Source organism: Nycticebus coucang, chromosome 20 (assembly GCF_027406575.1).
Source record: "Nycticebus coucang isolate mNycCou1 chromosome 20, mNycCou1.pri, whole genome shotgun sequence".
Lineage (NCBI taxonomy): Eukaryota > Metazoa > Chordata > Mammalia > Primates > Lorisidae > Nycticebus > Nycticebus coucang.
Genome location: NC_069799.1, coordinates 20606360 through 20678448, shown reverse-complemented (window position 1 = coordinate 20678448; position 72089 = coordinate 20606360). Strand labels below are relative to the sequence as shown.

The window sequence follows — 72089 nt, the reverse complement described above, 5'->3', positions numbered from 1 at the left end:
ACACCTGGTTATTTGTTTGTTGCTGTTGTCATTGTTGTTTAGCTGGTGGTGTTCAAACCCACCAGCCTTGGTGTGTATGGCCAGCTCCACAACCACTGGGCTATGGGCACCAAACCCCATTGAGAATTCTGAAGTGATTATGTGTGCATCTCCAACTTCTCCCAGTCAAGATCTGGGACTGGTCCTACCCATCCAGAGACCTGTGGGAGAGGCTCACTCATGACAATTGAGACTGGCCTGAAGACTTTGGCACTTTTTTTGTGTGTGTATATATGTTTACATATCTATTTGTGTGTATATGTACATATATACAGATACTAGAACCTCCAATTAACCACCTCCTTACATTGCACATCTCTCCAAGTTCACCTAATGTATACCGACTGGGAATGCACCACAAGTACGTATCAGTACACTAGGCCAAGTTACTTATGCTAACCACCTATGTGTGTTGACAAGATTTTTATGATCTCTTGAGTGGGCAACTTACAAACGTCCACTGTGTTTCTGTGTGTGTGTGTGTATGTGCATAATACAGTCCTAATAAGTATAACCTAAGCAAGAGATAGTTATAAAATAAAGGTTATTTATGACAGGCATGGTGGCCCGTATCTGTTAATCTTAATCGTTTTAGGAGGCCAAGGCAGGTGGATCACCTGAGCTCAGGCATTCAAGAGCAGACTGAGAAAGATCAAGACCCCTTCTTTACCAAAAATAGAAAAACTACCCAGACACTGTGGCAGATGCCTGTAGCCCCACCTAATGGGGAGGCTGAAAAGAGAGGATCACTTGAACCCAAGAATTTGACATTGCTATGATGTACAGTGCCTCTGAACTTAAGCCCAGGATGATAGAGTGAGACACTATCTCAGAAAAGTTTATTAGAGTGATTTTGTAACAAGACAGAATTTAATATATGCCCAGGAACACCGTAACTCACCAATGACATAGCATATGTAAAAAATGCATGGAGTAGATACCTTTAACTATATTAAGGTTGAGAAATTGGGGTTAGGCCCCTTAGCTCAAGTGGCTAAGGCACCAACCACATACACCAGAGCTGGCAGGTTTGAATCCGGCCTGGGCCTGCCAAACAAAAATGACAAGGCACCAACCACATACACCAGAGCTGGCAGGTTTGAATCCGGCCTGGGCCTGCCAAACAAAAATGACAACTACAACCAAAAAAATAGCCAGACATTGTGGCAGGTGCCTTTAGTCCCAGCTACTTGGAAGGCTGAGACAAGAGAATCGCTTAAGCCCAGGAGTTGGAGGTTGCTGTGAGCTGTGATGCCATAGCACTCTATCCAGGGCAAAAGCTTGAGGCTCTGTTTCAAAAAAAAAAAAAAAAGAGAGTTGAGAATTTGGGCTCATCGCTTGTACCTCAGTGGCTACGGTGCCAGCCACATACACCAGAGCTGGTGGGTTTGAATCTAGCCCCTGCCTGCCAAAACAACAATGACAACTATAAACAAAAATAGCCCAGGGATGTGGCAGATACCTGTAGACCCAGCTACATGGGAGGCTGAGGCAAGAAAATCGCTTAAGCCCAAGAGATTGAGGTTGATGTGAGCTATGATGCCATCGCACTCTACTGAGGGCAAAAGCTTGAGACTCTGTCTCAAAAAAATAAAATAAAATAAAGTTGAGAAATTAGGGCATATGCAAATTAAACCATCACAGTTCATGCAAAGAAAATGTTGAAGTTAAATAACAAGCTTTTTCTTACATGCGGGGAAGATTCTTAAGTGCTCTGATAAAATTACTGACTATACTTTTTAAGTATAGTCAGTAACCTTCCTTGAATCAAAAACTATAAAGCAAAAGACATATGCCATCTATTTGAAGTGTCCTGAGATGCCTGACCCAAATACTAGTGTTAATTGCTCACTCTCACATTTTGAACAGGATGCTAAGGCAGCGGTTCTCGACCTGTGGGTCGAGATCCCTTTTTAACAATGAAAATACATCTTGGCCGTAGGAAGGTTGAGAACCACTGTGCTAAAGAAAAAACAAAGTTGTTTTGAGGCACAGTTTCATTCTGTTGCCCAGGTAAAAGTGCCATAGCATCAGCCTAACTCGCAACAACCTCAGATTCCTAAGTTGAAGTAATCCTTCTGCCTCAGCCCCCCAAGCAGCAGGCAACCACCACACAGCCTAGCTATTTGTTTTATTTTTAGTAGTGAAAGGATCTCACTCTTGTTCAGGTTTGTCTTATACTCCTGAACTGAAATGATCATCCCACCTCATCCTCCGAGAGTGCTAGAACTGTAAAAGTGAGCCATCATGCCTGCTTAAAGGAAAAAAAAATTGTTTTTGAGGCAGAAGCTCAAGATGTGGCTCTGGGTAGAGCACTGTGGCATCAAAGTTCATAGCAACTTCCAACGCCTCCGCTTAAGTGATTCTCTTGCCTAAGCCTCCCAAGTAGCTGGGACTACAGGTGCCTGGCACAATGCCTGGCTATTTTTTGGTTGTAGTTGTCACTGTTGTTTGGCAAGCCCAGCTGGATTCGAACCCTCCAGCTGTGGTGTATGTGGCTGGCTCCTTAGCCACTTGAGCTACAGGCACTGAGCCTAAAGAAAAAAAAAATTTTTTTCAAGAGACAGAGTCTCACTTTATCGCTCTTGGTAAAGGGCTGTGATGTCGCAGCTCACAGCAACCTCCAATTCCTGGGCTTAAGCGATTCTGTTGCTTCAGCCTCCCTAGTAACTGGGACTACAGGCATCCACCACGATGCCTGGCTATTTGAAAAATTTTTTAAAATGTTTCAGAGATCCTGAAAAATACACAAATATTTTTGTATTCTGAAAATCAAACAGCTGTCAGAATTTGCAGTCTTGGATAAGCCTAGAGAGTTCTTCCTAGTTCTTTCCTAGCACACTGGAAGGGCAAGGCAGGTGGATTGCTTGAGCTTAACCAGTAGAAGTCCAGTTGGAGTAATAGCAAGACTATATCTCTTAAAAAGAAAAATTAGATGCAGCACCTGTGGCTCAAGCAGCTAAGTTGCCAGCCACATAACCTGAGCTAGCGAGTTCGAGCCCAGCCCAGGCCTGCCAAACAACAATAACGGCTGCAAACAAAACATAGCTGGGCATTGTGACAGGTGCCCTGCAGTCTCAGCTACTTGGGAGGTAGGAGAATCGTTTGAGCCCAGGAGTTGGAGGTTGCTGTGAGCTGTGATGCCACAGCACCTACTCAGGGTGACAGCTTGAGGCTCTGTCTCAAGAAAAAGAAAAGAAAAGCTAGCTGGTCACTGTGGCAGGTACCTGTAGTCCCAGCTGCTTGGGAGGCTGAAGCAAGAGAATTCTTCGAGTCTAAAAGTTTGAGGTTGCTGTGAGCTATGACACCACAAAACTCTGCCCAGATGTTTTCTCTACAGATAAGAGTGATGACTATGGAATCAAGTTTTCTGGGAGACGTCTCCAGACCCTCTGAGAACTCAAATGGCCAAACTTCAGTGTGGACTGACACCCCTAAGTCTCCTTTGTCGCCTCCCTTTGTCATCAGGTCTGGCAGGTAGTGACAGGAAAAGTGGGTCACCCCGATCAGTTCCCTTGTATTGATGTTTGGACGGAACAAGTTAATAATCCCCCAACCTGACCCTGTACTTATTCCGTCCACCTAGGCACCATGGTCCTTGTAACAAAGGCAAGTCTGAGGTGCCGCTCTGTTCCAGCTCCAAAGGGAGCAGAGGACCCATTACTGGGCCCTTCACCCTATCTCCCTCCCACCCAGGTCCCTCAGCCCCGCCTACAACTTCTCCCCCCCCACACCTCAAACAGGCTCCTCTTTCAGGCAGATGGCACCCTCTCCTGACTCCACCACATCTCCACCTATAATTCTTCAGTTGCATCAGGCTCCAGGAGGAAGGGGAGTTGTTATGCCCCCTTTACTTATATACCTATATAACAAGAGACAACAAAACTCTCCATTTTCAGAGAAACCTCAGGCCCTTATTTCCCTTCTAGAATCGGGCTTTTTCACCCATCATCCCACTTGGGATGATTGCCAGCAACTGTTGCAGACACTCTTCACTTCAGAAGAGAGTGACCACATCCTCACTGAGGCCCATGAGGCTGTCCTGGACCCCGGGAGGGATGCACTCCCCGACCAATAGGAACCACTTGCATGTATTTTCCCTTCTAACCGCCCTCACTGGGATCCAAATACTGACCAAGGTAAGTAGTTCCTTGATGCCTATCTCCAGGCTCTTTTAACTGACCTGAAAAGAGCAGCCCGGGAATCTACAAACATAACTAAGGCCCTCAGAGTCCCCTGCTGCCTTTTTAGAGCGGCTGCTCAAGGCATATCTGATTTACACTCTGATAGATGTCAACCCGCCCACAAATAGACAAGCAGTAAACCTGGCTTTTGTCATGCAGTTGACCCCAGATATTAGGAAAAAGCTGCAAAAATTAGAAGGTTTTGAGGGAAAGAATAGAGAGGAACTCATAAGCATAGCACAGAGAGTTTACAATAACCAGGAAACCCCAGAGGAAAAAAGTGGCCAGGAAATTAGGACCAGTGACTGTTGGAGACTTAGGAGCAGTTCTCCAGGCCCGGGATCCCTGGGGCAGTAGAAAGACTGGCCAAAAACCACCTTTAGAAAAAAATCAATGTGCCTACTGTAAGGAGAAAGGACATTGGAAACATGAATGTCCCAAGAGGAGGGGGCAAAGGACAAAACCTGTCCTGTCCCTAGATGAAGACTGAAGAAGCCGTGGCTCCTTACCTCTGTCCCCCAGGAGCCTACGGTAACTCTTAAAATTGTTGGCACTTCTGTGAACTTCCTGGTCGATATGGGAACAGATCACTCAATTCTGACGAAACCGCTTGGCCCTCTGTGGGCATCAGCCACCCAAGTGCAGGGGGCTACAGGTCAAACAGCCACATACCTGTGGACCACTGCTCTCACAGTAGACCTTGGAAGTGGGATGGTCACCCACTCCTTCCTGGTAATTTCTGACTACCCACTCCTGGACGTAACCTTTTAAAAAAATTGAAAGCTACCATCCCTTTTGAAAGTACACCTGGATGACTGTCCTTCCAGGAAGGGCCAGCCCACCTCCTGGTAACATGCCCAGTTGCGTGAATGTCTCCCAATTGATGGATGGCGCAGAGGAATGAGTTCTGCAATGAAATAGTCTGAATAACAAGGAGGACCACTTATACTCTCATGGCAAGTGGCAATTTTTATTTTTTCCACCAAAGCTTATATAGGCACATAACTTAATCAGTAAACACATGACTTAAATCTTGGCCCCAGGCCTTTTACTGCCTGGTACTTATGGGCCGACGGATATACCATATTAACTGATAAACATTTTTTTTAAATGAAGTTTTGGTCTAGAACTTATTAATAATGACTCCCCGTAGAGGGGAACTCCAGACAAATTACTGTCAAATGCTCGTCTAACCCAATAACAGGCTTTACTACTAAATCTCCTCTTCATGAAAGAGGGGAGACTTTTGTAACCTTCAGAGAAAAATGCTGTTTTTGTACAAACCTATCTGAAGTCATTAGAAAAACTCCATCTCTGGTTCTTAAATTTTATTTATTTATTTTATTTTTTTATTTTTTTGTAGAGACAGAGTCTCACTTTACTGCCCTCGGTAGAGTGCCGTCACGTCACAAGGCTCACAGCAACCTCCAGCTTTTGGACTTATGTGATTCTCTTGCCTCAGCCTCCCGAGCACCTGGGACTACAGGTTCCTGCCACAATGCCCGGCTTTTTTTTTGGTTGCATTTCGGCCGGGGCTGGGTTTGAACCCACCACCCTCGGTATATGGGGCCGGCGCCCTACTCACTGAGCTACAGGCGCCGCCCATGGTTCCTAAAATTTAAAAAAAACAAGTATTACCACCAGGAAGACAATAAAAACTGATATCAATCTCTATTCTCCTGGTCCCCGTGACTCACAGCCCTACTCACAACTGCAGCCGGGCCACTCATCCTCCTTATCCTCCTTCTGGCAGTAGGACCCTGTACCTTAAATCAAACTACTGCATATGTTAAAAAGCGAATAAGCGCTGTCAAACTGATGATAATTAGAACCAATATGACACTATACCTGCCACTAATTCAATGGTTTGACCCAGTCTCCAAAAAAAAAAAAAAAACAGTGGGGAGTGTTAGGCCTAGTGGGCCTAGGCTGAGGTAGAAAAAATACCAGTTAGATCCTGGCAAATTTCTAGAGTACAAGCTTTCAAAAATGAAGTAAGTCTAATTCACCCCCAAGATAGGTGAGAAAGTACTAATTGATTTCTTGCCTCTAGTTCACTCCCAATTTCTTGCTTGGCTAATTCCCTGGGAAAGGACCAGGAGGTACCAACTATCCCCAGATTTACCTTTAAACAATACCTGGGGGTAAAGTACTGAAATTAAAATGTATAGCTAACTAATGGCAAAATTCTACTTCTGTACAATGCTTGCTTGCTACCCAACCTGGATGCACCTGGGCAGTCTGCGCACCAACCAGAATGCAGACCAAGCCTTAAAAATCTGACCACTTAAGCACTCAGGGCTGCTCTCCAAAACCCGTCATTGAAACAGTGTGGCAGGCACTGGCCGGCTCTTCAATAAAGGACTCCTTTGCAAATTCAGCTTGTCTGGCTGTGTGTTCTCTGGGGAACTACTGAACATAACGTAATATTGGTCTTTTCTAAGCATTTGAAAATTATGATACCAATATAGACAATTTTAACACTAAATATTGTCTTCACATGCAACAGAATACACATGTCAATCAGCTGCTTTATTCTGCATCTTGAAGTCTGGGCAAGGTCTTAAATACTTCTATGAGAGAATTGAGTCAGGAATCCCATGGGAAGGAAACCACTGCATTTTTTCCCTTGTGTCGCATGTCTTTCATGCACTGCTTCATAACACTGTAACAGCACTCAGTTTGTAGGTCCCCAGTGCAATCACCACCTTAGCCTTTCTTACTGAAGTCATGATGACTACTAGAAAGGAAAATTGTCTTCAGTATACCTGCTTATAAAAGACCAATCCAGCAGGGCCACACACACTCTGAATCTGGACGTGTAAGGGAGGGGACTTTTCTCTTCAGCTTCAACATGAATTTGGGGCGGCACCTGTGGCTCAAAGGAACAGGGAGTCCCCCCCCATATACCGGAGGTGGTGAGTTCAAAACAAGCCCTGCCCCCGCCCCAAAAAAGTGAAATTGGGAGGTAAAGACCCAGATATCTTCTGCCTCTGTATGCAATTCACCACTGACCTGCCCCCTTTGCAACAGACCTCAAAGGGTAGGGCACCAGCCCCATATACCGAGGGTGGCTGTTTCAAACCCGGCCCTGGATGAACTGCAACAAAAAAATAGCTAGGCATTAGGGGGGCGCCTGTGATTCCAGCTACTTGGGAGGCTGAGGCAAGAGAATTGCCTAAGCCCAGGAATTGGAGGTTGCTGTGAGCAATGTGATGCCACAGCACTCTACCAACGGTGATAAGGTGAGACTCTGTCTCTACAGAGGCACACACACACAAACACATACACAAAAGACCTGCTTTACAGAAAAAGGCCCAGATAAACACAATCGATTATATGAAGGAATCACTAAGACACTATTCTCATTCCAGTAAGAACCACATCCAAAGGAAGGTGCAGCCTTAGACTCTTCATATGGAGGGTTGAAAGGAGGGTGAGAGTCAGGGATCCCGAATGTATGTGTCTTTGGTAGTCTTTTGTTCTGAGATTGGAAATAGAAAATGGCTTATAGCCATCACGAAGCTTTGAGGAATGCATCAATGATATCCGGAATGAGAACCCTTCCTGTTTACTTTGAAACAACTGAACTGATTCAGTTGAGAAACTAACCCACGAACATCCCCCAGAGATAGACTATGAGCTCTGAGCTTCATGACAAAGGAGTCCTCTAATCTTACTTTTTTTTTTTCTTTTGAGACAGAGTCTCAAAAAGTCTCACACTCTTGGTAAATTGCTGTGGCATCACGGGTCACAACAACCTCAAACTTATGGGCTTAAGAGATTCTCTTGCCTCAGCCTCCCGAGTAGCTTGGGCTAGAGTGCTGCCACAACAACTGCAACAACTGGCTGTTTGCTGTTTTTCTTTCTTTCTTTTTTTTTTTTTTGCAGTTGTCATTACTGTTTAGCTGGCCAGGGCCGGGTTCAAACCCACCACCCTTGGTGTATGTGGCTGGCACCGCAAACACTGTGCTACGGGTGCTGAGCATTCTTTTTCTTTTTCTTTTTTTAGATAGTCTCACCTTGTCACCCTCAATAGAGTGCCATGGAGGAACAGCTCACAGCAACCTCCAGCTTTTGGGCTTAGGCGATTCTCTTGCCTAAGCCTCCTAAATGGCTGGGCAACAGGCGCCCACCACATCGCCTGGCTATTTTTGTTGTTGTTATTGTAGCAGTTTGGCCGGGGATGGGTTCAAACCTGCCACCCTCAGTATATGGAGCCGGTGCCCTACTCACTGAGTCACAGTTTCCGCCCAGCCACTGAGCATTCTAATCTTACTTTTGCACCAGAATTAGAGCTCACTGCACATGATAAAGAGAATTCCAAATATCAAAGCTCAAAGCTAAAAACCGTTCTGCTAGACCAGATAAAATTTGGTTCTTCCATGTGAGAAGTGACAGGAGAAGGATTAACACGGTATTCCCTGGCAAGGGAACTGGGAGATCTTTGACACACAGGACTCTGGAAAATGAAGAATCAATTTTGGGCGACAACTTCAGCTCCTGATTAGAATCTAGGGCTTCTAAGGTGTTCATTTACAGGTGCTCACACAAACACTCGTTTTATTCACAGAATCCGATAGCTCAGATGGGGGAATTCTTGAAAAAAGGAAAATCATTTCCTTGAGCAGCTTCCAAAATAAAGCAGCAGGTAGAATTTTGCTTGTTTGGTGAAAGAAATAGACAAACAGGTAACTTATACAAGACTTAGGCAGCAAATGGGTTTCTCATTGGTGAGAAGATTTTAGCATCCTGCATTCAGAGAACATTGAGGGGTCAACCTTGGGGAGTATAATGGATTAACTGAGGAGAAGAAGAGACAAGAGAGGTTCACCTGGGATCCATGGGAAGGTTCCAGAATGAGCAACCTTGGATTCACTGTTTTGATGAATCTCTCACTCACATGATTCCTACACAGAATACTGTCTACAAGAGGAGCACAGCTCAACTTTGGAAAAGAAACCAATGGTCTGGCAGCGCCTGTGGCTCAAAGGAGTTGAGCTGGTATATGCTGACCCCATATACCAGAGATGGCAGGTTCAAATCCAGCTCCGGCCAAAAACTGCGGGAGAAAAAAAAATGAATGGTCTTGGGAATTAACTGTGTCTCAAGGAGTAGGGCTCCGGCCGCATATGACGGCGATGGCAAGTTTAAATCTGGCCTCGGCCACAAATTGCAAAAAAAAAAGAAATCAATAGTCTCTGACATTGTACAGAGGTGACATAAAGAAGGACTGTGATGTTTGTGGCAGGGGTCCCCTAAGGGCCCACACTGGGTACAGCAAGTGGCCCTGATTACAGTTCCAAATCACCAAGATTGATGTTCCCCAAAAATCACCTGCTGTGTTGCCAAAAGAATGGTGACCTCCCTCAATGCTATGTCTGAACCTGTTTATCAAGACATGGCCTGTGTCAGGTCACAGCAGATATATTTCCTCCTAATCTGGGAGCAGCTCTCTTAGCTCACCAGGAGCCTGTGATCTCTGCAGTGCAGAGCTATGCCATGGCCAGCCAGATGGACTTTGTCTTTTCTGCTGACAGCTGTTCCCCTTCACTGCCGGACCCTAGGGATCCAGCCCTGGGTGGAGAAACACACAGCTCCTCCTAGGAAAGACAAGGGCACGCACCATCCTTGGGCACGCACCATCACTGGGCAGGAGGCCACAGCCTGTCAGTGGATCAGATGAGACTTGAGCTGCAGGATTCCTGACCCTCCTCAGCAGAAGATGCAGGTCTGTGTGCAAGGAGAAAGTCTTCTTCTCATACTTTTCCAGATGATGACCTTCACAATTTTGGACACACGCTAAAAAAAACCAAAAACATAAACAACATCAACAACAAAAAAAAAAAAACAGGACTAGTGGAGGTCTTAGTATAAGAATTTGAACAATATAATCAGAAAGTTGAACTGTTAGTTTTCTTGAGGGCTAAGATGACTGACAAATTTTATAATCGAGTAATACGGCTTATATTTTTGGATGTTTTATGACACTCATGCCATTCTTCACAATTAAAAACATACGAGCATTTTATTATTCATTTGTCTCTGTATATTATAAGCAGCAAATTGAATATATATTGTTATCCTCTTTCTTTGATTCAGAAAATGATGGAGATCTTTGCTTTTATAGTCTCAGTACATGGAGGACTGTAATCCACTAAATTTTGATAGCACTTTCTAGTGAGAAATGTTTAATTTATTTTCTCTTTGGAGAAATCATCTTGCTATTGTCATCTACTTTAGATTTTCTTTGCATAAAATCACAGAAAAGGTATATTAAATGCTTATTGATAATAGGTATTCCCTCTATACTTTTTTTGAGACAGACTCTCACTTTGTCGCCCTCAGTAGAGTGGTATGGCATCTCAGCTCCCAGCAACCTAAACACTTAAGCGATTCACTTGCCTCAGTCTCCCATGTAGCTGGGACAACAGGTGCCTGCCACAATGCTCAGCTACTTTTAGGTTGTAGTTGTCATTGTTCTTTGGCAGGCCTGGGCTGGGTTCAAAACCACCAGCTCCACTGTAGGTGGCTGCAGCCCTAGCTGTTGAGCTATAGGCCTAATCCTTCTTTATACTTTTAATATTGGTTACTAAGAAAAAAATCCTCTGCCTGGTTAATATTATTTGCCCAATTTTCAACTTCTGTTTATTTTGATGGATCTTATTTTATTATACGATGTTAAATCTAATATGCATATTGACCTTTGTGTAACATTTGTTGCATTTTTGTTTTTAGATAGAATCTCACCCTGTCACCCTGGCTAGAGTGCCATGGCATCATGGCTCAACCTAAAATAGTTGACATAGAGCAATCCTCTTTCTTCAGCCTCCTGAGATGGGACTACAGGTGTGCACCACCAACCTTGGGTAGTTTTTCTATTTTTTTGAGACAGAGTCTCACTATGTCACCCTCGGTAGAGTGCCATGCCATCACAGCTCACAGCCAACTCCAACTCTCTTTGGCTTCAGCGATTCTCCTGCCTTAGCATCCCAAGTAGCTTGGACTACAGGCACCCACAACAATACCCAGGTATTTTCTTGTTGCAGTTGCAAATGTTGTTTAGCTGGGCTGGTCGGGGCTCAAACCCACCAGATTCGGTGCATGTAGCTGACACCATAAACACTGTGCTGTGGGCTCCGAGGCTAGTTTTTATTTATTTATTTACTTATTTATTTTTTTTTTTTTGAGACAGAACCTCAACCCTGGGTAGAGAACTGTGCCATCACAGCTCACAGAAACCTTGAATTCCTAGGCTCAAGTGATTCTCCTGCCTCCACCTCCCAAGTAGCTGGGATTACAGGCTCCTGCCATATTGCCCAGCTATTTTTTAGTTGCAGCCATCATTGTTGTTTGGTGGTCCCAGGCTGGATTTGAACCCACCAGCTTAGGTGTATGTGGCTGATGACTTAGCCGCTTGAACCACAGGTGCCCAGCCTAGTTTTTCTGTTTTTCATAGAGACAGGGTCTCACTCTTGCTCTGGGTGGTCTGGAACTCCTGAGCTCAAGAAATCCTCATGCCATAGTCTCCCAAAGAACTGCAATTACAGGTGAGAGCTATCTGCCTGGCCACTTTTGCTGTATTTCATTGGCATTTTACACTGGGATCATGCAATATTTTATCATATACATGTACTAAATTTCCATATTATAGAGCATAAGAAAACATTAATGGTTTTGAGTCTTTTTAATTTTAGGTAATTTTGCATTTTATCCAATAAAATTCATTTTAACTGCATGTGTGAATTGCAAATCGGATTTCTCTTTAATTTTTTCCCAACCTTGAGCTTCCCAAACCCACAGTTCTCATTGTAGTTGTAAGATATCATTTTACTATTCCAGTAAATGAAAACAATTTAATGATGATAAACTAGAAATCAGTTTAAAACCAGAACATGTCTTCAAAGACAAGTGCCTACATGTGCACTAAAATTTTTAGTTTACATATTTCAGTTATGTTGGGACCTGATTTTAACAGTAAAAATTGTTGACCTACAATAGACACTAGTGCTGAGAATTTATGAAATAGGCCTCAGAACTGATCTCAGACTGATATAAATACATGTCAGTTAACCATAGCTAGGAAAATGGTAAATAAAAGAACAATGGAGAATGACATAATTTATTCTTTAAAAAGTGTGTATTTATAAACTCATAGGACATATCCAGAAGAATAAACATTGTTAATAGTTTCTTCTATGAATCATTGGAGGAAAGTAAAGATCGTCCCCTCATGTACATTGATATAACTTGACATTTTTATTGTATCAGGACTCTGCTACATACCTCATTCCTGAATATCACTATGATCACATTCAAAGTACTCCACTTTGAAAGGTATGTACTGAAGCCGGTGCCTAATCTACCCTTCAAGGCAATTTTGTAAGTCTTTAGTTTTTTCTGAATGTCCATCATAGCTGCCATTGTATTACCCTTGACATTCAAAATGTCAGTAAAATATATTTTTAAAAAATTATTTCCTATTTTTAGATCTCTAAGTGTTCTCCATATCTCTTTCCAAAAGGAATGTATTAATTTGCATTCCCACCAGCAGTGCAAAAGTGTTCCCTTTTCTCCACATCCGCGCCAACATCTCTGGTCTTGGGATTTTGTGATATAGGCTAGTCACACTGGCGTTAGATGGTATATCAAAGTAGTTTTGATTTGCATTTCTCTGTTGATTAAAGATGATGAGCATTTTTTCATATGTCTGAAGGCCGCGCACCTGTCTTCTTCAGAGAAGTTTCTCTTCAAATCCCTTGCCCAGCCTGCGATGGGATCCCTTGTTCTATTCTTGCTAATGCGTTTGAGTTCTCTGTGGATTCTGGTTATTAAACCTTTGTCGGAGACATTACCTGAAAATATCTTCTCCCATTCTGAGGGCTGTTTACTGGGCATATACCCAGAAGACCAAAAATCACATCATAACAAAGATATTTGTACCAGAATGTTTATTGCAGCCCAATTCATAATTGCTAAGTCATGGAAGAAGCCCAAGTGCCCATGGATCCACAAATGGATTAATAAATTGTGGTATATGTACACCATGGAATATTATGCAGCCTTAAAGAAAGATGGAGACTTTACCTCTTTCATGTTCACATGGATGGAGCTGGAATATATTCTTCTTAGTAAAGTATCTCAAGAATGGAAGAAAAAGTACCCAATGTTCTCAGCTCTAGTATGAAATTAATTTAGGGTTTTCAAATGAAAGCTATAACCCAGTTACAACCTAAGAATAGGGGGGAGGGAGAAGGGGAGGGAAGGGAGGGGGAGGTGGGTAGAGAGAAGGGGATTGGTGGGATTACACCAGCGGTGCATCTTACAAGGGTGTATGTGAAACTTGGTAAACGGTCTGTGAAGGTAGTGAATTATGCCCCATGAATATATCAATGTACACAGCTATGATTTAATAAAAAAAAATTAATTCCTGTCCAAGTGGTGCCACCAGCTCAGTGAGTAGGGCGCTGGTAACATACACCAAGGCTGGCAATGTCGAACACAGCCCGGGCCAGCTAAAGCAACGACAACTGCAACAACAACAACAGAAAATAGCAGGGCATTGTGGCTGGCACCGATAGTCCCAGCTACTTGGAAAGCTGAGGCAACAGAATCAATTGAGCCCAAAAGTTTGAGGTTGCTATGAGCTGTGGTACCAGGCACTGTACACAGGGCGACAGCTTGAGCCTGTGTCTCAAAAATAATTATCTTACTCCTGGGAGGATGAGGCAGGTGAATTGCCTGAATTTCCAGGTTCAAGACCAGCCTGAGCAACAGCAAGACCCTGCCTTGAAAAACTGCCGGATATTGATGTTGGGTCCATTAGTCCCAGCTACTGGCAATGAATCTCTAGAGTACCCCAAGATATTGAGGTTGCCGTTAGCTGTGAGGTCATAGCACTCTCAGAGGGTGACTTAGTAAGACACTATCTCACAAAAAAAAAGACAAAGAAATTTTCAAAAGTTTAGTCATTGCTTCAAGACAAACTCTGACATTCTCCCAAGAACACACAAAAACACACAATAATAAAAATAAACAAAATGCAGCAAGCTACCAACACAAATCAACAAGACCACAACTGTGAAACACTGATATACCAAGATTATGGAAACTTGCTGAGTAGTGTGTACAGTGTTGCCACTGTAAGCGCAGAGTGACAATTCACAAATGTAACTCTCAGATCTCAAATAAATTTCTTTATAATTAGAAAAAAAATTAAAAATTAAGAAAATCACATTTTGAAGACACACCCTCGCCAACATGGTGGCACCCAGTTGGGGCTGGTTCATCCAATGGTGTTCTGGCTGTGACTGGGGCTGTGCTCTAGCCAGGTAGTATTTAATTGTACTATGTTTGGGGATCTATTTGGAGAGGATTATTCCAGTGTACCAAATAATCAGTATGGACAAGGGAAAAAAATTAACCACTAAAGTTTTGGAGCTGCCTGCTCCTAGAGAATTCACCATTTAAGCAGAATCAGAAATCAGGATGGATCCAGTCATCTTTATTCCCTTCTTCGGACACTTCATTTCACACTTGAATTCAGAGCAGCTTTATTTTTCACTTGGTCCAGAAAAGCTTGGTTTGTTCAAATATAAGGATAATCCTGATGCAAAGTTTTGAGTCATACCTTTGCAGTGACAGCGCTTATTTGCTCAGTTTCTGGTCCTGGACCAGCTGTGTCCACATAACTCACTGATGGCTGTGGGGAGAACACCAGTGATATGAGGAAACATGATGCTCCAATCATGACCTCATCAATCGTCTGTAGCATGGAACCATTATTAAACAGATGGTTTGTAAATAACACAAGAATGGCAATGAGAAGCAGGTGAAGATGCCAGAGTCTTTTAGTCATAAGTTATATCATAAATTACAATTCCTGTAATTAAACCTGTGTGGCATACCACAGGAGATTAAAGTGTTTATTACTAGAAATATTTTATTGCATCTTTACTCTTACTGTACACCTGAGTCATGAAGTGTGTAGTCTGGAGTTCTCCTTGTGAACCGAGGGAAACAAATATCTTGAAACATAGTCCTTAATTGAGTGCTTTAATACTTAGAAAATGGATTTGTAGAATTTTACATATAGAAGACTGTAGCCTCAGGAAAGAACCCAATGTCTTCATACTTGAAATATTGTCATGAAGGTTAATTAGAGAACTAATAAAAATAAAAAATATTGAGGAATCTTCAAATTAACACAGATATATAATTAAATTTTATGTTACTTTTTGTATTTTCCATCATTGCTTTAATGTAAATATCGGCCCAGTAAAGATGACATCACTTTTAAAAGCTTATTTTGAACATATGTTTTATATCAGACCACACAATTTTACAGTGTAGGGTTCAAAACTGATTTTTTACTGTTATCCCAAAATACTCAGCAGATAACCTTGTTCAGGGTAAAACTCTAGTAAATATTTGCTGAATGAATGAGTTTGTCTTCTGTGACTTACTTTTTTTTTTCCTTTTACATATACATGTGTTTATTAGGTTTGCCTTCACAAAATGAAAAAGGCTTAAAATTCAACAACAATAACGATGTTGAAGACAAAGACCAGAAACAAAAAGCTCACAAATAATGAACAAAGATAAATACATTCAAAAAAGAAATCAGATGATTGCTGCATCAAAATATCAAGCATTAATAACAACAATGCCAAGAAAGCAACACTCATATTGTCAAGTAAGAATCTGTCCACTATAGAATGCTTTGACTCTGAGGTTCAGCATAGTCATCAGTTAACCTATAACTATATAATTAAATCATAAATTGACCTATAACCCTATAATTAAATTTTAGATTTAGTTTATTACTTTCAATTATAAAGTTCATTTATATGTGTATGTTTAGGTATATGCATTATATCTAAATCATATATATTATACACAAATTTATTATAAACGTATTTTAATTAGTATCACCTACAGTTTTTTCTAACGACTACCCATTTACCCATTTCCCCTAACCAGATATTAGAAATCAGAATTAGATATTAGACATTTGCTCATGTAAATATAATAATCTCTGCTTGCCCTACAAATCTTATACAGACAGTGAACAGTAAACCTTTAGTAAAAATTGTCTATTCTGGCAATAGTTAAAGTTTCTGTGTTTGACTCTATGAGTTGAAAATTAAATAATATTTTCTGAATGTGTTAATTGATGTTTTGGAGTTATGTATTTCCACTTTTTTTTTATTTTCAAAGAAAGCATTGGGAAAAAATACTTTCTGGCCTCATAGGCTGTGCAAATAGAAGCTTTTTTAGTCAGCTCAGTTTGAAAATACATAGTAATTAAGATGTTGTATCTGTCTTTGAGGTACTGTATGACTAACTTATCTATAATATAGTAATTCACAAAATAATTTCAAAACAATGTGTATAAGGCACATTATAAATTAAAGACATTATCTTTAAGCAAAAAAAAAAAAAGATTGAAAAGTGTTGGTACCATTTCCTATTTGGGTAACAGGTTGACTTTCATCTGTATTTGTAGCATGTTATTCCATAGCACAAAATTGTGAAAGCCGTATCTCATAAATTTGTTAATCAAAGTGGCTATGTCTACTAATGCTTCCTGTTTTAGAGGGTGCAAATATTTTTGGTATTAAGTGAATCTCTACTGCGGTGGTCCTGAGGTTTCCCATGGGGAAACTCTTCCCAGATAGAGAAATTTACCTGGATGTTGATTTCTTCTGGTCATTTGTCCTCATTTTCCAGACACTAGAGTAACACCTACCAGGTGTGTTCATGGAGTACCTTTATGGGAAGGCTATTGTTTTCTAGAGATCCAGTAATTATGAGTATTTAATTTAGACAATAATTCTCTCCCCAAAATTAGACAAGGAAATCAGGCATTGAAAGGAATTGAGGAGTCAAATCTTTTTCTCCAATCTAGCGTATAAGAGGTTGAAGAAAGAATTTGTGTTCCAGCTGTCCTGTCACTCCTGCTACAGAACCAGATTGTTTAGTCAGAGGGCAGAGTGAAGTATTAAGCAATGAATATATAGCCCCAGTATTTACTAGAAAGCTTTGGCCCACAGCTCTCCATAGGTAAAGAGAGGGTAGACTACCCTTTGCACTGGGCATCCCTAGAGACATTGTACCAAATAGTTGGTTGCCCATAAAGACATCATTGTCATGGAACAAGTATTAGCCGTGGACAATGTTGTGTCCATCTCAGGTTGCTAGAATGGGCTGAGATCTGCATTTTCACACTCAGAGCCCCAAGGTCAGATTCCAGTGGCAGGTGGCATCTCTTAACAAGCATGCACCCACTTTCAACCCTCAATTCCCGAGTTTCAGATTCACCTCTGCCTGGGTACCTCTTTTTAGCCTTTACCTCACCAAGTCCTCTTGGTCACATGACTTCCCTGTCTTCCCTTAGTTTTACTACAGACCACAGTTAAAAGAGCTGCCCATTGACCCAGCCTGAAAGAAATCTGGGGTGTCTTCCTGGATCTTTTCAGGGAGTCTGTGAGGAGGTTAAACACAGACCATTTGCCTCCACTTGAGGGGTGGCTAACTAGAGCTTTAAGCCAAAAGCCGATCAAGGCCACAGGTTTATAAAAGAGACACCATTGGTGCAGCAGGGGAATAATCCACTTGAAACACTTTACTTGATTGAGAAAGCCACAACTCAAAAAAGGGCAGCAGGGAGAGCAGGTAGTCCCCAGTTTGTTCCACAACCAGAAATAGTCTGGTGGGCCATTTCTTGTAAAGAAAAAATATGTTGTTCAAGGGTGGCAGCAGTCACACATACATAGTTTGTCATCTTAGCAACAAAAATCCAAGAGGTGTGCGGAATGAATTAGACACAGAGGAAGGAGTGAAAATGTCATGCAGTAAGAAAGAGGCTAGTGTTTTAAAGGATAAAGTTGGCTCCTATTTTTCTTTGCTTCATTTTCAAAGGATTAACTCATAACCTTGAGTAGTGATCTCAAAACCGATAACTAAAAAAATACAGCTTTAGGCAGGCAGAAGAAAATACAGAGCAACAGATTTAACACTATTGTGGCAGACTGATGCTGAATAATTGATGTTTGTCACTTTCAGCAAAAACACAGCAATCTGATGAGGTTTTAAACAACTTCTCAAAACAAAACCAACACTTACTTGGCGGTTTCCTTTTCAGTTAGGTCAACCTGTTCACATACAAAATTTTTCATTAATTTACCTTTAGATATGTTATCCCTTTTCAACATGCTGAAGCCCTATGTTTGTCAGAATATTTTCTTCTTGGGTCAGCACCTGTAGGTCAAGCAGCTAAGGCACCAGCCACACACACCAGACCTGACAGGTTCGAATCCAACCCGGGGCCACCAAACAACTATAACCAAAAAGAAGCTGGATGTTGTGGTGGGCACCTTAGTCCCAGCTACTTGGGAGGCTGATGCAAGAGAAACTCTCAAGTTCAAGAATTTGAGGTTGCTGTGAGCAGTGACGTTAAAGCACTCTACACAGGGCGACAGCTTGAGACTATCTCAAAAAACAAACTATTTTCTTCTTAAATCATCACTTATTTTAGGAGAAATATTGTTATTAGGTTTTGTCCTACACAAAATCATTCCCTTTCCTTTTACTGTTCCTTGCCACCCATGTTTCTTCAAATTCATGAGTTTATTCACATCTCTCTCCTACATACTGGTTCCTGCTTTGCTTTAAGTTTTTTTCCTATTTTGAATGTAAATGCGATCCCAGTTAAGTCTTTTTTTTTTTTTTTTTTTGTAGAGACAGAGTTTCACTTTATTGCCCTTGGTAGAGTGCCGTGGCGTCATACCGCTCACAGAAACCGCCAAATTCTGGGCTTAGGCGATTCTCCTGCCTCAGCCCCCTGAGTAGCTGGGACTACAGGCGCCCGCCACAACGCCCGGCTATTTTTTTTTTTTTGTGGCAGTTTGGCCGGGGCCGGGTTTGAACTCGCCACCCTCGGCATATGGGGCCGGCGCCCTACTCACTGAGCCACAGGTGCCGCCCCACCAGTTAAGTCTTTTCTATGTAAAGGCCTGGGAGGGTGGTTTTACAGGATTTAGGTCTCTAGCTTAAAGTTCAGACTTCATCAAACAATGGGGTAGACCAGCTGGAAAGCACTAAAAAAAAATAAACAAGGCATCATCAGCCAGGGAGCAGAGGGACTTTAGAGTACCCTGTAGGATTGTATTTTACCTTCCATTTTTAAGAAAGATATAAGAGAGGGAAACAGAGGCCCTGAGTATTTGGGAAGAGCAGAGGGGGTGGCTCTAGCGCTATGAACTTCAGTTTGTTTATTGTGACAGAGACAGCTACCCAACAACCAGCCTTTCCACCATCTGAAAGTGGACCTTGTTCTAAAGCTGGAGCGTGTCCACCAAACTAAGAGTTCCAGAGTCAGAGCTGGTTCAAAAATTTCACAGGGTCTGAAAGGTGAGTGTGATCCTCCATCTCCAGGATAGGAAAAGGTCACTTCCAGGGCATCTCTCTAGCAGTGAGGGGATGGTCCCAGCAGATGCTGTTTCCTGAGCCATTCCTGCCTCCAGGAACCCATAGTCATGGTGCGGGAAGAGCTCTGGCATGGTGGTTTCTTGCCTGACCCTAGAGTAACTCTGTTCCTGACAACCTTTTTCCCTAGTGCTAGCAAAAATTTCAAGAGCTTCCCACTGCTCTTAAGGACTGATGCTGGCGTGGCTTTCTCTTGCTGTCTCTTCATCCCATTTCTCCTTATTAAGACCTTAAAAATCTGCTTTAATATTTGGCTTGTGGAGCCAGAGGTCCCTTTGTATGCATTTGAATATTAGGCCCAACTGGGGCATGATGTGCATTGTGGAGATGGAAAAATAAGAAAAAAAAAAAAAAAAGCAAATGGAGCAGTAGTAGGTAGGGAGCTACATTACCTGGAAAGCAAAGAGAGTGAGAGCTGTAAATGTAATAAGTAATGTTCATCAGGCAGCGTGAATTCAGAATGTCTAATGTTTCATTACCTTATCTTGCTGAAAATGTACACTTTCCTTCAAGATTTTGGCCCTAAAATGTCACATATGGGGAACAGATGTCAAGTGTGTGTTCCCTGATTTTTGGTTCCAGGTGACAAAGCATAGTTACTGGTAACAAGACGGTGGAACAAATGAGCAGAACAAGTAGATACAAGTGAGCAAAAGGTCAAAGTTTATTAAAACACAGTGCACTCCAGAGAAGGAAGACATCTACCTTATCAAGTGGAGAACACCCTGGGTTAGTGAGATTTCTCCCCTTCATGGTAATTTTCCAAATCTCCATTAAGTGGTGGGGGGAGTGGGGTAATATATTTACTATTTTTATAGAAAGGGGGAAAAATTCCTGAATGGAGAGTCCTCCCATTTTTATCTCTGGCAAGCAATTCCCAGAAATTTTCATAGTATTTGTAAACTGTGATAAAAGTGGTGAAAATTTTACTGTGTTTATGAAAATGGGTCCGTTGAGGCTACTGTCACCTTACTTGTATGGATGCTGCAAAGACCCCGTTTTGTGGCCTTGGCCATATCTCCACACTGGGGCCTCTCTACCTCTGAGAGTCAGTTTTGTAAAGCAAACATCGGTTCAGTTTTTCAAAGCCTGCCTGAAATGCATTTCTTTCCTGGAAGCCCCCTCAGGTAGCCCCCTTTGTTCCTACTTATTATGGACAAAGGATGCCCTACAATCATCTGCCCCTGTCTCTCCTTAGCCCTACTGAACAGGATAAACACGACTTTAAGACATCATTGACATTTGTAGAGTATTTCTTCAATATGAATTATGATTAGAAAAGTATGAGAAATATTTAAAGACATTGTCATATTCTTCACATATGTAGAATATCTCTATGAATTTTGTTATGTATTGAAATGTGTGAATACTGATTATAAGATTCAATTTTTCTGTCATAAATTTCTTATAGTGAATAGTTTGAGCAGAAGTTAAACACTTGTCACATTCTTCATATTCACAGCCTTTCTGTTCAACATGAATTCTACTGTGTACAGTAAACTATGATTACTGTCATAAAGCTTCCACACACCTTCATATTGTGATTTTTTTCTATAACATGATTTCTCTTATTTTTACAAAGGTCCAAGAATCAGTTAAAACCTTAGTTATTTATTCTCATTTATAAGGTTTCTCTCCAATATGAATTTTCTTATGTGTAGTAAAGTTTGAGCTCTGGTTAAGTGCATCGCCACATCATTCACAGTTGTAGGATTTCTCTTTGGTGTAAATTCTTGTAAGCTTACTAAGTTATGAACAGCAAATAAGGTACTGCCATATTCTTCATATATCTAGAGTTTCCATGTTATCACATTTTTTTTTTATTTTTATATATTTTTTTGTAGAGACAGAGTTTCACTTTATGGCCCTCGGTAGAGTGCCATGGCGTCACACAGCTCACAGCAAACTCCAACTCCTGGGCTTAGGCGATTCTCCTGCCTCAGACTCCTGAGTAGCTGGGACCACAGGCGCCCGCCACAATGCCCGGCTATTTTTTTGTTGCAGTTTGGCCGGGGCCGGGTATGAATCCGCCACCCTCGGTATATGGGGCCGGCGCCCTGCTCACTGAGCCACAGGCGCCGCCCAATACAGGCTGGTTTGACCCAGAGTTAAAGGGTTTGCCACACTATTCGTATTAGTAATGTTTCTCTCCAGAATGAACTTTTTTATGTACAGAAAGGTGTGAGTATTGGTTAAAGGCTTTTCCACATTTGTAGGGTTTCTCTCCAGAATGAATTCTTCTATGTAACAAAAGGATTGAGGAATCCTTAAAGGCTTTTCCACATTCTTCACATTTTTAGGGTTTCTCTCCAGAATGAATTCTTTTACGTACAGAAAGGTTTGAAGAATTGTTAAAGGCTTTGCCACATTCTTGATATTTGTAGGCTTTCTCTCCAGAATGAATTCTTTTATGTACAGAAAAATGTGAGTACTGATTAAAGGCTTTTCCACATTCTTTACATTTGTTGGGTTTCTCTTTAGAATGAATTCTTTTATGTACAGAAAGGTTTGAGGAATTGTTAAATGCTTTGCCACATTCTTCACATTTGTAGGGCTTCTCTCCAGAATGAATTCTTTTATGCACAGAAAGGTTTGAGGAATTTTTAAAGGCTTTTCCACATTCTTGACATTTGTAGGGTTTCTCTCCAGAATGAATTCCTTTATGTACAGAAAGGGTTGAGGAATCATTAAAGGCTTTTCCACATTCTTCACATTTGTAGGGTTTCTCTCCAGAATGAATTCTTTGATGTACAGAAAGGTGTGAGTACTGGTTAAAGGCTTTTCCACATTCTTGACATTTGTAGGGTTTCTTTCCAGAATGAATTCTTTTATGTACAGAAAGGTGTGAGTACTGTTTAAAGGCTTTTCCACATTCTTCACATTTGTAGGGTTTCTCTCCAGAGTGAATTCTTTTATGTACAGAAATGTGTGAGTACTGGTTAAAGGCTTTTCCACATTCTTCACATTTGTAGGGTTTCTCCCCAGAATGAATTCTTTTATGTACAGAAAGGTGTGAGTAACAGTTAAAGGCTTTTTCACATTCTTCACATTTGTAGGGTTTCTCCCTAGAATGAATTCTTTTATGTACAGAAAGGTTTGAAGAATTGTTAAAGGCTTTTCCACATTCTTCACATTTGTAGGGTTTCTCTCCAGAATGAATTCTTTTATGTACAGAAAAATGTGAGTACTGATTAAAGGCTTTTCCACATTCTTTACATTTGTTGGGTTTCTCTTTAGAATGAATTCTTTTATGTACAGAAAGGTTTGAGGAATTGTTAAATGCTTTGCCACATTCTTCACATTTGTAGGGCTTCTCTCCAGAATGAATTCTTTTATGTACAGAAAGATGTGAGTACCGGTTAAAGGCTTTTCCACATTCTTCACATTTGTAGGGTTTCTCTCCAGAATGAATTCTTTTATGTACAGAAAGGTTTGAGGAATTTTTAAAGGCTTTTCCACATTCTTGACATTTGTAGGGTTTCTCTCCAGAATGAATTCTTTTATGTACAGAAAGGGCTGAGGAATCATTAAAGGCTTTTCCACATTCTTCACATTTGTAGGGTTTCTCTCCAGAATGAATTCTTTGATGTACAGAAAGGTGTGAGTACTGGTTAAAGGCTTTTCCACATTCTTCACATTTGTAGGGCTTCGCTCCAGAATGAATTCTTTTATGTACAGAAAGGGTTGAGGAATCATTAAAGGCTTTTCCACATTCTTCACATTTGTAGGGTTTCTCTCCAGAATGAATTCTTTTATGTACAGAAAGGTGTGAGTACTGTTTAAAGGCTTTTCCACATTCTTCACATTTGCAGGGTTTCTCTCCAGAGTGAATTCTTTTATGTACAGAAAGGTGTGAGTACTGGTTAAAGGCTTTTCCACATTCTTCACATTTGTAGGGTTTCTCCCCAGAATGAATTCTTTTATGTACAGAAAGGTGTGAGTAATAGTTAAAGGCTTTTCCACATTCTTCACATTTGTAGGGTTTCTCCCTAGAATGAATTCTTTTATGTACAGAAAGTTTTGAGGAATTGTTAAAGGCTTTTCCACATTCTTCACATTTATAGGGTTTCTCTCCAGAATGAATTCTTTTATGTACAGAAAAATGTGAGTACTGATTAAAGGCTTTTCCACATTCTTCACACTTGTAGGGTTTCTCTCCAGAGGGAATTCTTTTATGTAGAGAAAGCTGTGAGTAACAGTTAAAGGCTTTTCCACATTCTTCACATTTGTAGGGTTTCTCCCTAGAATGAATTCTTTTATGTACAGAAAGGATTGAGGAATCATTAAAGGCTTTTCCATATTCCTCACATTTGCAGGGTTTCTCTCCAGAAGGAATTCTTTTATGTACAGAAAAGTGTGAGTACCGGTTAAAGGCTTTTCCACATCCTTCATATTTGTAGGGTTTCACCCCAGAATGAATTCTTTTATGTACAAAAAGGTTTGAATAATTGTTGAAGGCTTTGCCACATTCTTTACATGTGTATGGTTTCTCTACATTATAAATTGTCTTACAGCTAGAATATCTTGAGCTGTGGCTAAGACACTTGTCATAATTCTCACAAGGGGAGATTTTCTCTGCAGTATGAAGTCCCCTGTGCTTAGACAGTCTTGAGCAACATGTAAAGACTTTGCAACGTTCTTTATATTTGGACTGTTTTTCCACAAAATGTTTTATCTTATGTTTACCAAAGTTTGAACATAGATTTAAGGCTTTCCCATATTTTTTACACTCAAATATTATTTCCCCGGTATATATCATCTTATGTCTATTTACATTTGATAATTTTCTGACAACTTTGAAACATTTACTCCATTGGTAGATTTTACCATGCATAGCTGTTAAACATTTGTCTAGTCCATTGTAACATACTTTCTGCTGCTTATACTCACACACCCTATCCCAGTCTTCTATTGAGTTTAAATTTTCAGGGATATCATTTTCATATCTTCTCAGGATTATTTCTCGTAATAACATATTCACGCCTCGCACTTGCGAATTGTTCTGGGTAGAATGATTAAATATAACTGAAAGAAAATGAAAAATACAAAATTATTCCATTGAGTTTCATCACAATTGAGTATACATTACAAAGTTTGTCTGTAAAGTTATGTCCAGGACAGTAATAAGATAGCATAGGATGCATAAATGCCCTAATAATTTCTGAGATACATATAAGTAAGAAATATATACTGCATTTTAGCAATTATAAAAACAAAGTGAGAATTTTTAACCCACCAGATGAACACAATGTGAAGAGGCCTATACAGGCCAGGTGCAGTGGTTTCTGTTTTTAAACATAGCACTCAGGGAGAATGAGAGTGTGGATTGCTTCAACACAGGTATTTGAAAGCAGTCTGAGCCAAAGTGACACCCTGTTTACACCAAAAATCGAAAAAATTAGTGGGCAAGTGGCAGACCCCTGTAGGCCCAGCAACTCATGAAGCTTAGGCAAGAGTATCTCTTGAGCCCAGGAGGTTAAGGTTGCTGTTGACTATAATACCACAGCATTCTATCATTGGTGAAAGACACTCTGTCTCAAAAACATATAACTATATAAAATTAAATAAGATAAAAATTATCATGACAAAATATGGGAAGAAAATTTTGTTCTACTTATACACCACAGAAATTCTCCCATCTGAAAACAGCATTGTCCATATGAAAGTAAACTTTTTCCTCAAAAGAAAAATAGAGACCTACATTAACTCTACTGGCTTTTCAGGGCTTTTCTAAAGATAGGTTATGTCTCCCAAGAGGCAGAGTGCTGAAGGAAATTGTGCAGTTTTGGGTTTTTTGTTGTTGTTATTATTGTTTTTTTCTTTTTCAGTTTTTGGCCAGGGCTTGGTTTGAACCCACTACCTCCAACATATGGGTCCAGCACCTTACTCCTTTGAGCCACAGGCATTGCCCAAGAATGGTGCAGTTTTTATAAAACTGACTTGGGGAGCTAAAATCAAAGTTAAAATATTGTTACAGTACCAGAGAGACTCCAAGACAATAGAGAGATTCAGATCTAGCAAGCAATTACAAGCTCTTAGGAGGAATTGTGGGGAAAATGCTTCAGCTAGAGAATAGACACACAATTCCACAGGCTGAACACTTTCAGAATGTATACTGAACTGCCTCAAGTCTTTAGTATAATTTGTGTCAGAGTCCTGTAAGGTAAAGCCACATCATGGATTTTGTGAAAGGTGCCTTATGTGACTTGGTGCCCATAGCACAGTGGTTATGGTGTCAGCCACAGACACAAAGGGTGGCGAGTTTCAACCCAGCCTGGGCCAGCTAAATGCCAATGACAACTAGAACAAAAAATAGCTGGGCAAAAAATATGGAAACAGCCTAAATTCTCACTAACTGAGGAATGGATTAACAAGCTGTAGTATATGTACACTATGAAATATTATTCAGCCATTAAAAATGATGGAGACTTTACATCCTTTGTATTAACCTGGATGGAAGTGGAACACATTATTCTTAGTAAAGCATTACAAGAATAGAGAAACATGAATTCTATGTACTCAATTTTGATATGAGGAGAATGACAATTAATGACACCGTGGGCGTGGGGGAAAAGAAGAATAGAGAAAAAAGGAGGGAGGGGTGGGTAAAGGAAGAGCAGAGAGAGGGAAGGAGCGAGGGGGTGGAGTCTTGGTGTGGCCACACCTTTTGGGGGCAAGACATGATTGTAAGAGGGTCTTTACTTAACAAATGCAATCAGTGTAACCTGGTTTCTTGTACCTCAATGAATCCCAAACAATAAATTAAAAAAAAAAAAAAATAGCCAGGCACTGTGGTGGGCACCTGTAGTCCCAGCTACCTGGGAGGCGGAGGTGAGAGAATCCCTTAAGCCGGAGAGTTTGAGGTTGCTGTGAGCTGTAATGCCATAACACTGTAGTGAGGGCAACAGCGTGAGACTCTGTCTCAAAAACAACAACAACAACAACAACAAAAAAAAAAACAAAGGTGCCTTTTGTGATTCATCAATCACAAAAGATTAGAACATGTAAAACATAATAGGGTGACATAACCTGAAGAAACATAATAAATAACATAGAATCAACCATAAAAAATAGAGATGTCTAAATTATCTAAGAGTTTTATATTAATGATGGTAAATGGATGAAATGAGAATGATACAAACAACTAAGTAAATCATAAAAATGGAGATATCAACAAAAAAGAAAAGCTTAAAAAAAAAGAGAAATTCTTAACTTGCAGAACATAGGGAAATAGACTGAGAAATTTTCAAAGGAAAAAAATACAGAATATGAAGCTCACCACACCTCAGCTAGGAGAAACACAAAGAGACCCATAAAAAGACACATGAAGATCAAAGATTTGAAAGCCACACAAGAGTATCCTGAAAGCCAGGAAAGGAAACAGATGTGTCATCTCTAAGCACGCTCTTCTGAGATAACTAGTGGATTTTTTGACACACAACTTCCCTGTCAAAAAAGAGTTGGATGGGGTGGTGCCTGTGGCTCAAAGAATTAAGGCACCATCCCCATAAGCTGGAGGTGGCAGGTTCAAGCACAGCACCGGCCAAAAACTTCAACAACAAAACAAAAAGTTGGATGATATAGTCAAAGTGCTGAAAGAACAAAAATTTTAAAACACATGTTCTATATCCAGCAAAACATCCCTTCCAAGATAAAGAGAAAAATAAACATTTATCAAGATAAATGAATGGTGAAAAGTACCAAAGAAGAAATCTCAAAGGAAGCCCCTTTCTTTGAAATTACAAAATTATGCTTGAGAACAATGCTACCTTAGGTAATAATAAGTAAATCTGGAAAAAAAAAAAAAAACCAAGTACATTTAAATAAACTTTTGTATTATTATAATGACAGGGCAGTAAGCACTTTTATTTTATTTATTTATTTTCATGTCTTTTTTTTTTTTCTTGGTAGAGGCTAAGTCTCACTTTATCACCGTTGGTAGAGTGCCCTGGCATCACACAGCTCACAGCAACCTCCAACTCCTGGATTTAGACGATTCTCTGTGCCTCAGCCTCGCAAGTAGCTGGGACTACAGGCACCTGCCAACACGCCCAGCTATATGTTTGTGGCGGTTTGGCCAGGCCTGGGTTTGAACTCACCACCCTTGGTATATGGGGCCAGCGCCCTACCCACTGAACCACAGGTGCCACCCTATTTTTTGATTTTTGAGACTGAATTGTAAGCTGTCATCCTGGGTAGAGCCATGGCATCACAGCTCAGAGCAACCTCAAACTCTTGTGCTTAAGCAAGACTCCTGCCTCAGCTTCCCAAGTAGCTGGGACTACAGGTGCCTGCCACAACACCAGGGTATGTTTTGGTTGTAGTTGTCATTTTTGTTTGGCAGGTGAGGTCTGGATTCAAACCTGCCACCTTCAGTGTATCTGGCTGATGCCCTAGCTGCTGAGCTATAGGTGTCAAGCCCAAAACTTTTTAAATCATGCTTTAAAATTCAAAGACAAAAACATAATCTTAACATTAAACTTTTGTTAATGGTATAAGTGTTCAATGTAACAAGATGAAATTGGTGACATCAGTAAGTTGAAAGAAACGCAGGGCGAAATGGCTCACGTGTATAATCTTAGCACTTGGAATGTCAAGGCAAGGGATATTCTGAGCTCACAGGTTCCACACCAGCCTGAGCCATAGAGAGACCTCATCTCTAAAATACCCGGGCGCTGTGGCAAGCACCTGTAGTCCCAGCTACTAGGGAGTTGAGGCAAGAGAATCGCTCCAGCCCAAGAGTTGTAGGTTGCTGTGAGGTTGACACCAGAGCACTCTAATGAGGGTGAGAAAAGTGATTCTCTATCTCAAAAAACAAAACAAAACAAAAAAACTAGCTAGGCATTGTGGTAGGGACCTGTACTTTCAGCTATTGAAGAGACTGTAGCAAGACGATCTCGTTAATCTGAGAGTTTGAGGTTGCTGTGAGCTATGACAATGCCACAGCACTCTACGTGGGGACACAGAGTGAAACTCTGACAAAAAACAAAAGAAAACAAAACAAAAACCATAGAAAAACAACAACAAAAGGAATATAAACAGTTATAATTTTTGCATTCAATTGAAGTTAGCTTGATACGAGTCTGAATAATAATAATATTGTTAATCTTTAAGAACATTTTATAATTTCCATTCTTCAAGGTGTTCAGAAAGAAAATATCTATAGAATTCATATGAAGTAAACTAAGAAAGCAATCAGACTAATTACAAAAATCAATAAAACAGAAATGAAGGTAGCAAGAGAAGAAATGAGGAGAAAATATGTAGAAGAAACAAAGTAATAGTAACTTTAACTCATTTATATTTAATGTAATTAAATCAATAATCTAAAAATATGATATGGCTGAATAGACTTACAATAAATGAGTTTCTATTATATTAGGTCTAGAGAAAACTCCTTGTAGCTTTATGCACTCAAACAGGCTAAAAGTAAAAAGACAAAAAAATCAGTATGCCAAGCAAATAGTAACTCTAAGTGGGTGAAGTAGCTACAATTATATCGGACAATATACACTTATGGCCTAAACAGCCAAGAGACAAATGTAGTAGTAATAGAATAGGCCTCTTTACAAAGAATCCTCACTATTTATTACATGTATTCACAAACCTCACATTACAAGATATTACATATCTTATACAATATAAGCAAGTACATATAACAGCATTGATTCCAAATATAAGAAATAAATCATGGTAAAGCAAAGGAAGAAACAGCCACATGGTGATTTTTAGTTTTAGACCATAGTTTTTATTTTTTCTCTTTTTTTAAATTTCAGATTAATATGAGGGTACAAACAATTGGATCACCGCTGGGCACGGTGGCTCACACCTATACTCACATTACTCTGGGGGGGTGGATAGCTTGAGCTCATGTGTTTCAGACCAGCCTGAGAAGAGTGAGACCCCCATCTCTACTAAAAATAGAATAACTGGGCTCAGTGCCTGTATCTCAAGTGGCTAAGGCACCAGCCACATACACCTGAGGTGGCGGGTTCAAATGTAGCCCAGCCTGGTCAAATAACAATAATGGCTGCAACCAGAAAATAGCTGGGTATTGTGGCAGGCGCCTGTAGTCCCAGCTACTTGGGAGGCAGAGGCAGGAGAATCACTTGAGCCCAGGAGTTGGAGGTTGCTGTGAGCTGTGATGCCACAGCACTCTACCCAGGACAAACACCTTGAGACTCTGTCTCAAAAAAAAATTTAAAAAATTAGGTTACAGAATTTGCATTTGTTAGGTAAAATCCCACTTATAGTTGTGTCCCTCACCCAGGAGGTGTGCCATATACCTTACAAAATACACCATTTATAATAATCAATTGAAAGATTAGAAAAAAGATTAATAAGATAACAGATAACTTGAACATGGTGTATTACTACACCTAACAAACATGACAGGTCTCTCTAGTTAAAAGTAGCAAAATAAGGCTGGCCACGGTTTCTCAGGGCTATAATCCTAGAATTCTTGAAGGCTGAGGCTGGAGGATTGCTTGAGGCCAGGATAATTTGTGAAGATCCTGAGCAAGAGTGAGACCTCCTCACTAAAAAATAACTGGAAATTGTGGTGGGCACCTGTACTCCCAGCTACCTGGGAGGCTTAGGTAAGATATTTGCTTTATCCCAGGAGTTTGAGGTTGCTGTGAACTATGATGACACTGCACTCTACCAAGGGCAACAGTGAGACTCTGTCTCAATAAAAAAAATGAAAGGGCGGCCACCTCTGTCTCAGTAAGTAGGGCACCAGCTTCATATACCAAGGGTGGCAGGTTCGAACCTGGCCCCAGCCAAATTGAAACAACAACAACAATAACAACAACAACAAATAGCTGGCTGTTGTGGCAGGCACCTGTAGTCCCAGCTACTCGGGAGGCTGAGGCAAGAGAATCACCTAAGTGCAAGAGCTGGAGGTTGCTGTGAGCTGTGACACCAAAGCACTTTACCAAGGGTGAAAAAGTGAGACTCTGTCTCTTAAAAAAAAAAGAAGAAAAAAGTGACAAAGGATTGAAATGACATTTTTCAAAAAGATAGCCAAGTATCATTAGAAAGGGTGCTCAAAATTAGTAACTACTGAAGAAAGGCAAAGCAAAATCACAATGAAATATCATACACCATACTCAGAAGGAACACTAAAATAAAATTCTCCTACTGAGAATTTTGTTTGTTTTATTTGGAGGGGAGACAGAGTAACACTATGTTATGCTAGGTAGAGTACTACAGTGTCACAGCTCACAGCAACCTCCAACTCTTGGGCTTCAGTGATTCTCTTGCCTCAGCCTCCCCCGTAGCTGGGACAACAGGCACCTGCCACAACGCATGTCTATTTTTTTGTTACAGTACTTGTTGTTTAGCTGACCTGGGCTGTGTTCAAACCCGCCAGCCTTGGTGAATGTGGCCAGTGCCACAACCACTGGGCTATGGGTGCCAAGCGACACTGAGAATTCTGAAATGATTATGTGGGCATCTCCAATTTCTCCGAGCCATGATGTGGGGCTGGTCCCACATATCCAGAGACCTGAAGGGAGATATTTACTCATGACAATGTAGATAGGCCTGAAGACCTTGGCACTTTTTTTGTTTGTATTTATGTTTATATATCTATTTGTGTGTATATGTAAATATATACAGACACTAGAATCTGTAAGTGACCACCTCCCTACATTGAACACCTCCCCAAGTTCACCTCATGTACATAGACTGGGCATGCACCACAAGCACTATCAATACACTAGGCCAAGTTACTTATGCTAACCACTTATGTGTGTTGACAAGATTTTTACAATCCCTTGAGTGGTCAACTTGCAGAGGTCTACTGTGTTTCTGTGTATGTGTGGTTGTGTGTGCATAATACAGTCCACATAAGCATTACCTAAGCAAGAGATAGTCATAAAATAAAGGTTATTTATGACAGGCATAGTGGCTCATATCTGCAATCTTAATCACTTTAGGAGGCCAAGGCAGGTGGATCACCTGAGCTCAGTCGTTTGAGAGCAGCTTGAGAAAGATGAAGACCCCTTCTTTACTAAAAATAGAAAAACTACCCAGACACTGTGGCAGTTCAATCTAGTCCTATGTACTGTGGGGGCTGAAAAGAAAGGATCACTTGAACGCAAGAGTTTGATGTTGCTATGATCTACAATTAACTCTGAACTTAACCTCAGGGTGGTAGAGTGAGAAACTGTCTCAGAAAAGTTTTTAAGAGTGATTTTGTAACAAAAGAGAATTTAATATATGCTTGGGAATACCGTAACTTTTAACTATATTAAAGATGAGAAATTGGGGCTTGGTGCCTGTAGTTCAAGTGGCTAAGGTGCAAGCCACATATACCAGAGCTAGCACGTTCGAATCCAGCCCGGGCCTACCAAACAACCATGAGAACTACAACCACAAAATAGCCAGGCATTGTGGCAGGCACCTTTTTGCTCCCAGCTACTTGGGAAGCTGAGACAAAAGAATCGCTTATGGGGCGGCACCTGTGGCTCAGTGAGTAGGGCGCCAGCCCCATATGCCGAGGGTGGCGGGTTCAAACCCAGCCCCGGCCAAACTGCAACCAAAAAATAGCCGGGCGTTGTGGCGGGCGCCTGTAGTCCCAGCTGCTCGGGAGGCTGAGGCAAGAGAATCGCGTAAGCCCAAGGGTTAAGAGGTTGCTGTGAGCCGTGTGACGCCATGGCACTCTACCCGAGGGCGGTACAGTGAGACTCTGTCTCTACAAAAAAAAAAAAAAAAAAAGAATCGCTTATGCTCAGGAGTTGGAGCTTGCTGTGAGCTGTGATGCCACAGCACTCTACTCCGGGTGACAGCTTCAGGCTGTTTCAAAAAAAAAAAAAAAGGTGGAGAGAGTAAAGATGGCGGACAAGTAACAGCTTCCCTACAACTGGGAACAGTGAGTCTGGGTAGACAAGACTCCAGGCATCTCTGGCCGGGGGGATCTGCCTATAATCATCCCTTTGAGGATACAGGGAGCCAGCAAGGGACTTCTGGACCCCAAGAGGAGGACAAAAACAGTGGAGAACTGGCAAGTGTTTGCGTGTGTTCGATCGACCTAATCACGCCAGCAACCGTAAGTACAAGCAGCAGTGAGACTGCAAACCAGAAAGGCCTTACCTGTGAACTGTTTCCATGTTCTTGGACTTGGCACTCAGTTGAACTGCCTTGGGGAGAGCTTGAGCAGGAGTGTGGAGAACTTTGGGGATTGTCCGGGGCCCCAGACTGAGCCACTGAGCTGGGCGCAGGAAGCCATTGTGAAAGAAGTGCCTGGTCAAGCTCCGCCCTCAGTGTCTCAGAGCAAGGATTGGGCAGGTCAAAGTAACCTACTGACTGAGCAGCCTAAAGGCGGGGACTAAGCTGCCTTACAGCCTTAATCCCTAGGGGCAGAGAGAGACGGTTTGGCACACTGGAGCCTTGGGCTATTGCCCTGGGTAGAGTGCCGTGACATCACAACTCATAGCAACCTCAAACTCCTGGGCTTGGTGCCTCCCAGACCTCCATAAGATCTGTACAGCGACCCCTGACCGGTGACCCACACCCACTGTGGCCTCCACATTCCCTGACCAGGAACTGTAGGAGCAACACAACCCTGCGTCCTCCCTCCTGTGTCCTCCCAGCTTCCACACTAGCCCATTCATCTGGACAGGGACTCTGGTAGCTGCGGGCCCTTTGGAGCCCTCCCTGCCTCTGTGAAGAGCTCTTCTCCTGGCCAGAGACTGCTAGAGTGTTGGGTTCTCTGTGCCAAAGTCACTGGGCACCTGGCACTCCCAGAACCGTGTGCACCACCCTCAGCCCTGTTGCTGGAGCCAGTTGTGTCACAAACCGGAGCTACTTCCAAAACCAGAACTCCCTAGCTAGAGCAGCCCCAGAGGAACTACACAGGGTCACTCCATACGAAGATCCAGCAACAAAATAGTGATCCCGCTGGGGTCTAATCTTGGAGAGACACCTCTCCAACTCTGAGGACAGCCAGAGGCAATGGTGAAAAACAATCATGAGGTGAAATCAACAGAAAAACTATGGCAATATGAATAATCAGAGTAGATCAACTCTCCCAAGGATCAATGGGGCAGAAACAGCACAAGACCCCATGCACAAACAAATAGCTGAGATGTCAGAAATTGAATTCAGGATCTGGACAGCAAATAAGATCGAATAAGAATTCCAAAAGTTATCTCAAGAATTCAGAAATTCAAAGACCAAATGACCAAAGATTTCGACACATTGAGACAAGAAGTTGCATCACTCAAAGATCTGAGAAACATAGTAGAATCCCTCAGTAACAGAATGGAGCAAGCAGAAGAAAGGATTTCTGACATTGAAGACAAAGCTATCGAATGCTCCCAAACCCTCAAAGAAGAAGAGAAATGGAGAGCAGAAACAGACCACTCTCTCAGAGAGCTCTCGGATACTTTGAAGAAAACCAATATTCGTCTTATAGGGATTCCCGAAAGTGACGAAGTGGCTTCACAAGGCACAGAGTCTCTTCTCCATGAGATTATGAAGGAGAACTTTCCAGACATGGAAAGAGATTCCAAAATTCAGATAGCAGACTGTTTCAGAACTCCAGCACGACTGAAATCAAATAAGACATCCCCCAGACACATCATAATCAATTTCACTAAAGTTAATATGAAGGATAAAGTTCTGAAAGCTGCCAGACGAAAGAAAACCTTTACCTACAAGGGGAAGAATATTAGAATAACTGCAGATCTCTCTGCTGAAAACTTTCAAGCTAGAAGAGGATGGTCATCAACTTTTAATCTCCTAAAACAAAATAACTTTCAACCCAGGATACTGTACCCAGCTAAACTGACCTTCATTTATGATGGACAAATTAAATACTTCAAAGACATTCACATGTTGAAGAAATTTGCCACAACTAAACCAGCTCTCCAGGACATTCTTAGACCTATCCTCCATAAAGACCAGTGTAATTCTCTACCACAAAAGTAAACCCACCCAAAAATTTTTTGATCAAATTCCAACTTCCACAGTCTCAAAAGGATTAAAAATGTCCACCAGGGTGGCTCAAGGAGTAGGGCGCCGGTCCCATATGCCGGAGGTGGCGGGTTCAAACCCAGCCTCAGCCCAAAACCAGAGAAAAAAAAAACAACTGTCCACCGGTCTCTCGAAAGGCTTATCAGTACTCTCAATTAATGTGAATGGTTTAAATTGTCCTCTAAAGAGGCATAGGTTGGTGGACTGGACACAAAAACTCAAGCCAGATATCTGCTACATCCAAGAATCGCATGTTACATTAAAAGACAGATATAGACTAAAGGTGAAGGTATGGACATCTATATTCCAGGCAAATGGAAAGCAGAAAAAAGCAGGCGTTGCAATCCTGTTTGCAGACACAACAGGCTTTAAACCGACCAAAATAACTAAGGATAAGGATGGACACTTCATATTTGTTAAGGGCAATACTCAAAATGATGAGATCTCAATTATTAATATTTATGCACCCAACCACAATGCACCTCGATTTATAAGAGAAACTCTAACAGACATGAGCAACTCGATTTCCTCCACTTCCATAGTAGTTGGAGATTTTAACACCCCTTTAGCAGTCCTGGATACATCCTCCAAAAAGAAGCTAAGCAAAGAAATTTTAGATTTAAACTCAACCATTCAACATCTGGACTTGACAGACATCTACAGAACATTTCATCCCAACAAAACTGAATACACATTCTTCTCATCAGCAAACGGAACATACTCCAAAGTCGACCACATCCTAGGCCACAAATCTGACCCAAGTAAATTTTAAAAAATAGAAATTATTCCTTGCATCTTCTCAGACCATCATGGAATAAAAGTTGAACTAAATGACAACAGGAACCTGCATACCCATACCAAAACATGAAACCTAAACAACCTTATGCTGAAGGATACATGGGTTATAGACGTGATTAAGAAGAAAATCACCATATTTTTGGAACAAAACAACAATCGAGACATGAATTACGAGAACCTCTGGAATACTGCAAATGCAGTGCTAAGAGGGAAATTTATAGCACTGCAAGCCTTCCTCAAGAAAATGGAAAGACAGGAAGTCAATAACTTAATGGAACATCTCAAGCAACTGGAGAAAGAAGAACACTTCAACCCCAAACACAGCAGAAGAAAAGAAATAACCAGGGCGGCGCCTATGGCTCAGTCGGTAAGGCTCCAGCCCCATATACCAAGGGTGGCGAGTTCAAACCCGGCCATGCAACAAAAAATAGCTGGGCGCTGTGGCGGGCGCCTGTAGTCCCAGCTACTCTGGAGGCTGAGGCAAGAGAATCGCTTAAGCCCAGGAGTTGGAGGTTGCTGTGAGCTGTGTGAGTCCACGGCACTCTACCGAGGGCCATAAAGTGAGACTCTGTTTCTACAAAAAAAAAAGGGTAGCACTTCGTTTAATTCATAAAATCTTGATCGAATTTTCAAAAGCTGGTTTTTTGAAAAGATCAATAAAATACATAAACCTTTGGCCAACCTAACCAGGAAAAAAAGAGTAAAATCTCTAATTTCATAAATCAGAAATGGTAATGATGAAATAACAACAGACCCCTCAGAAATTCAAAAAATCCTTAAAGAATACTACAAGAAACTCTATTCTGACAAATATGAAAATCTGAAAGAAATCGACCAATACCTGGAAGCACGCGACCTACCAGGACTTAGCCAAAACGAAGTGCACATGTTGAATAGGCCTATATCAAGTTCTGAAATAGCATCAACTATACAAAATCTCCCTAAAAAGAAAAGCCCAGGACCAGATGGCTTTACGTCAGAATTCTACCAAACCTTTAAAAAAGAACTAGTACCTATACTACTAAACCTCTTCCAAAATATAGAAAAAGAAGGAATATTACCCAGCACATTCTACGAAGCAAACATCACCTTGATCCCCAAACCAGGGAAAGACCCAACAAGAAAAGAAAATTATAGACCAATATCACTAATGAATATAGATGCTAAAATACTCAATAAGATCCTAACAAACAGAATCCAACAACACATTAAAAAAATTATACCCCATGACCAAGTCGGATTTATCTCAGGGTCTCAAGGCTGGTTCAAAATACGTAAATCTATAATTGTAATTCAACACAGACAAACTTAAAAATAAAGACCATATGATTCTATCAATTGATGCAGAAAAAGCTTTTGATAATATCCAGCATCCCTTCATGATCAGAACACTTAAGAAAATTGGTATAGAAGGAATATTTCTTAAACTAATAGAAGCCATCTACAGCAAACCCACAGCCAATATCGTATTGAATTGAAATCAATTCTACTTAGATCAGGAACCAGGAAAGTTTGCCCATTGTCTCCATTGCTCTTTAACATGGTAATGGAAGTTTTAGCCACTGCAATTAGGGAAGAAAAGGCAATCAAGGGTATCCACATAGGGTCAGAACAGATGAAACTTTCACTCTTCACAGATGATATGATCATATATCTGAAAACACTAGGGATTCTACTACAAAACTTTTAGAAGTGATCAAGGAATACAGCAATGTGTCAGGCTACAAAATCAACACCCATAAATCTGTAGCCTTTATATATACCAACAATAACCAAGCCAAATAAACTTCCAAGGACTCTTTTCCTTTCACAGTAGTGCCAAAGAAGATGAAATATTTGGGAGTATACCTAACAAAGGACGTTAAACATCTCTACAAAGAGAACAATGAAACTCTAAGAAAAGAAATAGCCGAAGATGTTAAAAGATGGAAAAACATACGATGCTCATGGCTGGGAAGAATCAACATTGTTAAAATGTCCATACTGCCCAAAGCAATATATAACTTTAATGCAATTCCTATTAAAGCTCCATTGTCATACTTTAAAGATCTTGAAAAAATAATACTTCATTTTATATGGAATCAGAAAAAACCTCGAATAGCCAAAACATTACTGAACAATAAAAACAAAGCAGGAGGAATCAATCACGCTACCAGACCTGAGACAGTACTATAAATCGATAGTGATCAAAACAGCTTGGTACTGGCACAAAAGCAGAGAAGTAGATGTCTGGAACAGAATAGCTAGAACCAATAGATGGATCCAGCTACTTACCGTTATTTGATCTTTGAAAAGTCCATTAAAAGCATTCAGTGGGGAAAAGATTCCCTATTTAACAATTGGTGCTGGGTAAACTGTCTGGCAACCTGTAGAAGATTGAAACTGGACCCACACCTTTCACCATTAATTAAGATACACTGTCACTGGATAAAAGATTTAAGCTTAAGACATGAAACTATAAAAATACTTAAAGTAAGTGCAGGGAAAACTCTTGAAGGAATCAGCCTGGGTGAATATTTTATGAGGAGGACTCCCCAGGCAATTGAAGCAGTATCAAAAATACACTACTGGGCCCTGATCAAACTAAAATCTTATGCACAGCCAAGAACATAGTGAATAAAGCAAGCGGACAGCCCTCAGAATGGGAGAAAATATTTGCAGGTTATACCTCCGATAAAGGTCTAATAACCAGAATCCATAGAGAACTCAAACATATTAACAAGAAAAGAACATGTGGGGTGGCACCTGTGGCTCAGTCAGTAAGGCGCCGGCCCCATATGCCGAGGGTGGCGGGTTCAAACCCAGCCCCGGCCAAACTGCAACAACAAAAAAAAATAGCCGGGCATTGTGGCGGGTGCCTGTAGTCCCAGCTACTCGGGAGGCTGAGGCAGGAGAATCACCTAAGCCCAGGAGTTGGAGGTTTCTGTGAGCTGTGTGATGCCACGGCACTCTACCGCGGGCAATAAAGTGAAACTCTGTCTCTACAAAAAAAAAAAAAAGAAAAAGAAAAGAAAAGAACATGTGACCGCATCTCAGGGTGGGCAAGGGACTTGAAGAGAAACTTCTCTAAAGAAGACAGATGCAAGATCTACAAACACATGAAAAAAAGCTCATCATCCTTAATCATCAGAGAAATGCAAATCAAAACTACTCTGAGATATCACCTAACCCCAGTAAGAGCAGCCCACATAACAAAATCCCAAAACCAGAAATGTTGGCGTGGATGTGGAGGAAAGGGCACACTTCTACAGTGCTGGTGGGAATGCCCACTAATATGTTCCTTCTGGAAGGATGTTTGGACATTGCTTAGAGAACTACAAATAGACCTGCCATTCGATCCTATAATTCCTTTACTAGGTCTATACCCAGAAGACCAAAAGTCACAATATAACAAAGACATCTGTACCAGAATGTTTATTGCAGCCCAATTCATAATTGCTAAGTCATGGAAGAAGCCCAAATGCCCATGACCCACGAATGGACTAGCAAATTGTGGTACATGTATACCATGGAATACTATGCAACCTTAAAGAAAGATGGAGACTTTACCTCTTTCATGCTTACATGGATGGAGCTGGAAAATATTCTTCTTAGCAAAGTATCTCAGGAATGGAAGAAAATGTATCCAATGTACTCAGCCCTACTATGAAGCTAAATTATAGCTTTCACATGAAGACTATAACCCAATTATAGCACAAGACTATGGGGAAAGGGCCAAGGAAGGGGAAGGGAGGGGGGAGGTTTTGGTGGAGAGAGAGTAATGGGTGGGGCCACATCTATGGTGCATATTGGAATGGGTACAGGCGATTTCACTAATGTACACAGCTATGATTTAACAACAACAAAAAAAATAGGGCAGTGCCTGTGGCTCAGTGAGTAGGGCGCCGGCTCCATATGCCGAGGGTGGTGGGTTCAAACACACCCCAGGCCAAACTGCAACCAAAAAAAAAATAGCCGGGCGTTGTGGTGGGCGCCTGTAGTCCCAGATGCTCGGAAGGCTGAGGCAAGAGAATTGGGTAAGCCCAAGAGTTAGAGGTTGCTGTGAGCCATGTGACCATGGCACTTTACCCGAGGGTGGTACAGTGAGACTCTGTCTCTACAAAAAAAAAAAAAAGTTGAGAAATTGGGCTCAGTGCCTGTAGCCTAGTGGCTAGGGCGCCAGCCACATAAACCAGAGCTGGTGGGTTTGAATCTAGCTTCAGCCTGCCAAACAACAATAACAACTAGAAACAAAAAGTAGCCTGGTATTTTGGTGGGCACATGTAGTCCCAGCTACTTGAGGGTCTAAGGTAAGAAAATCGCTTAAGCCCACGAGATTGAGGTTGCTGTAAGCTATGATGCCACCATACTCTACGAGAGCAACAGCTTGAGACTCTGTCTCAAAAATATAAAATTAAATAAAATAAAGTTGAGAAATTAGAGCATACACAAATTAAACTATTTATCACTGTTCATACAAAGACAATGTTGAAGTTAATTTACATGAGTTTTTTTTATATTTGGGGGAGATTCTTAAGTGTTCTGATAGAATTTAATGACTATGCTTTCTGCAGAATTTTATTTGAAAACTTCATTGAATCAAAAACTATAAAGCAGAAGACATATGCCATCTATTGGAAGTGTCCTGAGATGCCTGACCCAAATACTAATACTAACTGCTCATTCTCACATTTTGAACAGGATGCTAAGGCAGTGGTTCTCAACCTCTGGGTTGAGACCCCTTTTTAATAATGAAAATACACCTCAGCATTAGGAAGGTTTAGAACCACTGTGCTAAAGAAAAAAAAATTGTTTTGAGGCACACTTTCGTTCTGTTGCCCAGGTTAAAGTGCCATAACATCAGCCAACCACAAAAACCTCAAACTCCTAGGTTGAAGTAATCCTCTCTCAGCCCCCCAAGTAGCTGGGACTACAGGCAATCACCACACTTCCTAGCTATTGTTTTTTATTTTTAATAGTGAAAGGATCTCACTCTTGTTCAGGCTTGTCTTATACTCCTGAACTCAAATGATCATTTCACCTCATCCTCAACGAGTGCTAGGATTGTAAAGAAAATATATATATATATATTTTTTGAGACAGAGCCTCCAGCTGTCATCGTGGGTAGCGTGCCATGGCATCACAGCTCATAGCAACCTCCAACTCTTGGGCTTATGTGATTCTCTTACTTCAGCCTCCGAAGTAGCTGGAACTATAGGCACCCACCACAATGCCCTGCTATTTTATGGTTATAGTTGCCATTATTGTTTGGCAGGCCCGGGCTGGATTCAAACCTGCCAGCTTTAGTGTATGTGGCTGGCTCCTTAGCTGTTTAGCTATAGGCACTGAGCCTAATAAAAATTTTTTTTAAAATGTTTCACAGATCCGCAAAAATACACAAATATTCTTATGTTCTGAAAATCAATCAAATAGCAATCAGCTTTTGCAGTCCTGGTTAAGCCATAGAAAGTTCTTTTTTCTCACTGTAAACTAGAAAGAACATCACTGAAAACTAAACTCCTTCTAAACATTTAAAAGAAAAGTCCAGGCAGCTATAATCCTAGCACTCTGGAAGGGCAAGGCAGGTGGATTGTTTGAGCTTAACCAGTAGGAGTCCAGTCCATGCAACAGCAAGACTACGTCTATTAAAAAGAAAAACTAGCCGGTCATTGTAGCAAGCACCTGTTGTTCCAGCTGCTTGGGAAGCTGAAGCAAGAGGATTCCTTGAGCCTGAAAATTTGAGGTTGCTGTGACTATGACACCACGGAACTCGACCCAGGGTGACAAAGTGAGAGTCTGTTTCAAACAAATTTTAAAAAATTAAAAAGACGATTAGGGCCAGGCATGGTCGCTTATACACATAAACCTAGCACCTGAGAGGGCAAGGTGAGAGGATTGCTTGAGTTTGCGAGTTTGAGCAAGTGCAAGACTCTGATTCTACAAAACAACAACAACAAAAAAAAACTGTAAAAATATTAGCCAGGCCTTGTGGAGAAACGTGTACTCCCAGCTACTTCAAAGGCTTAGACTGAAAAATCACTTGAACCAAGATGGTTAAGATTGCTCTGTGCTATGCTGATGCTATGGCACACTGGCCTGATGGCAATACAGTGAGCCTTTGTCTCAATGAGAAAATAAACGTAAGGAATGAAAACAAGAACAGAGGTGCCTTTATATAACAAGAGAAAGAAACCCTGGCTTCCCAGAAATCGTTTCCAATTAAGCAGAGCTTCCCTAATCACGTTACATTGTTTGGTTTCCACCTTCAACTTTGGACCTCTGACCAGTGTTCTCTGCTTTATTCACTCCAACCTACCTGGGTGCTTGACCACCGTCTGCTGAGTTTTCACCTTCCAGGGTTCTTTTCTTTGCTCCAGACAAGTGACAAGCTCTGGCTTAGAGACAGCGAGGCCTGTTTCATTAGAAAAAAAGATAATATGACACTTGGGCTTCACCAGTTAACAATCTAATAGCTTCGTAGAGTAGAGAACACAACATTTTAGAGAACCTTGAAGAATAATCTAAAAATAGAGGTTTCTCACAGAAACTTTAGAATATTGTAAAAGCATTTAAAATGCTCCACTACCCAGTAGTATGGAAATAAAAATTGGTGCTAGAAACTAGCCTTAAAGGTATGGGCAACAATTCTAAGCCTCTACATTTTTGACATTACTATCAATGTAGGGAAGGATATAATGCCAAGATAACATTTGAAATATACTTTTTATACACCAAGAACTTACGTTTTCCTTAGAAATAACAATCTGAAACTAATGCAGTCAAAGAAGAATCTCTACAAAACCCACCTACAGAGAAACAATATGAAATGCTTAGTGTACAGTTAAGAAATGTGTTTGTACATTATCCTCACCAAGGAAGACCAGGTGTCTGTAGGTCTCTAACATGACATCCCGATACAAATTCTGTTGAGCAGGGTCCAGGCAGTCCCACTCATCCATAGAGAATTCTATAGACACATCTCTGAATGTCAACAGTTCCTGAAAAAAAAAAAAAAAAAACAAAACAGTGTTTATCATGACACCATGGGAAGATTTAATTTCGTTTTTACATAGATGAGTGGGTGAGAACTTTTTTGACTTACATGACTGAATGGTATTATGTGATAAGTATAGCAGAGAGATACTCCCTCATGTGTTCTCTAACACTGAGGAAAGAGGATGGGATAACATCCACAAACCCAGTATAGATGCTGTGCTTTTTGGCTTTACAATGCAAAAATCAGGCCACCAATACAGGCATGTGGATTCTTGCACCTACTTACATCATACACTATGACCTGTGCATATTTCTTATGTGAAAATATCATGGTGAGGTAAATGGAAGTCCTAAGATTTTAACATGTGCAAGCATGAACTGGAGATCTTGTCAAATAAGTTTTTTGTGTTTTTTTTTTTTTTTGAGACACAGTCTCCCCGTATCACCCTTGGTATAGTGTAATGGTGTCACAGTTCACACCTCTTGGGCTTCAGAGATTCTCTTGCCTCAGCTTCCCAAGTAGCTGGGACTCCAGGCACCCACCACACTGCCCAGCTATTTTCTTCTTGCAGTTGTCACTGTTGTTAAGCTGGCCTGGGCGGCGCTGAAACAAGCCAGCCTTGGTGCATGTGGCTGGTGAGTCACCCACTGTTCTATGGGTGCCAAGCCTCAAATGCAGTTTTTTATTCTGAAGATATTGGGTGAAGCTTCATTTTTGAATTTTCAACATGCTCAACAGGGATGCCAATATTTCTGTCCCATGATAATATTTTATCACACGTGAGACTGGATTTATCCCAGTTGAATGTTGACCCAGTAAACAACCATTAGAGCCTTTATTTTCCAAACAAGATATAAAAGAGAATCTCAGAAGGTACATATGAGTTGATACTCTCCAGAAAGTATGTAATCATATTCTGGTAAAAACCTCTTAAAAAATTTTTTTTTCAAAGTTGATACAGGCTTGGCACTTGTAGCTCAGCAGCAAGAGCGCCGGCCACACACACCAGAGCTGGTGGGTTCAAATCCAGCCCAGGCCTGCTAAACAACAATGACAATTACAACCAAAAAATAGTCAGGCTTTATGGCAGGCACCTGCAATCCTAGCTACTTGGGAGACTGAGGCAAGAGAATCACTTAAGCCCAAGAGTTTTAGTTTGGTCTCAGTTTTGACACCAAGGCACACTACCCAGGGGGACAGCTTGAGATTCTGTCTCAAATAAAAAAATGCTGACGGTACAGATATCTGCCCTCTCTTCTAATCTCTAATGCTATCTTTAAAAACTCTTCTTTACCATCCTAGAAAGCAAGGCTTTTATAATACTTCTGATTTTGAGAATTTTGAGTTACTTTAGGCCGTTCATGCCATCTTCTGTAAAACTGCACGTGTGTCACCTTATTTTTCACAGCACTGAGGGGGCTTCTGGACTGAAACTGAACAGTACATAGTCCCCTGCTTTGCTAATATCCAATGACCCAACATCATCCACACCAGGTAATATGAGGATCCACTTATTTCCATTTAAAATAAGCACAAGGGAACAGTTACAGAACTACAGAACATATTTTTTTATAAACATAAATTTGTGATGAGAATTCTCCAAGGCATATGGGAATTTGGATGGACAGAATGGAGAGAAGACACTGCTGTATACGGAAGGGAGGAATATTTCTCAGAGACTCTTCACTATTACAGGAGAAGGGCAAAAGAGTATTTGAAACAAGCTCATTAGGCAAGAACATCACACGTAGAGGGGAAAAAGATTTCGAACTTCAAAATGTGAGATATTGCAGGGAAAAAAAAGGTAGTCACAACCTTGTGTTAGAACACATTTAGCTGAAAAGCAACCAGTTCTTTCTCTTTCCCTGCCTGCCCTTGATTTCCTTCTCAGATGAGATTACCTGGATATATATTCCACCTGTATCTTGATAGGATAGCTTTAAAGGCATCATCACAACCTTTTCATGTGCTCCCACCACATTCACAGGCTGAGAAAACTTGAAGCAAAAGAAATATATATGTATATATATATATACATACACACACACACACACACACACACATCTTTACCCTTTCCTGTCTTTATTACAGAATACAATTGGGAACAAGGAGCTTTCACATAAAGAACGAAGTATGACTTTCATATTTCTTGCCCTCAGGTGCCCTCCCCTGCTAGCAATTTCAGCCATGACAATGGAATGTTGGTGGTGCTGTCCTGTCCCCATGAAGCACAAGCACGGAAGGCCCTGTGACCTTTCTTGGGAAAAAAGGCTCAACACAATTTAAAACTCTCATGCTTGACACTGGCCTAACCTTAACATCACATGGGGGTAATAATTAAAACCATGTGGATGACACAATCCAGACTAACAGAAACTGTAAGAAGGTGGAATCACAGATGATGGCATTTCTTCAAACTGGCCATGGAATCCTACCTGGAAGCCTGGGCTGAGAACCACTCAGGTAAGCATCACCTCCCAGACTTTACTAGGCACACAAGGCATTCAGTATTCTGGGCCCCTCTAAGCATGTGATCCTGCAAGAGCAGCAATTACTCTATCTTGAAGCAAATACTCACTTTTTTTTTTTTTTTACAATGGCTATTTATGTCCTTGTTTAAGAATTTCAGGAATAGGTGTTTAGCAATTAACCATAGAACCAAGATTGGAGAACTCCCTGTGAAAAAAAAATGCTGAGCAGTTAACCTCCATTTCTGTCATCGTCCTGCAGACTGCCAGATGGCAAGTAACCTTTGCAACAAGCCAGGGGGGACCTACACATAAAGTTCCTGCACAAAGTTTCCCAAGGTCCTTTCCCCCTTTACCACCTTTTGGTCAGCTGAGGAACATGAGGTGGTCTTTCCAACATTATTCAGCCATCTCCCCATGTTGCTCTTGAATAAACTGAATTTTCTTGCAACAACTCTTGTATGTTGAGTTTGGCTTCGGAAATGATTTGTAAAGCTTGGGTTTGCCTCAAATTTTCCTGATTTTAAGTGGGTGTATGAAGTGGCTTCTTTGACAATTTCACATATTTGCTGGTGTTACTTCTCCCAGACTATAGTAACACTCAGCTGGAGAAAGTAAACACAGGATAGAGTGCCTTCTGCTCAACACTTCTATTTATTTAATTATTTTGAGACAGAGTCTCACTTTGTCACCCTCTGTAGAGTGGATGCCACCATAGCAACCTCCAACTCCTGCACTCAAACTGTCTTCTTGTCTCAGCCTCCTGAGTGGTTGTGACTACAGAGGCCAGAGACAGGGTCTGGCTCTTGCTGAGGTTGGTCTCAAATTCCTGACCTCAAGCAATCTAGCGCCTTCAGCCTGCTACAGTGTGAGCATTACGGGTGCAAGCCACCTCACCGGCCAACAGCATTTATTTATTTATTTATTTATTTTTGCCCAACACTTTTGTAATAACACAAATCCTCTCTTTTTGGGAAAGACCACCCACAACAATTGTGAAACATAGCATTCTATGCCCACCCTTTAAAGTGTCTAGAGCTGACAGAAGGAAGAAATATCTGAATGAAAACCTGAATTAAAAATTGCAAACTGTAAATTTGAGTCTTGGTCACATGTGGATGCAGCTAGGGCCCTGATTACATACATGGGAAGTAGGGAAAAGGAAAAATGGGGAAGTGGAAATTCTTAAGTGTACTCGATGCACATATGTGATCCAGCTTGAGTTTCTAGCCTCATATTCTCTGGATCAGTTGCAAGTCTAATAATATCCATTTTACAAAGAGGTGGCCAAGCCCTACAGAATACTTTGTAAATGTTTTGTGAAATTTTTAAGACACAGACTCAAGCTGTTGCCCTGCATAGAGTACAGTGGCATCATAGCTCATGGCAAAGTGCAACTTGGGCTCAAGCAATCCTCTTGCCTCATTTTTTCTATTTTTAGTAGAAATGGGATCTCATTTTTTTGTTCAGACTAGTCTCAAACTCATGAGCTCAAGCAATCCGCCCACCTCCGCCTCCTGGATTGCTAAAATTGCAGGCGTGAGCCACTACACCCAGCCTGTTTTGTGACATTTTTTTAACAACTATTTTGTAAATAAAGATATAACATAGAGCTATAATTTTGCATTTTCCCTATGTGTTGTGACTGTAGGGGCACTTTTTGTAACACTGTGTATTACAACTGCTCAAAAATCGATATTAAAAAAAGGCAGATGGAACATTGTGGCTTCATTAATTGGGACACCATGCACTTTGGTGTACAATTGTGTTCAGTGACAGGTAGGCTGAGATGAAAAGCGCCCTCTAGAGTAACACTCCATGGGACTCCTTTGGATGGTGTGTAAAAATACTTTATAATTACAAAGAGAATTTTTTCCAACTCCAAAATAACCTTCAAAATGGTAGACAGAAAATGAACTCCCACATTACACAATTAAAACAAAGTGTGATGTTCATCTCAGAGATTGTAAAGATCAACGAAGTCACCATAATTAGTCCTCACTTAAAAGACTTGGCAGCACCATTGGTTATATATAGTTCACCCTAAATTCACCTTACAATTGGAAAGGCCTTTAGTGTTTGTACCTACTATATTCAAAGGACAGAAAAATCTTCCCTTGTCTACATGATGGTAGATGGTTTCAAATAAGGAGCCAGGGGCACAATAATGGGATGTCCTGCACCACAACAGGAACTCTGACAAAGGTCACTATCTCATGGACTATTTATATTTCAAAGCAATGAGTCCTGGGCCCTAGAGAAAGACAGACCTGAATTTGAAAAGGAGGTAAGAAGATTATTTATCTGGTAAAATTATGTACTTATATTTCAAAGGCAGAAAAAAACGCTTACATACAAAATTTTCTAAATTAAAATCTTTAAGAAAAAGGAAGAGAGAAAAATCTTTATTTTTAAATTGGGGTATTAGTCTGGTATTTTGAATTTCCTTTTCCTCTTACGACAGGTCTAGGGCCACTTCCTTGAACTCATGGTCATAATTTCAGGAGACACTGACAGCCACCACAGAGGTAGCATGAAAGAGAGTTTATGGAATGAATATAATCAGAAGACAGGCGCTATCAAGAACCCATGAGAGGGGCAGTGTAGAGTTTGTTCAAGTATTGGTTGAGCCATTGGCCTATAAAAGAAACTAAAAATCTTAGGACCAAGTCTTCAGCAAAAGCAGAGGTCAAGACCAGAGGGTGAGTCATTTAAGACCTTTTTTTTTTTTTTAAAAGACAGAGTCTCACTCTGTTGCCCTTGGTAGAGTGCCGTAGCGTCACAGCTCACAGCAACCTCCAGCTCCTGGGCTTAGGCGATTCTCTTGCCTCAGACTCCCGAGTAGCTGGGACTTCAGGAGCCCGCCACAATGACAGGCTATTTTTTTGTTGCAGTTTGGCCAGGGCCAAATTTGAACCTCCCACCCTTGGTATATGGGGCTGGTGCCCTACTCACTGGGCCACAGTTGCCTCCTTCATTTAAGACCTTTTTTTATAAGAATAGTTGGTACTAACAACATGTATCAACCAGAATCTCAGGGAATGGAATTCCTTGCTGGGTTCCCATAAGGAAAATCACGTAATTGTACTTCTGGCTCTGCAGAAAAAATCTGTTTCACTCCATACTAATACAGTTTTTTAAAAGTTTATCTTCCCACGTGTATGACAGAGACAAGATCAATTCTTGTTGGACATATCCAAGGACATCTACTTAACTGATTCTTCCTTCACTCTCTTTTTCCATTCAGACATTCACCTTATCCTATGTAAACTGTAACTTTTTTTTTTTTTTTTTTGGAGAGACAGTCTCACTGTACCGCCCTGGGTAGAGTGCCGTGGCGTCACACGGCTCACAGCATCCTCTAACTCTTGGGTTAACGCGATTCTCTTGCCTCAGCCTCCCAAGCAGCTGGGACTACAGGCGCCCGCCACAATGCCCGGCTATTTTTTTGTTGCAGTTTGGCTGGGGCTGGGTTTGAATTCGCGACCCTCAGCATATGGGGCCGGCGCCCTACTCACTGAGCCACAGGCGCCGCCAGTAAACTGTAACTTTTCTAAGCTCGGCAAGAATGTACCCATTTTGCCTCAGTACCCATAGCTTCAGTTCTTTTTCCCTCTGTATGCCTTGTCATGTTTAAGTACCACAGTTCCCAAATACCCCTTAACAACAATCAAAGATCCATCTGTAATTTGTGTATTTTTTTCAGGAGTGTCTACAAACTTTGTCTTAACAAATTGGCCTTTGATTTCTATTTTTGCCTCTGTCACTTGTTTGGTGTGCCAGTGCTAGGGATAACTGCCCAGGCTGGGACATAGTTAGGCTTTTTTCTGTTCTATGCAGGCAGATTAAATTATTTATCATTGCTGGGGTGAGCAGCATGGCTGAGGAAGGGCCATGTTGTTGATACAGATTCAAGGTCAGAGGCAGGGAATAACCGAGGAGTCTGCTTGGCACTGGTGTAAGAAACGAGAGAACGCTCGAGGAGTAGAGGAACTGTGGGCTGGAATCCAGAGGGTAGAGCCTTGCCTGGGAGGAGTATGCACACATCACTGTCTAGTGTGCAGGTTCATAAAAGGGTGGGAATCACTAGGAGGCAGCTGAATGGGCAGAAGAAATCTGATCTCAGAGATTATCTCCTCTAAACCCACAGTATCCACTGACCCCAGGAGGAGAAGGGGAATCACTACACAATTTCTAGTGTGAAAGCCTGTGTGCCAGAGAACACACTCTCCCTTCCTATGACAGCTGAAATCTCCCTCCAGCCAGGGCTTCTGTGATGTCTTTCTTTAACAACACTTGTGACAGAAAATGCACACAGTTTGCTGAACAACAACCAATATTTCAATAGGAATTGTACCGGCAAAATTCAATTTGGACACCACCCAGAGTTAATATATATCTCACAAGTTTGGATCTTGGCCCCATCACACTGGTCTCATGTCAGATGACAGGGGCTAGACTGGAGGTCCTTCTATAATTTTGCACAACTCCTTGTGAATCAGGGGCTCTCATAACGCCATCCACAAGTTTAATAATAAGATAAGAGTACTCACAGAAATCAGCAAGCCACATTCCTTACATTCACCAATTTTATATAAAGTAGACCTCTCATAAAAATCTACATGAAGTCTGGGTGCAGTGCCTCATGCCTGTAATCCTACCACTCTGAGAGGTGAGGGTAGGTGGATTGCCTTGAGCTCGCAGGTTCGAGACCAGCCTGAGCAAGAGCGAGACCCTGTCTCTAAAAAACATAACTGGGCCTTGTGGTGAGCACCCGTACTCTGAGCTACTTGGGAATCTTAGGCAAGAAAATCACTAGAGCCCAAGAGTTTGAGGTTGCTGTGAGCTATAACACCATAGAACTCTACCAAGGGTGACAAAGTGAGACTCTATTTAAAAAAAAAAATAATAAAGGCTATATGAAAAGACATGTATAGGGCAAAGGAAAGTGCTGGGAGATGTTGGGGTTTATAATTCATCCTGGGAAGAGGTTGTAATTAAAGAAATTCCACATCCTAGCCAGACCTTATTGCTAAGGCCTGTAATCCTAGCACTATTGGAGGCTAAGGGGAGTGGATTACTTGAACAACAGAATTTAAGACCCGTCAGACCAAGAGTGAGACCCCTTTTCTACTATGAAAACTAGCCAGGTATTGTGGTGGGTGCCATTTAATTGGGAGGCTAATTCAAGAGGATAACTTGTGCCCAAGAGTTTAAGGTTGCTGTGGGCAATGGGGCCACAGTACCTCAGGGCAACAGAATGAGGGTCTATCTCAAAAAATAGAAAAAAACTTCCCCATTCTTTATGTTCTCAAGAACGACTCACTGCAAAAATCAACCCTTCCCATTATTACATGATTATCTTTATTTTACCTATGACAGACCAGGCAAGGACACTGAAAATTCTTATTTTTTTGCTCATAACCTGAGCTGAACCGTTCTCTCTTCAGCAGTCTAAACAAAATACTCTTTCATTAAGTTTCTCTCCTTTTCCCAGCACCTGAAGTTTGGCCAATTCTGACTTTAACATCTAACCACTATATAGGTCCCTACGATGAGCAGGCTGACTTCAAGGAGAAACATTTCCTGACCTAGCAGATGATTTCTCCACTCTCTATTCTGCCCTCATCTCCCACTTTTTTTCAAAACTTGTTTGTTCTTCTCTATGAAAGAAACCCGTTGAGTGTGATGCTTCCAGATCTTATAGTTGGAGCTTTCCCAAGCAATACTTCTTTACAATAAGGAAGAATTTATTTTGTTGGACAATAAGATGTAATTTCAGGCTGGGTGGCCATAGCTCAGTGGTTAGGGCACCAGCCACATGCTCTGGGCCTTTGAAACAACAACAAAAAAATAGCCAGGCATTGTGGCAGGCGCGTATAGTTCCAGCTACTAAAGAGGCTGAATTAAGAGAATCACTTGAGCCCAAGAGTTTGATGTTGCTTTCAGCAATGAGGGCATGGTATTCTTCCAAGGGTGACAAAGTAAGAATCTGTCTGAAAAAAATGTAATTTCAAATTTCTACTATTAAATTATGTCTACAAACAACCCCAGAACTAAACCTTCAGGAAGGGAACCGCATCACCCCACACTGTCATCAACCACATCTGCCTTTGGGTCCCCAGTTGTCCAGGGCTCTTCATCTCCTCTCAGTACAAAGGGCTCCTCCCATGGCTGGTGGGAAGAGGCTGTGACCCTGCAAGGGAGACATCCTAAGTCCTCAATGACCACCGTTTCCAGAACAAAGATTGACATTGACTTAGTCCCTGGACTCAGACCTTTGGCTTAGTCCCCAGACAAGGTTGTTCATTAACTCTTGAACGAGAAAATTTCAAGTGTTTAAAAAACCACCAAAATCCTGCAAACTTAGTGTCGATGTCAATAGTATAGATGAAAATTATAATGCACTTACATTACTTATGTCAGCAAACAGCAAAATTATCTATTTTTGCAGACAATAATGATGTCACTTAACTATTCAGTCCATGAAAATAAATCATTTAGGAACCAATCACCTGAGAACACTTCTGGAAGTTTGCAAGTCCCCATCCATAGTATTTAACATTAAGCTTCACTCTCCAGATGACAGAAAACAGAACAGAGTGTTAACTGTTACAAGTTTTCTACTCTAAGAGAGGAACTGATGTTTTGTGAATATTTATAATTCACCAATTGATCTACCACATTTTCATGTGGAAATGTATTCATTTTTATGAAGCCATAAAGCAATCCACACTTTGTCTTTTTCTTCTTCCTGGTATCATTGCATGCTTAAGCTCTGAGTTATCATTTGAAATCATAATCAAACAATAAGAGATTGCAGAACCTTACAAACTCACTAAGGAAGAAAGCAAAAGTGATTTTCTTTTTATGAATTAATAGGTGACTAACTATTTCATTCCCTTTTCTGAACTCTACTTCTGTCTTGCCTCATCAGGGGAATTTTTTAATTCTTTATGTTCCGTTGATGAACTACATTTTACAATTAATGAAAAATTGAAGCTGAAAAAAAGAAAGAAAACTTTTCAAGGCAAAAACTTCAGGGAGTGTCAATCGTGACTGGAACACAGAGATCACTCACTCATCTTTCAAGGAAGGTCACCCTATACCTTGGGACACGCTTCCACCCTCATTCTCTTCACAGAATTGATCAGTAGCCACTCTCCCAGGACAAACTGCACTGTGCCTTTGAATTCAGCATGAAGTGTGCGTACTGGGTTCCTGGTATTCCTTTTTTTCTTGAGACAGAGTCTCACTCTTTCACTCTGGGCATGGTGTCATGGCATCATAGCTCATGGCAAGCACAAACACCTGGGTTCCAGAGATCCTTTTGCCTAAGTCTTCTGAGTAGCTCACATTACACAGATTTATACTGCAATGCTTGTGTAATTTTTCTATTTTTAGTAGAAAGGGGGTCTTGCTCTCATTCAAGGTGGTCTCAAAATGCAGATGCTCAGGAAATCCACCCACCTCTTCCTCCCAGAGTGCTAGGATTATAGGCATGAACAACCTGGCCCAGCACTGTGTAGCAGGTTTCAAATTGCCTTACTGGGGGGATGGGTTACACTTATCCTTTGGGATAGTTTTCCTACCTTGAAATATCTGAGAATTCAGAGGGCAGAAACAGAAATAAGTTTTGCACTCTCCCCTGAATACCAGTATCTGAAGAGCTGAACAATAATATCTCCCAGAAACGAAAATTGAGGCTGGTATAACAAGGATTAAAGTTACAAAGAGGTAGCTGTTTACATGAAGGGTGTACTATGAGAGGACTGTCAAACTGAAAGGCATTCACTTACACCCCTGAGAGGCTCTAGACCCATACTTGCTATAGGGAAGAAATCTTCAGGACTCTGAGAAAAGCACAGCTATTTGGGAGACAGGGAGCAAAAAAAGCAGACCAGAAACCAAACTGCATGATTACAGCAGCCCCCTTCCGATACTTCTGTAAATCCTCAGGACACTGACAAGAGTATAACCATCCTGGGAGGACAGCTAGGATAGAAAGCAGGTCAGACACCAAATGGCATGGTCCCTGCAACCCCCTCTCCACCCTCCTACAATGCTTCAAGGCTGGTGTTCTTGGGAAGCAGGAGAATCTCCTACCTTGGTCTTGGATGGCTCTAGAGATAAGGCCTCTGTGGAAGATGAACAGCTTGTGAGGAAGGCATTAATGCTAATATCACTCTTGGACACAGAATCATTCACTCTGCAGCAATGACTTCCCTCACCTCTCGTGACCCCTTCCCACATTCCAGCTACATTAATAAAAGTCTCTTGAAGCTGTGTGAGGGGGGATGACTTCAGGTCAGACTCCATTCTGCTCTGCTTATCCTTAATCTCTGGACTGGTCTTCTCACTTTCTTATGCATCCCGGCCAGATTCAGGCTGTGACTTCAGGCTGTGCACTGGGAGAAAATGTCCCAGGGACTGGAATTTTTGGAACATTCCAGAAAGCATAGATGTTAGAGTCATCTTGAGACAAGTGCCAAGCTCAGGACAGAGAGAAAACAAGGAGTGAGGACGAATCACCCGCTACACTTATCACTGGGTAATATCAATGGAAAGACTTTCTGGTAAGGAGTGTGTCCCTAGGCAAGATAAAAGGAGGAAAGCAAAAAGATTGCTACCACCAAGTGTCACAGGATTACCGTCTGATTTCTTATTGTGAAACATGTCCAAAAATTCATAAAAACCAAAACTTTAGAAACAATCACCCACTGTTATAAAAGAAATCACAAACAACAAAAATACTGCATCTGTTTGACATGGAGAATAAAGAAAAAACAACAATTGATAATTCAAATTAGGTGGGAAGTTGGTAGTTAGAAAAATAAGACGGGAACTGAAAATTTAGGATTTACTGCAAGACCTAGAAAAGTTAGGCTGAGGAAATACAGTGGTAGATGTAGACTCCATTTGCTGTAGTTTTGAAAAATTTAGGGAGAAAACCATTCCCCTGTAGAGTGTCAAAATATTCAGGAAGCAATTAGGCTGACAGGGGTGGAGAACACTGTATTCCTAAGTAAGAAAACCAAACTTTGCCTTAAACTTATTGTTGTAGGAAAGACGGCGTGATAGAAAGAACCACCCAAACTTCCATGTTTAAAGGAGGAAGGGCTTCATTTCAGCTGGCACAGTCACAGTGGACTAAAGTCCCAAAATGGCCAAGCTCTCGACTGCCTCTGTCTTTTCTTTGTCCTTGTCCTTGGGTGCCCTTCTCATTGCTCAGTTTCCCTGGGCTTTTACAGAAGCAAAACAAGCATTGGTTTCAAGGTCCTGTTGCAGGAAGACGAGGCCCAAGGCAGAGAAAGAGCACCCAAACACCAAGTTTATAAGATGAAGTGAAAGAAAATATTACCATGAGAATGTAACCACTTCTCACTCCCTACTTTAGGAATGTGACCTTTTGTAACTGTTCCAGGAGATAGCCCCAGGAGCTGCAGCAAATATTTGACTGTTAGTCTTGTCTTAAGACAGTTGAATAGTGAACTAGAGTTCTTCTTATCTAGTTAGAGTCCCAGGTGTGTGTATTCTCTCTTACTTTATTAGAGCCCCTGGCATGTCTGCTATTCCCGCCTACTTTGTAGTTTTTGCCTTTATAAGTTTGTAAAAAACTGCTGTGCGGGGCTTGAGTTCTTGGCTCCTAAAAGAGTTGTGAGTCAAGCCCCAGTATACTGGAATAAAAATCCTCTTGCGTTTTTGCATCAAGCGACGTCTCTTGCGGTTGATTGGGGTGGTCAGAGCTCCGGGCTGAGTGGGGGGTTCTGCCCCAAGTCTTTCAGAAGGGTTATTTCACCGGCTGGGAGTTTACAGCATAGAAGAATTCCAAATGGCTATGCTTCTGACTGGCTTGTTTTTTCCCTTTTTATCCCCAATCCAAAAGTTCCAACCCATAGGTATCTTTCTCATTGGCCAGTTTGAATGAAGGAGATGCTATTCCAGCCCTCACAGAACTACAGGATTTCACAGAAGTGGAAATTTCCAAGTTCCAGGAATTTAACCTTACAAATTCCCAAGAGCTGAGTCACCATGGAGAGGACCCTGTAGGTGCATTCTTTTGGTCTCCTTGAGAAGACCTGTTCTCCTAGACCTCACCATTCTCAGGTGTCCTCTCTCAGTCCCACAAAGTTTGTACAGTTTCTTAAGAGCTGAGTCCCTAAGGGGAGGACTTTATAGATGTGACCTGGGGGCTTCTGTGAGAAGCCTTTTTTTGAGACAGTGTCTCACTTGGTTACCATTGATCAAATGTCATGGCATCTTATCTCACAGCAACCTCAAACCCTTGGGTTCAAATGATTCTTTTGCCTCAGCCTCCCAGGGAACTGGGACTATAGGCACCCCTTACAAAACTAGGCTATTTTTTAGAGACGGGATCTTGTTCTTGCTAAGGTTGGTTTCGAACTCATGGGCTCAAGCAGTCCACCTGCCTCATACCCCCAAGTACTGGGATTACATGCATGAACCACAGCATTGGGCAAAATCTTTTTTTCTTTTACACTTTATTTTTTTTCTGGATATTCTCTTCATTTTAAACTGCTAATTGTAAGAGGTTAGTCTTTACAGTGAAATAATAAAAAAAAATAGAGGGGATTGATTTGCGCTCAGCTGGGGCACAATGTAGGGGTATATGGCACACCTGTGAGGTGAGGGGCACACCTGCAACAGGGACTTGACCACACAAACACAAACAATGGTACCTAATCATTTGTATCCTCCTATTGAAGGAGGTTTATTCTGAGCCAAATTGGAGGACCACGAAGTGCAGCCACACCCCAGAAACCTAAGGGAAATGGACTGGAGGTGGTGGGGTTGGTTTGGTTTTACACATGTTAGAGAGACAAGGATTACAGATGAGGTCATTAATCAATACTTGAAAAACATATCTAGATTTACCCCCAAAGTTGAAACATCCTAAAGCGGGATCTTACAGGTTGTAGCTGGGTTTAAAGATTCTGTAGCTGACAATTGACTGAAAAAGATAAGACTCAGTTTAAAAGACTGGGAGTTAGTGATAAGAAATGCCTCAGATACAAAGTAAGTTAACTGAAGACAAAAGGCCTGACAGAAACCATTGGTTTGTTATGTGTATTGAGGACCTGCCCTCTTGCATACCTGTAGGCCTGATAATGAGTCAGAAAGGACTTCAAGGAGTGGGGCATGATGACTCAAATCTTTTCTCCTGCCTCCTGGCTAGCAACTCTGTTTTAGGAATCCTCTTTGCCAAGAGGGGGTCCAAACACTCAGTCACTGATCACAGAGACTTAAGATTTTACTTTAGTTCACGATAAAAAATAAAGCGGTTAAATGAATATTTCCATTGTTTCAATTTTTTTCTTCTTTTTTGAGAAAGAGTCTCACTCTGTTGCCCCAGACTTGGGTGCTGGGCACCCTAGCTCACAGCAACCTCAAACTCTTGGGCAGGTGAAAAAAAAAATTTTTTTTTTTTTTTTTTGCAGTTATTGGCCAGGGCCTGGGTTTGAACCCACCACCTCTGATATATGGGGCCAGAGCTCTACCCCTTGAGCCACAGACACCGCCCACATGAGTTTTTTTAACCTCAGTTTCCTAAGCAGCTGCGACTACAATGTCCACCACAAGGCCCAACTCATGTTTTTATTTCTAGAGGAGACAGGTTGTCACTCTTTCTCAGGATTGTCTGGAACTACTGAGCTCAAGCAATCAACTTGCCTAAGAGTGCTGATAGCAGGAGTGAACCATGACACAGGGAAAGATTCAATATATGAAACCATCAGTATCAATTCTCAAAATATATTTTAACTCATAGGTTTTCTCTTTTTTTTTTTTTTGCAGTTTTTGGCCAGGGTTGGGTTTGAACCCACCACCTTCAGAATATGGGGCTGGCACCCTACACCTTGAGCCACAGGCACCTTCCAACTCATAGTTTTTCAATAAGATTTTCAAAAATTTCTCAGCCTAAGCCTGGCACTCCTGTAATCCTAGCACTTTCGGAGTTCAAAGTGGGTGGTTCCCTTGAGCTCAGGTGTTCAAGACCAGCCAGAGAAAGAACATAATCCAGTCTCTACTAAAAACAGAAAAACTAAAATATAAATATAGTTAAGAGTTACAAAATCTAGAGCTGGGCTCAATGCCTATTGCACAGTGGTTATGGCACTGGCCATATGCACCGCAGGTGGTGGGTTCAAATCCGGCCCGAGCCTGATAAACAACAATGACAGCTACAACAAAAAAATAGCCAGGTGTTGTGGTGGTCACCTGTAGTCAGAGCTACCTGGGAGGCTGAGGCAGGAGAATCGCTTAAGCCCAAGAGTTGGAGGTTGCTGTAAGCTGTGATGCCAGAGCACTCTACCCAGGGTGACAGCTTGAGACTCTGTCTCAAAAAAAAAAATCCAGAGCTGATGTACATATAATTATTGTGTAAACTAGGTGTTAGGCCTAAGCTAAGGTAGAAAAATACCAGTTAACTCCTGACAAATTCCTGGGCTGCAAGCCCTCAACAAAATGTAGTAAGACTGGTTCACTCCCAGGATAGATGGGAAAGTACTCATTAACTTCTTGCTTGACTAACTCCCCTTTAAGAAATGGACCAGGAAGCACCAACAGTTCCCAGACTGATCTTTAAGAAATACCAGGTGGGGAAAGTACTGGAACAAAGATGTATGACATAGGACGTATTAACTAACTGCAAAATTCTGCTTCTGTGCAATGCTTGCTTGCTACCCTACCCTGGACAGCCTGCATGCCAATCAGGATGCAGACAAAGCCTTAAACTCCACCCTTAGCACTCAGGGCTGCTCTCAGAAAACCCTTGTAGTGACACTGAGGCAGTCCCCGGCTGGCTCTTCAATAAAAGGAGTCTGCTGTAAAAAAGAAAAAAAAAAAAAAAAACAGAAAAACTAGCCAGGCATTGTGGCACAGGTCTGTAGTCCCATTTACTCTGAAGGCTAAGGCAAGAGGATGGCTCAAGACCAAAAGTTTGAAGTTGCTGTGAATTATGATGCCAGGGTACTATCCCCAAGGCAGGAGTGAGAAAAAAAAAATCACTCGGGGGTGGAAATGGGGGTGGGGGTAGGGGAATCTCTCAGCCTGCTTTCTTTCTCTGGCCAATGGCACCCCCACCCCTTGTGAATTTCTGGTTGGGCAAACCAACCAGGAACCCAACAAACCAAAAGAAAATGTAAATTGTTTCTTTTTACAGTGGACTAAAGTCCCACTGTACATGTTTACATTTCCTTGGCTCTTTTGTCTTTTAGAATGTGTTCCTGTAAGCCTAAATGGCCCAGGTAGAATGATGCCTCAGGAACTATCCGGTCAGAGGATTGGAAACACCTAGAAAACATCTGCATTCAAACTCTAGAGCAAAAAGAACACAGCCCTCACATTCACAATGCCTTGTGAATTCAGCTGCAATTACCTCCCTGCCCCCCCACCGTACCTCAGCCTGGCCACTCTTCCTTTCATTCTTTGAGATGCCCAACTGTCTCCCTACTTTTACCTCCCATCTTCTCTTCATTCACGACTTGTTCTCATCTGTCTTTCTCACATCTTCCCCATTTTCTTCCCTCTAATAGCAAGTAAATGTGCACTTTTATATTCTAATATTGCCCTAGAGAGAATATTTTCCCATCCCCCCTACAGGACCAACTGAACAACTCAGCTTTTCCACACTTCTCTCAAATGCAAAACCTTCCCCTTTATTCTTTAAGGTAAGTGGCATATTCAAAAGACAAAAGCAAATTCATTAATGTACTTCCTGTATGGGGAAATCATGGACAGATTAGGCCAACCTCCCCTGAGGTATAGAAGCTTAAAAATTCTTTTTCATAAAATAAGACATGGAGATATAGACCATTCTCAGGAAAGCCAAAAATGATTAGAAAATGAATGGAGCAGGGGGAAAATAAAGTATCTTGTAAATTATTCTTTTAGGAATCTGAATTAACTTGAGAATCAGAAAATTTGTTGAGGAAAAAAATATCATCCTCCAAGAATGACTGGATTTTCCAACTGTACTGGGTAAGGCGATGAGGGAAGCAATAGAAAGCAACTGTTGGGCCTCGCCTGTGGCTCAAGGAGTAGGGCGCCGGTGGCGGGTTCAAACCCAGCCCCGGCCAAAAAAAAAAAAACAAAAACGAAAGCAACTGTTTTTTATTTTATTAAGGAACTTTTTTGTTGCATAAGGACATTTTAGTGAGTCCATCCCTACTCTCGTGGGTGAGGAAAGTCTTACTAAATTATAAAAACCTTCATATTCAGACTTATTTTGGAAAGGCTTTTCCATTTTTAAAAAGTCAGAACGCCTAACCTACAATTTTGAAGAGAATCATTTTCTGCACCCCAACTTCAATCAAAGCAGGGAACAAAATTTAGGCTTAAGTAATCAAAAACTGCTAATTCTCCTCTGGTTGAAAAACCAGGGAAGATTCACCTGGATAGTCCAAATAAGGTGAATGAATAACCGTACCCAGTCAGTTCTTAAATTTGGTTTGGTTTCTTATGCACCTTGTGAAAGCCTTTTCTTCGATCACCCTCACCTCCAACCTGGGGCCTCCGAATTACAACTCATGGCTGAGGGTCCTCCTATTCATGAATTGCTGTTTGTTCAAAACATTTAACTCTTGGGGTGGCGACTGTGGCTCAGTGAGTAGGGCGCCGGCCCCATATATGGAGGGTGGCTGTTTCGAACCCTCCGCGGCCACCAAACTGCAACAAGAAAAAAAAAAAGTAGCCGGGCGTTGTGGCGGGCACCTGTAGTCCCAGCTACTCGGGATACTGAGGCAAGAGAATCGACTAAGCCCAAGAGCTGGAGGTTGCTGTAAGCCGTGATGCCAGGGCACTCTACCAAGGGCGACAAAGTGAGGCTCTGTCCCTCTAAAAAAAAAAAAAGAAAAAAATTAAACTCTTTAACCTTTTAAAGTAACCTCAATTTATTTAACATAAGAATGGAGGGACTGCGGGGCCTCACGGACCACAGCCCCTCCCTTCACCTAGCCCCATACACCCAGTTGGAATTGTTCCCTGAACATCCTTCCATTGTCACCACATTGGAGGAACGTGGTCCTGCATGCAAACCACTGCTCAGAGATTGCTCTGGGACGTGGTCAAAGTAACCACTGGAGGAAGGAGCAGGAAGCCCATGGACCCAGTTGCCTGCCCAACAGCAACCTTAGCCAAGAGGGTTCTTAAGGCCAAGGGTTGCAGTGGCAAATTTAAGATTTCAAAGCTAAAATGACGTGATCCCTGATCCAGCCACCGCCCACATACGTCTTCGACCAGACAGCTCCAACTCTAAGGACACCTCATTCAATATACTCACCATTTCTGTTTCCAGGAAGTCCCTCCGACTTCCCTACAGATCTCCCAGGACCTGCAGGTCCTAAGGTGAGAAAAGCTGCAGCAGAGATACCTGGGTCCTCCTAGAGATTCCACAGTGAAGAGGACAGCACAGCTTGGCGCACAGAGCAACAGAAAAATCCTGGCTCCACTTCTACTGTCAGGTTGTACCTCTGATTGGATAATTCTTAATGCAGCTTCCCTGATTGGATAGAGCCTCAGGCCCCACCCTTCTGGCCTTGAGTTTCAGGAGTTAGGATTAGAGAAGCTGAATGAGATCAGAAAGCCGACAGTCTCTTGGCTTGCGTTGTTGTTGTTGTTTTAGGACAAGGACCATAATATTATTCATCTAGATATTCCAGGGCCACCTGCTTACCACAAAGTAGCTGTTTAACAAATATCAACTGAATGAATGAAAATACATTTACTGATTGTTTAGTTTGTGCTAGGCTTGGGAACCCATTATTAAGAGTTAGACGCTGCTTTCAAGGCATTTTCTTTCTTTCTTTCTTTTCTTTTCTTTTTATTTATTTATTTATTTTTTTGAGATAGCATCTCACTTTAGGGTCCTTGATAGACTTCCATGGATTTATACCTCACAGCAACCTCAAACTCTTAGACTCAATTGATTCTGTTGCCCCAGCCTCCCAATTAGCTGGGACTACAGGCACCTGTCACAATCACCGCCTCTTTTCAGGGAGGAGGTCTTGCTTTGGCTCAGGCTAGTCTCCAACCTGTTGGAGCTCAGGCAATCCACCCGCCTGGGTCTAGGATTACAGGTGGGAGCCACTGAGCACTATGTCATTTATTTGAAGACAGTGTACAGTGACTCATTGTTGTGCATGAAGAATTTTTTTTGTTTTTTGTGAAAATTTTTATATAGCATTAATTATTTTTGGAAGATGTTCAACGCACAGTAGGTTTAAACCTCTTTAAAGTGATTACATATGTATAACAATTGTTATAACAAATAAATGTTTTGTTGTTCTAATAAATACACAGGCGCTCATTTTGAAATTCGGCGCTCATTTTGAAATAACAAAGTTTTGAGGCTAAGCGCCTGTGGCTCGTGACTAAGGCACCAGCCACATATACCTGAGTTGGTGGGTTAGAATCTAGCCAGGGCCTGCCAAACAACAATGATGGCTGCAACCAAAAAATACCCGGGCTTTGTGGCAGGTGACTGTAGTCCCAGCTACTTGGGAGGCAGAGGCAGGAGAATCGCTTGAGCCCAGGAACTGTAGGTTGCTGTGAGCTGTGATGTAACAGCGCTCTACCCAGGGTTACAGCTTGAGGATCTGTCTCAAAAAAAAAAAGTTTTAGACTCATCCACAGATGATGCAATTCAACAAGACTTTGCCAATGAACAAAATCATAAATGTCAAAATCATCGAAAGCGAATGATGCCAGGTTATGCAGCAATACCGCACTGTGCCTGAAGTAGTAAGAGTGCAGTAGCTTGTACTGAACATGAACATGTTGTACAGTTCTGTCTCGATTTGAAATTGTGAAGTAGTGGGACACGATTACTTTGCAAATCCTAGTTTTGAAAAATTGTCAAGTTTGGTTATATCATTCCTGTATATTTCTTAAAGTATGAGTTCTTATTTACTTATTTTTACTGTTTTGTATTTGGCATTTTTTATTTTTATTACATAGTGTTCAATTAAAATGAACAAGTTTGGAGTAATGAAACAAGTATTAGAAGATGGCACTAGTGTGTTAAATACTGTTTCATCCGGTACCTGAGTGATTAAATTAAAAACAATTAGTTGTCAAAATAATAAAATATATTTAATATTTGGTTTCACATATAGTAAAGGAAGTCCACCATGTCCACATGCATAATTTGTGGGGAAACATTAACATTAGTATATTAATTTCTGTTTCCTAGCAGATTAAGGAGACATTTACAACCGAGATATTCCCACTTGTCTGAAAAGCTTATGAAAAATTTCAAATGATTTGCACTTAGTAATACTAAACAAGTAAATATATGGACCAAATATGCAATAAGATCAGCTAAAGCACAAGAAGGCAGTTACTCATTTGCAGAAATCATACCTGGAAAAATGAAATACCATACTATTGCATATCCCTTATTTTACCAGCCTGCTGGGCAATTGTTAAAAGAATAGATTTTTGGGAAAGGAAATTTTAAAAATTCTCCTTTCACATTTTAAAAATCTTTAGCATATTAAGAATTTATCTAAAAATATAAAATCTATGTACACAGCTATGATTTAATAAAAAAAACATTTGATCATATTCTCACCCAAAATCTTAATTTCAAAACTAAATAAACCACACATTATTACTTTAAAAAATAAAATAAAATAAAATAGTAAATAAAAATATAAAATTTCAAATAATATCTCTCTACAATGAAGTCCATGTCTGCAATCCCATTGTATGAATCTATGGTTGTCAGTGGTAAGCCCCAAGTTTTAGCATTCATTAGATGTTTCTATAAAGAAGAAATCCTAGAAGAGTTTTTATTTTGTCAACCACTCCAGATGACAACAAAGGGCCAAGGTATTTTCAATTTGATTGACAAATACTTTAATTTTAATCACTTGTCTTGGGATTCCTGAATAAGTATTTGTATGGCTGAAATGCTGTCTATTCCCACAGGAGTAAAGGGATTTGCTGCACTTGCACAAAAATAATCCAAAAATTTTATTGATACAGTTTTCTTACCTTTTTTGGGGGGGGGCACTGGGTGAGGGCCGGGTTTGAACCCACCAGGTCCGGTGGGTGGGGCGGGTACCTAACTACTTGAGCCACAGGCACTGGCCTTGACGTAGTTTTCTACTCAGAGAAATGCTGGCATCAAAATTATTAGTACCCAAATTTAAAAAGGTCATAGAAGGCACTGTTAAAATTATAAAAAATGTAAAAAGAGGGCGCCGCCTGTGGCTCAGTTGGTGGGGCGCCGGCCCCATATGCCGAGGGTAACGGGTTCAAGCCCGGCCCCGGCCCCGGCCCCGGCCAAACTGCAACCAAAAAATGGCCGGGCGTTGTGGCAGGCGCCTGTAGTCCCGGCTACTTGGGAGGCTGAGGCAAGAGAATCGCTTAAGCCCAGGAGTTGGAGGTTGCTGTGAGCTGTGTGAGGCCACGGCACTCTACCGAGGGCCATAAAGTGAGACTCTGTCTCTACAAAAAAAAAAAAAAAAGTAAAAAGAAGGGCATTGGAATCAAGATTATTTGCAGAAGTATGTTCCTCAATTGATGTTTCTCACATGAAGATTTTAGTGCATATGAAAATGAGATGGTTATTGCCAGGAAAAGTTCTATCAAGATTTTATCGGGGCGGCGCCTGTGGCTCAGTTGGTAAGGCGCCGGCCCCACATACCGAGGGTGGTGGGTTCAAACCCGGCCCCGGCTGAACTGCAACCAAAAAATAGCTGTGCGTTGTGGCAGTCGCCTGTAGTCCCAGCTACTCGGGAGGCTGAGGCAAGAGAATCGCTTAAGCCCAGGGGTTGGAGGTTGCTGTGAGCTGTGTGATTCCATGGCACTCTACTGAGGGCCATAAAGTGAGACTCTGTCTCTACATAAAAAAAAAATTCTATCAAGATTTTATGAATTAAAGGAAGTATCAACCTTTTGTAAAAGCAACATTCTAAATATCGTGGTTTTCTTCCTGATGAGTTTTGGTGTCATAAAGTCGCATTTCTTTCAGATTTATATCACTATTGGGATATTCTTAATGAGATTATTCAGGAAATCATGAAAATATTCTCACATCTACAGATAAAATCAATGCTTTCCAAGAAAAGTTACTGCTCTGGAAAAGGGAGGATTAAAAGAGAAAAAGCAATTGAAATGCTTAAAGTATAAGCTGGATAAAAATGTGATTGCACACATTTCACAAACTTTATATTTATTTATTTATTTATTTATTTTTTTAATTTTTTTATTGAATCATAACTGTATACAATGATATGATTATGGGGCATCATACACTCACTTCATAAACCAACTTTATATTTATTGTACACAAATTTTGAAAAAAAAATTTCCTGCAACTGTCCTTGACATACTATGTCTGGACTGAGTCAGAAGTCTGTTTCTTTTATGTGTGTCAGCCTATTCAAATATTACAGAAGAGGAAGAGTTGACAGCAATAAGAAATGACAGGTAATTGCAATTAAAATATTCAACAACAGATATTGCAACCTTTTGGTTATCTCTCAAGGTTGAACTTTGAAATAATACCAAAAAGCAATGGAAATATCTCTTCCATTCTCAATGTGATATTTGTGTGAAACAAATTTTTCTGCAATGGTAGTTTCAAAAACTATTGATTGCATCTAGAATCCTTGCAGGGAGATTTAAGAGTATACCTGCAAAGATTCTACCTTGCAATAGAGATATTGTAAAAACAGTCAACCTCAGGTATCTCATTAATGTTAAATTATAATTGAGAGAAAAATAAATAAATATAATAATATTTTTAAGAATGTTGGCATCTTTTTATTACAAAATTATAAATAATTTTAGGCTGGTGTATTGGCTCATGCTTGTAAACCTAGAATTTGGAAGGCTGGGGGGGGGGGGATGGATTGCCTGAGCTCACAGTTTGGAGACCATCCTGAGACTGAGCCAGCCCTCCTCTCTAAAAAGAGCAGGGTGTCATGGCGAGTGCCTGTGTTCCCAAGTACTTGGGAGGTTGAGGCAAGAGAATCACTGGAGTTCAAGAGTTTGAGGTTGCTGTCAGCTACTATGCCACAACATTCTTTGGAGGGCAACGATGTGAGTCAAAACAGATAAATAAATAAATACATAAATAGATAAATAAATAATTATTTTATAATTATTATAATATTATTATTATATAATAATAATATTATATAATAATATAATATATATTATTATATAATAATATATATTATATTATTATATAATATAATTATAAATATAATATATTATATTATAATAATAATATTATATAATATTATAATAATAATATTATTATATAATATTATAATAATATTATTATATAATATTATAATAATATTATTATATAATATTATATAATAATATTATAATTATTATATAATTATTTTTTGCCCTAGATAATGCATTTTGTTTCTCTCTGTGTGTGTGCATGAGTGAAAGTGTGTGTGTGTGTTATGACACAGAGTCTCATTCTGTCCTGGGTAGAATGCCGTCATGTCATCATACTTCATAGCAACCTCAAACTTTTACACTCACAGATCCTCTTGAGTACATGGGATGTCAGGCATACCCTGTTAAGCCAGTTTGGGTTTTGTCTATTTTCATTAGAGATGGTGACTCGCTTTTGCTGAGGCTTGTCATGAACTCCTGAGCTTAAGGAATCCACCTTCCTCAGCCTCCTAGTGTGCTAGGATCACTGGCAAGAGTCACTGCACCAGACCCCATTTTGTTTCTGTTAATGAAGAAAGCAAATAATGCATATTCTCTCTTTTTTTACCTTTTTAAACTTAATTTAAATGTGCCACAGAAGTTTAAAAAGTGTCTCCTGAAATAAAAAGGAGGTGAAAAATACTGCTCTTCCACGATTGCTGTAGCAGTCAATACCCTCAGGCAATTGGGCTAGAACTAGGTTCCTGGGTATAGAAATGTAGAGAAATACTCCACCAGTCAAAACTCTCTTTCAGGGCGGCACCTGTGGCTCAGTCGGTAAGGTGCCGGCCCCATATACCGAGGGTGGCGGATTCAAACCCGGCCCCGGCCAAACTGCAACCAAAAAATAGCCGGGTGTTGTGGCGGGCCCCTGTAGTCCCAGCTACTCGGGAGGCTGAGGCAAGAGAATCAGTTAAGCTCAGGAGTTGGAGGTTGCTGTGAGCTGTGTGAGGCCACGGCACGCTATAGACTGAGGGCCATAAAGTGAGACTCTGTCTCTACAAAAAAAAAAAAAAAAAAAACTCTCTTTCAAACTCCTGTACTAAAACTTCAACAGTGTCTTTATTTTTTCTATCAACATGCAACAGAAAGGGTTGGTGTAAATTAGGTATTCCCAAAGCCAGAGCATAGGTCTAGGCCTCCTTTAGTTCCTGAAAGGCTCTTTTTAGTTTCCTTTCACATATCAAGGCTTCATTTCTTGGCTCGGCACCAGCCACATACACTGAGGTTGGTGGGTTTAAACCTGGCCTGGGTTCAAACAATGACAACTGCAACAAAAAATAGCTGGGCATTGTGGCGGGTGCCTATAGTCCCAAGTACTTGGGAGGCTGAGGCAAGAGAATCACTTAAGCCCAAGACTTTGAGGTTGCTGTGAGCTGTGATGCCATACCACTCTACTGAAGGAGACATACTGAGTCTCTGTCTTAAAAAAAAAAAAAAAAAAAAAAAAAAAGGGCGGCGCCTGTGGCTCAGTCGGTAAGGCGCCGGCCCCATATACCGAGGGTGGTGGGTTCAAACCCGGCCCCGGCCAAACTGCAACCAAAAAATAGCCGGGCGTTGTGGCGGGCGCCTGTAGTCCCAGCTACTCGGGAGGCTGAGGCAAGAGAATCGCTTAAGCCCAGGAGTTGGAGGTTGCTGTGAGCTGTGTGAGGCCACGGCACTCTACCGAGGGCCATAGAGTGAGACTCTGTCTCTACAAAAAAAAAAAAAGACTTTTTACCTTATGTTTCATATGAGAGTTTTCCTATTTTGCCTAAACAAGGGATCCAAATTCTGTGATATTTAGGTATTCCCAGAAATTCTCTTACATGTTTTGTAGTAGTTAGGGTATTTAGGGAGCACAGGGTCTGAACTATCCTTGAGGACATTTATTGTTGTCCTGGGATTGTCAAAAAAAACCAATCAGGTCCATTCTAGCATATGTAACTGAGATTTGTCCTTTGCAACCTTAAAGCTTTTCCTTCCCAAGAACTCCAGAGTCAGGTATGTGTTCCCTGGTGTTTGGTACTAAGTGTCAAGGAATGGTTACTGGTACCAAAACAATGGAACAAATGAGCAGACCAAGAAGATACAAGCATGTAAAAGCATAGTACTCTCCAGAAAAGGAAGACATTTACCTTCTGAAGTGGAGAAGATCCTGGGTTGAATAAGATTTTTCCCCTTTATGTTGATTTCTCAATTTTTTTTTTTTTTTTTTTTGAGTCAGAGTCTCAAGCTGTCACCCTGGGTAGAGTGTCAGCAAATAGCAACCTTCAACTCATGGGCTTAAGCAATTCTCTTGCCTCAGCCTCCCAAGTAGCTGGGACTACAGGCTCCTGCCACAATGCCCGGCTATTTTTTGGTTGTAGTTGTCATTGTTGTTTGGCAGGCTGATGCTGGATTCGAACCTGCCAGGCCTGGTGTATATGGCTGGTGCCATAGCTGCTTGAGTTATAGGTGCTGAGCCTGATTTCTCAATACTTTGTTAGGGAGTGAGTCTAAAATATACATAACTTTTTTTTTGGAAAAGGGGAGACATATCTAGAATGGAGAGTCCTCCCATGTTCTATCCCTGTAAGGTAATTTCCAGATGTTGTTATGGGTATTTGTAAAGTGTCATAAAATTGGTGTGTGTAAGTTTTACTATGTTAATGAAAATTGGTCACTTGAAAATACTGTCACCTAACTTGTATGCATGCTCCAAAGACCCCATTTTATGGCATTGGCCATATGTTTACTTTGTGGACTCTCTACCTTGGAAACTCACTTTTTTTAATTAATTTATTTTTTTATTGTTAAATCATAGCTGTGTACATTTGTGCAATCAAGGAGTACAATGTGCTGGTTTCATAAACAATCTGAAATATTCTCATCAAACTGTTCAATGTAGCCTTCATGGGATTTTCTTAGTTATTTCATGTAGACATTTGTATTCTGCATTTAGTAGGTTTTGCCTGTAACCATTCTAAGATGCACAGTAGCTGTGGCCCCACCCCTTATCCTCCCTCCACCCTGACTTCCCCCCTCCCTTCCTCTGCCTTGGCCCTTTCCCCATATTCTTGTGCTATAGTTTGGTTATAGCTTTCATATATGAAAGCTATAAATTAGCTTCATAGTAGGGCTTAGTACATTGGATACTTTTTCTTCCATTCTTGAGATACTTTGCTAAGAATATCTTCCAGCTCCATCCATGTAAGCATAAAAGAGGTAAAGTCTCCATCTTTCTTTAAGGCTGCATAATATTCCATGGTATACATGTATCAAAATTTGATAGTCCATTCGTGGGTCCATGGGCACTTGAACTTCTACCATGACTTAGCAATTATGAATTGGGCTGCAATAAACATTCTGGTACAGATGTCTTTGTTATATTGTGATTTTTGGTCTTCTGGGTATATACCTAGTAAAGACATTATAGGATCGAATGGCAAGTCTATTTTTAGATCTCTAAGTTTTCTCCAAACATTCTTCCAAAAGGAACGTATTAGTGTGCCCTTTTCTCCGCATCCACTCCAACATCTCTGGTTTGGGGATTTTGTTATGTGGTCTACTCTTACTGGGGTTAGGTGATATCTCAAAGTAGTTTTGATTTGCATTTCTCTGATGATTAAGGATGATGAGCTTTTTTTCATGTGTCTGTAGATTGTGCATCTGTCTTCTTTAGAGAAGTTTCTCTTCAAGTCCTTCACCCACCCAGAGATGGGATCACTTGTTCTTTTCTTGCTAATACTTTTTTTTTTTTTTTTTTGTAGAGACAGAGTCTCACATTATGGCCCTTGGTAGAGTGCCGTGGCCTCACGCAGCTCACAGCAACCTCCAACTCCTGGGCTTAAGCGATTCTCTTGTCTCAGCCTCCCAAGTAGCTGGGACTACAGGTGCCCGCCACAACGCCTGTCTATTTTTTTTTTTTTTTTTGCAGTTTGGCCGGGGCCGGGTTTGAACCCACTACCCTCGGTATATGGGGCCGGTGCCTTACCAACTGAGCCACAGGTGCCGCCCTTTGCTAATATGTTTGAGTTCTCTGTGGATTCTGGTTATTAAACCTTTATTGGAGGTATAATCTGCAAATATTTTCTCCCATTCTGAGGGCTGTTTGCTTGCTTTACTTACTATGTTCTTGGCTGTGCAGAAGCTTTTTAGTTTGATCAGGTCCCAGTAATACATTTTTGATGCTGCTTCAATTGCCTGGGGAGTCCTCCTCATAAAATATTCACCCAGGCCGATTCCTTTAAGAGTTTTCCCTGCGCTTTCTTCAAGTATTTTTATAGTTTCATGTCTTAAGTTTAAATCTTTTATCCAGTGAGAGTCTATCTTAGTTAATGGTGAAAGGTGTGGGTCCAGTTTCAGTCTTTTACAGATCACCAGCCAGTTCACCCAGCACCATTTTCTAAATAGGGTATCTTTTCCCCACTGAATGTTTTGAATTGGCTTGTCAAAGGTTAAAAAATGGTAAGTAGCTGGATTCATCTCTTGGTTCTCTGTTCTGTTCCAGACATCTACTTTGTTTTTGTGTCAGTACCATGCTGTTTTGATCACTATCAATTTATAGTACAGTCTCAGGTCTGGTAGTGTGATTCGTCCTGCGGTGTTTTTATTGCTGAGTAATGTTTTGGCTTTTCTGATTCCATATAAAACGAAGTATTAGTTTTTCAAGATATTTAAAATATAACAATGGAGCTTTGATAAGAATTGCATTAAAATTATATATTGCTTTGGGTAGTATAGACATTTTAGCAATGTTGATTCTTTGTTTTTTTATTTTTTTATTAAATCATAGTTGTGTACATTGGTATGATCATGGAGCAATGTTAATTCTTTTGTTTGTTTTTTTCCATAAATGGACATTTATTTATTTTTTTTATTGTTGGGGTTTCATTGAGGGTACAATAAGCCAGGTTACACTGATTGCAATTGTTAGATAAAGTCCCTCTTGCAATCATGTCTTTCCCCCATAAAGCAATGTTGATTCTTCCCAGCCATGAGCATGGTATGTTTTTCCATTTGTTAACATCTTCAGCTATTTCTTTTCTTAAAGTTTCATGGTTCTCTTTATAGAGATCTTTCATGTCCTTTGTTAGATAAACTCCCAGATATTTCATCTTCTTTGGCACTACTGTGAAAGGAATAGAGTCCTTGACTGTTTTTTCAGCTTGGCTATTGTTGGTATATATAAAGGCTACAGATTTACAGGTGTTGATTTTGTAGCCTGAGACATTGCTGTATTCCTTGATCACTTCTAAAAGTTTTGTAGTAGAATCCCTAGTGTTTTCCAGATACACGATCATATCATGTGCAATGAGTGAAAGTTTGATCTCTTCTGACCCTATGTGGATACCCTTGATCGCCTTTTCTTCCCTAATTGCAATGGCTAAAACTTCCATTACAATGTTAAAGAGCAGTGGAGACAATGGGCAACCTTTCCTGGTTCCTGATCTGAGTGGAAATGATTTCAATTTAGCTCCATTCAATATGATATTGTCTGTGGGAATGCTATAGATGGCCTCTATTAGTTTAAGAAATGTCCCTTCTATAAGGGATGCTGGATATAATCAAAAGCTTTTTCTGCATCAATTGAGAGAATCATGTGGTCTTTATTTTTTAGTTTGTTTATGTGCTGAATTACATTTATAGATTTACATATATTGAACTAGCCTTGAGACCCTGGGACAAATCCCACTTGGTCATGGTGTATAATTTTTTTGATGTGTTGTTGGATTGTGTTTGTTAGGATCTTATCAAGTATTTTTGCATAAATATTCATTAGTGATATTGTTCTATAATTTTCTTTTCTTTTCGGGTCTTTCCCTGGTTTAGAGATTGAGGTGACGTTTGCTTCATAGAATGTGTTGCATAGTATCTCTTCTTTTTCTATATTTTGGAAGAGGTTTAGTAATATAGGTTCTAGTTCTTCTTTAAAGGTTTGGTAGAATTCTGATGTAAAACCATCTATCTGGTCCTGGGCTTTTTTTTTTTAGGGAGATTTTTTATAGTTGATGCTATTTCAGAACTTGATATAGGCCTGTTCAACATTTCCACTTTGTTCTGGCTAAGTCTTGGTAGGTGGTGTACTTCCAAGTATTTCTCGATGTCTTTCAGATTTTCATATTTCTGGGAGTAAAGTTTATTGTAATATTAGTTAAGGATTTTTTGAATTTCTAAGGAGTCTGTTGTTATTTAATCTTTACCATTTCTGATTGATGAAATTAGAGATTTTACTCTTTTATTACTGGTTAGGTTGGCCAAATGTTCATCTATTTTATTGACCTTTTCAAAAAACCAACTTTTGGATTTATTTATCTGTTGTATAATTCTTTTGTTTTCCATTTTATTTAAGTCTGCTCTGATTTTGGTTATTTCTTTTCTTCTGCTGGGTTTTGGGTTGGAATGTTCTTCCTTCTCTGGTTCGTTGAGATGTCCCATTAAGTTATTAACTTCCTCTCTTTCCGTTTGACTTAGGAAGGCTTGCAGTGCTATAAATTTCCCTCTTAGGACTGCCTTTGAAGTATCCCAGAGGTTCTGATAATTCATGTCTTGATTGTTGTTTTGTTCCAAAAATTTGGTCAATTCCTTCTTAATCTCGTCTATATCCCATCTATCCTTCAGCATAAGGTTATTTAGCTTCCATGTTCTTGCATGGGTATGCAGATTCCTGTTGTTATTGAGTTCAACTTTTATTCCATGATGGTCTGAGAAGATGCAAGGAATAATTTCTACTTTTTAAAATTTGCTGAGGTTAGATTTGTGGCCTAGGATGTGGTCGATTTTGGAGTATGTTCCATGGGCTGATTAGAAAAATGTGTATTCAGTTTTTTTGGGATGAAATGTTATGTGGATAACATTTATGTTATGCTGAATGGTTAAGTTTAAATCTAAGATTTCTTTGCTTAGCTTCTTTTTGAAGGATCTATCCAGCACTGCTAAAGGGGTGTTAAAATCTCCAACAATATGGAACTGGAGGAAATCAAGTTG

At 40.8% G+C, this 72089-nt stretch overlaps 1 protein-coding gene across 1 annotated transcript; it reads right to left on the bottom strand.

Moving 5' to 3' along the window:
* Positions 1-22839: 22839 nt before the first annotated feature.
* LOC128572501 (zinc finger protein 595-like) lies at positions 22840-53255 on the bottom strand (the record flags this gene model as incomplete). Its single annotated transcript, XM_053572543.1, has 4 exons — positions 53043-53255; positions 42343-42469; positions 41788-41883; positions 22840-24737 (listed from the first exon to the last, which is right to left on the bottom strand). Coding segments are annotated over exons 1-4 (2334 nt in total), but the record flags the coding sequence as incomplete, so codon positions are not given.
* Between the last annotated feature and the right edge of the window lie 18834 nt (positions 53256-72089).